General features: G+C 35.4%; 2 protein-coding genes and 1 pseudogene across 2 annotated transcripts; 1 reads left to right on the forward strand and 2 right to left on the reverse strand.

Annotated features, from left to right (window-relative positions):
* The first annotated feature begins 21,549 nt into the window (after positions 1–21,549).
* Positions 21,550–25,657, forward strand: LOC115969364 (putative receptor-like protein kinase At4g00960). Its single transcript, XM_031088993.1, has 7 exons — positions 21,550–22,354; positions 22,529–22,660; positions 23,822–23,970; positions 24,076–24,286; positions 24,409–24,646; positions 24,732–24,882; positions 25,310–25,657. The coding sequence occupies exons 1-7, from the start codon at positions 21,550–21,552 to the stop codon at positions 25,655–25,657; spliced, it is 2,034 nt and encodes a 677-aa protein (XP_030944853.1).
* A 31,107-nt stretch (positions 25,658–56,764) lies between these two features.
* Positions 56,765–57,635, reverse strand: LOC115966350. The gene is made up of 2 exons (XM_031085598.1): positions 57,469–57,635; positions 56,765–57,365 (listed from the first exon to the last, which is right to left on the reverse strand). Exons 1-2 carry the CDS (start codon positions 57,633–57,635, stop codon positions 56,765–56,767), a joined length of 768 nt encoding a protein of 255 aa, XP_030941458.1.
* Positions 57,636–70,065: 12,430 nt separating this feature from the next.
* LOC115966351 overlaps positions 70,066–72,089 on the reverse strand; it is a 3,778-nt pseudogene continuing 1,754 nt past the window's right edge.

Below are 72,089 nucleotides of genomic sequence, written 5' to 3' on the forward strand. Positions count from 1 at the left end.
AGAAAATACATCTTTTCTAAGCACAACTCATTTTGGCATAAAAGTAAACCACAATCAAGTGAACAAATCAGAAGTTCTCAAAGCTTTAAATCAAGGCAGTTAAAAACTAAAAACAGAGTTCAGAAAATATCAAATCATTTCATTAAGCAAGACATTGAAGCCAACCACACAAATACAGAAACCTAGTCACAGAATACAAAACCGACAGAACAATATGAAACACGTAGCATTAATTTCAGCGAAGCTTAAATACATACATAGTATGTACACATATACACACAAACAGAACATAGATATACATACAGATCAAACGGATTCAAAAGCAAAATCAACTCAACAGATCAAATGAGTACTGAAGACCAAACGGTTCATCGAAAAAAATCCAACAAAAAAAATGATCAAATCAGAATCAAGCCGATTAGTAACCGAACAAAATTTACAAAACCCTAGTTAAATTTCTAGTCCAACACATGAAGAAAAGATGTTGACAGTGTGCTTCAATTAATTGAAAGACATGACTTATAAAGTATAAACTGACCGACACATATTGAACACCTCCACCACCTTGATATTACACAAATATCTGTAGAATTGCATATACGTAAAGATCTCTACTTTTAATTTATATTAGAGGAAGTGATTCGTTCACTAACAGACTAATATGTAGTAGCACGCCAACATTATTTTATAACATGTGCTATTTCAGGTAAGCTTGTAAATGCATTGTTAAGCTATTTGATAAAAATCAAGGTCAAGTTGGCTTTGAGTTCATACCTCATACCACTTGAGTTCCCATTGCATTTGTAATGCGGCCCTTGGAATTAACAAGCAGGAGGACTTATTCTTTCCTAGCTTGGCTACAAGATGCAATGCACTGCTCCCTTTATCATCCAATTTTGAAGCATTGTATCTTTGAGTAACCTGCTTTCAAGCAATAGCGGATATACTTGGGGTTGTCTGCTCTCCACTGCCAAAAGTACCATATTTTTTCCTTCGCTCGTAACATCATGGATAGCCATCGAAAACTTTTTGAGTATTTCCTCAACTTTATGCGATTTTGATCGAAAATCTCAAAAAATAAGAAATAGAAGAAGAAGAAAACGAACCCTAATTTTCTGAAACAAAGTTCTAATTCAACCATCTGATGCAATCTGTATATTTTTTAATGAAAAAAAGTAGAAAATTTCAGATCCAATGTGAAATTGAATAGATTACCTAAAAATACACTGAAATCGACGAAGAATGAGCAAAGCAAGAGCGAATGAGTGAACGAGGATAGCTTGTAAGAGAGAGGTTTGAGGAATAAAGAGAGAAAGGGGAAACGGCAGCAAGACCCAAGACAAAGTGGAGAGAGAGAGGGGTCAAAGGTTAGGGTTTTGGGTTTTAAGAATGTGTATAGGTTAGAGAGAGTTAGTCGCATAAAAGACTGAAAAAAATCAAAATTTAAAAAATAGAATAAATAAATAAATAAATGTTGACGTGGAAAACTGTGGGAACTTCAGAAGCTTCATTTTTAATGAAAAAAAGCAGAAAATTTCAGATCCAATGTGAAATCATATAGATTACCTGAAAATACGTTGAAATTAGTGAAGAGCGAGCAAATCAAGAACGAATGAGTGAATGAGGATAGCTTGTAAGAGAGAGGTTTGAGGAATAAAGAGAGAAAGGGGAAACGACAACAAGACCCCAGACAAAGTGGAGAGAGAGAGGGGTCAAAGGTTAGGGTTTTGGGTTTTAAGAATGAGTATAGGTTAGAGATAGTCAGTCACATAAAAGACTGAAAAAAAATCGAAATTTAAAAAATAGAATAAATAAATGCTGACGTGGAAAACTGTGGGAGCTTTAAAAGCTTCGGTTTTATATATATATATATATAGATAATCCAATTATTGGGAGATTAAAAGATTTGAAATTTGAATATCTCTATTAAAAACACCAAAATGGGTCAATCCAATAAGCTGGGATATATATCACCTTTAGTTAAACATATAATATGATGCAGGACACAATTTACAATTTAATTATTGTAATTTATTATTTTTGGTATTTTTATGTAAAAAACGTTATTTTAGGTTTAGGTGATTTATTTCCTTATTTTTAGGTGCATTTAATGCTTTTTAGGTCAAATTTTATTCCTGATATGGTTAGGTATCAATTAGGAGTTATTTTAGAATATATTTTCTTGTCTGTCAAGTTTTATGGAGCCCTTAAATAGTCCTCTAAGTCTGTAAACTTTTTTCATAAATTATTGAATAAAAATCAGAAAAGGTGAGGCTTTGCTCTTCTTTTGGTTCTTCAAGAACTGTGAACTTATCAGGGATTCTTCTTTGTGGCGTTCAAACTTTATACCTTTGGTTCGTGATTCAATTATAATCATTGGGTCAAGGTGTTACTTATACCTTTGGCTCACGTAAACGTTGGGTCAGAGTTTTCTATCAAAATCTGAATTTTAGCTTTCTTGGGCAAGTATTCCAATATTTTTGTTGGGTCTCAAAGCGTGTCTATTGAGGTTTGCATCATAATATTTGCATGGATAACGTCGAATAAATGATTGTAAATTTTGAACAATTATTATTATTATTATTTTTTTATAAGAATTTTGAACAATTATTTATTATATGCAATAACGTTGCATGTGCTCCACTTTAGTTTAATCTCCTTGTCAACAGCAAGCACTTCTAGTTACTATAAAAGTACTTTCTGTTTTACTTGCCAACGGTTTTTTTTTTTAATAATTCAATTGTTGGGAGATGGAGAATTTGAAACTTAAATGTTTCTATTAGAAATACCAAAACGTATCAATCAGTTTGTTAGAAATACTAAATGAATGTAATGTATTTTTCAAGTAATAAAATATACATGAGTGCCTTTAAATAGGAGGCAGAATGTGTAGTACAAGTATGTATATAGTACAAGTATGTGTGTTAAACAAGTAAACAAGGTAGGCTTAAGGCCCACAACCTATTATACGTTAACAACCCCCCTCAAACTCAAGGTGGGTGTGAGACCAACTTGAGGTTGTCAACCAAAGCAAGAAGGCGTCCTTTAGAATGTGACTTGGTGAAGATATCTGCAAGTTAATCTTTAGAGGAGACTGAGAATAGCTTGAGAGCACCATGGACAAGATGATTACAAATAAAATGACAATCGATCTCGATGTTTTTTGTCCGTTCATGGAAAAAATCATTGTGAGCAATATGAATGGCACTCTGGTTGTCACAATAAAGAGGAGTAGCAGAGGATGTAGACACACCTAAATCCTTAAGAAACCATCGAAGCTAAAAGGAGCTCAGATGTGGTATCAGTAAGGGCATGATATTTTGCTTCAGTATTGGAATGGGCCACAATGGTTTGTTTCTTACTTCGCCAAGAAATTAGAGAAGAACTAAGGAGAAGGCAATAACCAGTGGTTAACCTTCAATTAATGGAATCTCCTACCTAATCAACATCAGAGAATGCATGAAGAACGAGAGAAGACTGAGCAAAGTAGAAAAGGCCATGAAAGAGAATGACCTCCAGGTATCGAAGAATGTGCAGGACAGTAGCATAATGAGTTGATCATGAAGTAGACAGATACTGGCTCACCTGGTGAGCAACATAGGAAATGTTTGGACAAGTGACAGAGAGATAAACTAGGTTGCCAACCAATTGTCTGTAAAGAGAGGGATTAGACAATGGTTTTGCCCCTAAGGGAGTCAGATGCATATTAAGTTTAACTAGAGTGTTAACAGTCTTGCTATCAGTGAGTCTAGCTCGAGACATAAGTTCAGAAGCATATATGGCTTGAGTAATATGAAGTCCATCTGTAGAATGAGTGATTTCAAGACCCAAAAAGTAGCTGAGATGTCCAAGATCTTTCATCTCAAACTACGGACTAAGAAAATCCTTGAATTCTTAAATGCCACTGAGGTCATCACCAGTTATGATCATATCATCCATATATAAGAGGAGCAAAATAATGCCTTTGTTGGTGCAACGAAGAAATAAGGCAGAATCATAATGACTTGCAATATAACCCAAGTGAGAGATAGTAGAGCTGAACTTGGCAAACCAAGCTCGTGGAGTTGTTTAAGGCCATAAAGTGCACGTCGAAAGTGACAAACCTTGCTCGGTTCAATAGAGAGACTAGGAAGAGATTTCATATAAACTTCTTCACTTAAATTCTCATTAAGAAAGAAATTTTTGACATCCATCTGAAAAAAGTCCCATTCACTGGTAGCGGCAATAGTTAAAAGGGCATGAACTGATGAGATTCAAGCAACCAGAGGAAAGGTCTCTTTATAATCAATCTCATACTCCTGTGTGAAACCTTTTGCAACAAGATGAGCTTTATAGCACTCAATGGACCTATTAGAGCAAGTCTTGATCTTGTAGATCTACTTACAACCAATCACAGATTTCATAGGGGGGAGAGTCGCCAAATCCCATGTTAGAAATATTGAATGAATGTATTGTACTTCTCAAGCAATAAAATGTACATGAGTGCCTTTATGTAGGAAACAGAGTGTGTAGTACAAGTATGTGTGCTATACAAGTAAACAATGTGAGCCTAAGGCCCAAAGCCTATTACTCATTAACATAGTTAAACTACAAGAGTCTTGGCAATTGCAAAGGGATTGATTAATGGTCTTTTTAATTTTTATGGTGGAGAGCTAACAAGATGAGCTAGATAAAAAAACGCCAGTATACACACACAAAGACAACTTTGCAATCTCAAACTCAAGCACACACACACACAGATTGCATTTTGAACATACCAACCTTGAACAACAAACTTTGTTACTGAAGCCACAATGTTCTCCCCACAAAGTTTAGCAACCCACAAAATTTGCTAAACTTTGAGATCAAAATCCAAATAAAAAAATCCAAAAAAATTTAGAACCCAAAAAACACGAACACAGATAATGAACATAATTGACAAAAACCAAGAAAATTAACACAAAACATGGGCTGCAACAATGTAACAAGATCGGCAGAACAAAAACCACCACTCCCAATACAACAAAACTCACATACAACAACCTACAAGCCAAACCCACTTTGAACCCACCATTCACCACTTCTTTGTGTCAAGACCATTCACAATATTAGGCGGTAAGGTAATGTTGTAGCCTATGCTTTAACTAGGAGAGCTAGAGTTTCTTTTCCTGTCTTAGCCTAGATGGAATCTGTTCTGCTAAACATTTTCAATTATTTTGTTGCTGATTCTTCTAGAACTTAAATAAAGAGTACTCGATGTTGATTCTATAAAAAAAAAAATAATAATAATAATAATAAAATTAAAAGAAGAAGAAGAAGAAGAAGAAGAAGAAGAAGAAGAAAGAAGATATGTAATTGGTTGTATCTCTGGAATTACTATTTCTATCTTCTCACAACATTTTTATTTCCACTTTTTATCATTTCCACCGAAGAAAGCCTTAAATCTTTTTTGTTATCTGCAAGTATGTGATTACCTTCAAATTTAATAACCACAGAAGTAATTAATTAATTGCCTTTCTAGTTTCTACAGTAGCTTTAGCATTTTCTCTGTGAATAAATGCTTCTGGTCAAGGGTTCTAAAGCTATGCCAATTTTTCACCAGTTCCTTATCTCACAATGAGATTCATGATCATTAGTCTTGACAGAAATTTTAAACCAAAAAAAAAAAATCAGAAATAACGACAGATCATTGGTATGACTATGTCTATATGTAGTACATAAATTTGATGGATATGTTTTGTTTATGAGTTTCTCACACTGAAATGTACAAATTTTGATTCACACTTTGAATGTTATGTTCCTTTTCAGGCGTTGCCTTGAACCTTTTGTTGTTCTCTAATTTCTGTTATTGCATTTCCTTCACTACACACACACACACAAAAATAAAAAATAAATGCACACTATCCTGAATATGGATATAAAATCTGGTGGTTAATTTGTATTTGTTCTTCTTGTCAGATTATCCTCCTTATTATCCATTGTGATAGGACTGCTAGCTAATATGCAGCCGAAATGATCAACTTCCATGACATATCTAAAAAAAAGAAAATATCGATGACGTGAAGAATAGGGACAAAATGGCCTTATGCCCCCCTTCCCAAACTAATTAGAAAAATGTCCATCTTTTGTTACTCGATTTTCTCTAAATGGAGAAAAAAAAAAAAAATTCTAGAGCCCTATAGTGACGTTTTTAAGGACCTATAGTAACGTTTTGTAACTCGATTTCATGGAGCTCGAGTTACAAAATGTCACTATAGTCCTTAAAAACGTCACTATAGGACTTAACTCGATTTTGAGAAAGTCGAGTTTCAAAGGAGGGGCATTTCTCTAATTAGTTTGTGAAGGGGGTCATAAGGCTATATAATTTGGGTGAAAATGGCATAAGGCAATTTTGTCCTGAAGAATAGTATAATAAGAGAATTAGTTGATGATATGCAAAGGGAATCAATATGGTATTTGAGGTTGTTTCGGTTTAATAAGGAAACAAAATATTTAGGTATCAATTAATAACGATGTACTGTTTCTAATTTATATTTATATATATATATATATATATATATATAACACATATTCATAAAATTTTATGTATACAATTATTTATTTATTTATGGGTCAAAAAACTCAAAATCTTAATTTGTTATTAAGGGTCACAACCTTATATGTTAATCTTAAAAAAAAAATCATATGAGGTTATGACCCATATGAATTAATCCTTAACTCAATATATTTGTCCATTAATTCCAGTGATATATCTGATATGGTAGTTTAGAATAATCCTTATGTTAATCTGATAAGGAAAGTTTGGTCAGGAGAAAAAAAAAAAAAGACAAATTAAATCTAATAATAAAAGAAAAATGTGAAAAGGAAAATCTCGTAGGTTAATCTTTAACCGGATCTATATGCATCACTGGTTTAAGAAGGTAAAAAAAATACTTTTTTTTTTTTTTTTTGAAAAATGAAGAGTTGGAAGTATTTCGAAGACATGAACAACACGTGGTGTGGGTAGGTGGTATTAATATTAATTAATGGGTCATGCTAACGAGTGCCCTTAGGGCACTCGTTAATAATCCATTTTAGAAAAGTTTTGACATCACTTTTATGGGAAATGAAAAAAGCTATCAAAACATTAATTTTTTTTTTCTCCATAAAAACTTTCTTTAACTGAATTGTTAATGAGTGTTTTAAGGGCTCTTGTTAGTATTTCCTTTAATTAATTATGTGTAGTTGGTGAGAATCAAATAGCCTTCGACTCTTCAACACGTGGTGTGGGTAAGTTCACGTTGACATGCACGAATATGGTAAATATCATATGAGGTTGTGATCCATATAAAACGTTACGGTTCAACCTAGCTCATTTCTGTACAAGCCTACCTATGGTTACGGTAAATATCGTATCAAATTGACTCATCCCCTAAGCTCACCTACCCACCCTCTCATTTGTCCAAGTTGATATCTTTTCACAGCTCGTAATGTTTATTATATTTCTAGGTTACCACTGACCAATGCTTGTTATATCTTTAATCGAGCACACCTAATTTCTCGCTTAACTAATGTATTAAATTGTCATTGATGAATAATAAGTTGAGAGTATCACCACCGGATCCATATAAATTTGATATTTATGGTGAGGAAATTTGAACGTGGACGTTTCTTTGTAGAAAATTATAGAATGTGTGAGTACCTTACAAGATTTTTGAAATTTTAACTGCTTTCATCGTAATATATATATATATATATATATATATTTTTTTTTTTTTGAGAAGATGCTTTCATCGTAAGTTGACAATTCAAATTGTTAAATTTAGAACATAACACTTGTTTTGGTGAGGAAATTTGAACGTGGACATATCTTTGTAGAAAATTATAGAACGCGTGAGTACGTCACAAGACTTTGAAATTTTAATTGCTTTCATAATTTTTTTTTGAGAAGATGCTTTCATCGTAAGTTGACAATTCAAATTGTTAAATTTAGAACATAACACTTGACAATTCAAATTAGATATATCGATTGATGATTTTTTAAATTAATTATTCACGTTTCATCAAGAATCGAGCCCTCCACATGTTTTAGTAGGAAAAGTGGGCACAATTCATTGAACTTCAACTACTGCATTACAATCCGTTTGGATTGAGCTTATTTTTGCTGAAACTGAAAACTGAAACTGAAAACACTGTAGCAAAATAATTTTTAAATATGTGAATAGTATCGTGGGACCCATTTTTAATGAAAAAGTTGTTAAAAAGTGGAATTTGTGGGTCCGTAAACAGTGCACAAATGCACTGTTCACAGTTGATTTAGTCAAAATGTGTGACTAAAGTAATAAAATAAAAAAAAAAAAAAAAATTTCAGAAAACGCAGCTTGGATTCAGCAGAAAACGCTGAATCCAAACGGCCTCAATGATTACACCCTCGCTAAGGTTTGATGGAAGTAATTAACTACGTGATGTTATGCAGGAACACATTACGATGAGTATATTCAATTGTGGTTCAGGATTTACTTGCTCCAAATATTCTAAAAAAATTAATTATACAATTTACAATTTACAATTTAAAAAGTTCAGAATTTTCTGCTAGTGAACAAAATGTAAATTTATCAAGTGCATGCGCACTATTTTTTTGAGATAAAAGATAGAGATATTAGAGCATTCTTATCAAGGTGAGTAAAATTTTTAGCATATACCACTTCAAAACTCAAAATTTTAGCTTTTAACAACTTATTTTACAATATACCCAACATCAAAGATTCTATATTTTTTACCATTTCATTTAAATAATATAAACTACTCATTAAAATAATAATAAAACAACTACACAAAACTATAGCAACTAGCCAAACCCCTCCTCCACCACCCCTACCACCACTCCACTTGCCATAACCACCGTTGTAGCAGCCACAACCCACCACAGCCACCACCACCATAAGTCACAGCACCACCATTGTAGCAACCAAAACCCATCACACACACAAACCCAGGATCGGTGACCTATGACCCACGCCCCACGCCCCACGCCGAACCAAAACCACTACCACAAACCATAGCAGAAAACCCACCACAAAACCTCCATTGCCACCACCACAAAACCCACCACCCACCCACCCACCCCGATCTCAACCCCAACCAAAACCCACCACCACCCACCCACCTTGTTCTCAACCCCAGACAAAACCCACCACCCCAAGCTCAACCCTAGCCAAAACCCACCACCCTGATCTCAACCCCATCAAAATCATAGCCGAGCACCACCGATACCCACCAAATCATGACCACAATCGCCGACCACAAACCATTGAAGCTTAACGGAGATCAAATGCTCATAAGAACGGAGGCAGCGTGATGAAAAGGGAAGGGAGATGATGCCTGGGTTGTGAGGGAGAACCAGAGAACGAGAGGGAGAGTTTGAGAGTTTGAGGGAGAGTATGAGAGTCTAAGGAGAGAGAGAATTAAAATCAATAAAATATTATACAATATTGCTACAGTGCGCTCTCAAAAATGAGAGTGCACTATAGCAAGATTGTAAATTTTATAGCATATAAGAGTTTTGATGGAGTTGGTTTTTGGGGGGTTCAGATGCTAAAAAATAGCATTTATAGCATTTAGGAGGCTTAATGAGAATGCTCTTAGTGAAATAAACTGTATACAAGTAAGTAAAGACCCTGGAAACATTCAGGGGAAAAACAAAACAAAGTAGCACCAGCAGACTAATTTGAAATGCCGTAACTAATTTGAAAATTCACGCTTCTATAAGCCCTGCCTAATTCATTTATTTTATGAAAATTAAGGTCAAATTCTTCAATTCTTTGTCATAAATTTTGAAAAAATCATATTATGTTTCAAGAGGCAAGTACTGACTCTATTTGAGCAATATATGCCTACTTTAATGACAACATTTTTAGTTTTGTTTTATTATTGTACCGTGTTTACTCACACCTAAAAGAGCTGGAAATGTTTTCCGTTTTTGAGTGTCCTCACCCCCTTCATTTCTTTGTGTCACCACCTTTCGCCACTTCTTTGTGTCAAGGCCGTTCACCCCAATACCACCAGATTATCATCCTTGCTACCATTACTGCCATCGTTATTACTACCACACCACCTTTTGCGATCCCATTGTTGTCAGCACTCATCAATACTGCTTCCAGCACCACCATTGCGGCATTATCATTACCAGCGCCACCACTACCACCACCACCTTAGCCGCTACTGCAAATACATGAAATATTAATGATTTTCTTGTTCGAGTCATATTGATGAAGAAAAATATTGTTTAAACCGGCTTCAATGATATGCAGAACCAGCTTGTGAAAGCCTAAGAAAAACTGAGTATTTCGAAAACTCTACCTCTGGTCTGAACCCTACGTCTCCGATAAATAAGGACACATCCATAGAGCATGGACAACACTCTCTGGTTGCTGTTTGCATGGATGGAGGTAGACTTGGGCATTGGGGGGCAATGGCCCCCCTAATTTTTTTATAAGAAAAAATATTAGTATATATATAGTTACTAATTTTAGAAATTTCGTTATATAAAATTACACTTTTTCCCCTTAATAATATTATTGATTCTTTTAAAAGCAATGCTATAATCGCAAACTTTTCTACAATATTTTTACAAACTGTTGATATAGTTAATTTTTATTGGTTTATATCTAGACCTACCACTTACATTACTTTTTTACTTACCAATAACCACTCACCACATTAACAATTTATAAAACTAATTGTAACTCTAGCATTTTCCTCTTCCTAAAGGCCATAAAAAAATTTATAGGTACAAGCCCCAAAAAAATTTGCCTAACAACAAAAAATACCAATAGTAAAGCTAAAAACAATTAAGTTCAATCAACCAATTTTACTCAAAACAAATAATTCAACCCTTTAAAAAATTTTAAATAAAATAATTTTTTCCTTACCCAGCAACAATGCACACATCAAAAACACAAAAAAATAATAAATAATATATAGAAAATCCCTTAGCAATCAATGAAGCAACAGAGCCAGAGGCCAGAATTGTTGCACATAACCAACAGCAAAACCGCCCCCCCTAACTCTAAGTCTTGACTCCGTCCCTAGCTGTTTGCAATGGTCAAAGGTTGCTTTAGTCAAGATTCTCCTCTTGACTAGATTATCTTTCACTGGGATAGCATTTTTGGTGGCTCTCCACAAGAAATTTTTCACTTTATTTAGGACAAATAGGCTCCAAATAAACTCCCAAATTTTCTAGAACAGCTCAAGATTACTAGCCTCAAAGTTAATCATAGTCCTTTCCTTTGACAAAAAATAGTACCCAGATTTAACTAAGTAAACCCCTGATTGGACATGAGGCCAGATCAATTTATCTTCGGCCATAGCATTACCAAGTGGAATGCACTTTATCATTTTGACTTCCTTTGTATTGAAAAGAGCTTGCAGCAATTTTAAATCCCAGCTTCGGGTGGATGGCTTGATGAGGGATCTAACCCGGATTTCTGGAAAATTAATCCCCAGTGGAATGGCAATTCTTGGATTGTCTAAAGAAGGCAGCCAAGCATCTCCCCATATGCTAATGTCGTCCCCATTACCTACACACCAACGTGCTCCTTTCTTCAAAACTTCTCTTCCTTGTAAGATGCTTTTCCAAGCATAAGACCCTTTGGATGTGTTAGGACATATGTGTTTCACATGTCAAGAACATATGTCATGATTTTATGTAATTGGATTATCCTTTGACAAAACACACTTTACTTGTATTTGGGTAGATTTAGGATGTGTTTAAATATTTCAAGAAATCATGTTTCAAGATCAAGTGTTGAAACCTTCAAGTCTGTCCAAGAAAACAAGTTGATAGTGCAAAATCATTAAAGCTCGACAGTTGGCTCGACAGCTGTATCTATCGAGCTTAAGAAAGCTGTTCAAAGTTTGGTGTGCTCGACACCTTCTATCTATCGAGGTTTAAGATTTTCAAAATTCAAATATGATTTTCTTGGGATCCGTGAATATGTCTTTGGGCCTTTTTTTCTCTTAACCCTAGACATATAAAAGGATTATTTTAAGGGCTGTCAAAGAGTTCACAAGTTTCACAAGCATTGAGCAAACTCTGTTTAAGCAAATTGTGACCGAAGACGAAGTTTTTGCCCTAGTTCATCTCTTTCTCTTGAAGAAGTTGCTGTGTATGTGTACCGTAGGGTTTTGTGACCAAGAATCTTCTTGATCTTCATCATGTGGATGAATTGAATAACTTTGCAACCAACAACCTTCTTAGTTGGTGATTGAAGTCGCGTACTAGGATCCGCGCAATTGGTTAGTCACGTACTTGGGAGTCGTGCATCGAAAGGGGAACTATCACTACAGAACAAGTCCAATTGGGTATTGGGGTAAGGGTTCAACTGTAGGTTAGTAAGGTATTTGGAATTCCTTTACTTGTAACCACTTGTTGTGATAATAGTGGAGTTTTGGGAGTGGTGACCTGAAAATCACCCAGTGGGGTTTTTTGCCATTAAGTTTTCTCCATTCGTAAACAAATCGCCGTGTTATTTATTTTCTGCTGCATAATTAGTTTATTGGTGATTTGTTTGTACTACCACGCGTTTGCATGATAAATTGATTAATTAATAACTTGGCTAATTAATTAATTAATTTCTATCACAAGAGGTCATTCAGTTTGTGGCCTATCAAGTGGTATCAGAGCAAGCACACTCTGATTAGGTTTTAATCTTTGCTGTGTTGATCCATTGACCTCTGTTTGTCATGAATAGAGGATAGTCATTAATCATACCTCTTTTATTTGATGGCACTAACTATGCATACTGGAAAATACGCATAAGAGTTTTCTTGTAGTCTTTAAATGAGAAAGTGTGGCAAGCTGTGGAGATAGGCTGAACTAAGCCTACAGAAGCGCCAGCCGACTAGGATGATGCCAAGATTAAGGCGGCAAACTTCAACAGCAGAGTATTGAATGCATTGTTCAGTGTAGTCACCAATGAGGAGTTCAAGAAGATATCCTCAACTAAAACTGCTAAGGAGGCTTGGACCATCCTCCAAACAACCTATGAGAGTACAAAGGCTATAAAAGATTCAAAACTTCAAAGGCTCACTACAAGCTTTGAAGAGATAAAAATGGAGGAGGATGAGCCTTTCGATGAGTTCTATGCCAAGTTAAAGGACATAGTGAACTCAACCTTCAATCTTGGGAAAACCATTCCTGAACCCAAGATTGTAAGGAAGGTGCTCAGATCTCTACCTGAGAGATTTCATGCCAAGATCACGGCAATAGAGGAATCAAAGGATATTGATAAGATTCCTTTGACTGAGCTGGTTGGAAACTTGCAGGCCTACGAGCTAGGGTTGACTAGAATTGGCAAGACAGGTAAAAGCAAGAGTATGGCACTGAAGGCCAAGAGCAGTGAAACAGATGAATCACTGAAGGCCAAGAGCAGTGAAACAGATGAATCTTCTAATGATGAAGATTCCAAGATGAAGTTCTACATCACCAGGCAGTTCAAGAAGTTATGAAGAATGCCAATGGAAAAGGTTTTGACAAGGACTGCAGGCAATCCAATTCTTCTCAGTTTAAAGGCCAAGACAAAGGGAAGAAGGATGCTAAGGAAGGTGGTCAGTACACTGTTCCTGTAGGACCTAAGTGCTTTGGGTGTCAAGGCTTTGGTCACATGAAGCATGAATGTCCTATATATCTCAAAAGCATTGGGAAAAGCAAGGCACTTGCTATTACCCTGAGTGACACCGAGCCTGAGGATGATTCCGACAATGAGGATGATGGAATCTTGAATGCCTTCACTGCCACTGTTGATCCTACTGATGAGATTGTTGAAGATGTGGTTGAAGAAGAGGAATTGGTGGAATCAAAATTTAAGAAGATGGATGATCAAGATGACATCCATACAGCCTATGAGAAGTTGTACAAACTTTCTGAGAAGCATGAGAAACTGTATAGGCTAACCACCAAGAAGCTTAGTGACGTGGAACTTGATCGTGAGGAGCTTTCCACAAAGTTTGATGAAGCAAATCAGACTATTGGAGCACTGAGGTTCGAGAACAATTTCTTGGCTAAGAAGACCAAGAAGCTTGAAGTGAAGCTGTTTCAAGTCAGAGCTCAATTGGAGAGGACTTCAAGTGCAAAGCTTGATGAGATGCTCAGCATTTAGAAATCTACTTCAGATCGAACAGGTTTAGGGTATGAACTTTCTTCCTCTAATACTGCTTCTTCTAGTACTACTGTTTTTGTTCCTCCTGCTAATAATGTTAAAACTGGGAACAATAAGATTAAAACTGAATTAGCTAGTGAGAACATAGACAAGGGTAAATCTATCTTAGGAGCACTCCCTAAGCTTGAGAAGAAAGATGTTAAAAACCCTAGGGCTAAGAAGGCTAACTCTCAAAAGCCTAAACAAAAGAAGCAGCACCGCTGTTATCATTGTGGAGCTGCCGGTCATATTCGACCAAATTGCTACAAGTGGCTTGCCATTCAACAAAGCAATGACATGATAGCATCTAGGAACCAGAATTAGCTTCAATCCTCTCTAGCTCCACTTAGAGATCTTTTTAAAGCCCTCATGTTCCTTTCGAACTTGAACGGTTTCCCCCCCCCCCATCACCAGTTCAAGGGTTTAATCAAAGGAAGGGTTCCTCCAGGGTATGGAAGGAAAATGGCTCCAAGTGATTCTGTCACTTTTCTCTCTCTCTTCTTGTTTTTGTGTGTGCATTACTTATGTGTTTTGCTTTCAAGTTTTAAGTCAGTCTAGTTTTTATACTTTGGGTGTTTAACATGTTTTTGTTTGGTTATTTTTTAGTTTTGCTTTGTTTTGTTTTTCATATAAAAATAAATTAAAAAAATTGAAAAATCAGAAAAATACAAAAACAGTGTGTGTTTTATGTACATTGGTACTTGTGTACCTTGAATGGCCATTAAAACAAAGTCTTTTAAACTTTGTATCATTTGTAACTTAGATGAGCATCTCTATGCACAACTAAGCAAGTAAGCTTTGTGGCTCGTGTTTGTGATGAGTACGATTAAGTTGTCTCTTAAACTCGACACTCATATCACTCTTTTTGACGGGAAGGACTAAAAAATCCTGAGACAAAGGCATAAATAACCATCTCACCACTGTTGCCTGCCAATCATAATATGACACCTGTATGCTTCGGCATAGCAGAAGTGCAGTGTCAATGACATTTGTGTGCTTAGGTATAGTAAAATTGGAATGTCAAATATCATTGGGTATTTCTTTTCTCTCTCTAATATGCACATGCATGATATGCTTAAAAGAAAAATATGCAAAAAAAATAAAATAAAAAATGCTTTAAATATGATTGCAAGCGTGTATTTTAGAAGATGTGGGAGTTATAGGATGTACCTCAAAAGTGATAGTCCCTATCAAGCAGTTATGATTGTGTGTGAGTTAAAGTGATTTTCTCATATCTCAAATCGTTATAACATGTATACACTTGTGCAATCTTACGATGTTTTCCACACATAACACGCAATATTTTTTGCTATTCTTGATACATGTGCAAGTACAATATGATTTGGCCATCACAAGGTTTTACATGTGTTAATGTACACTCATTAAACTGTCTGGACTTGTTTTTGAAATATAAAATTGGTTAGACATGTTTAGTGTGTGTGTGTGTGTGTTTTTGAAGATCCATGTGCTTAATTTTTAATTAAGAGATGATTTTGAGAGCTTAATATATTGTTTGGATCGTTGGTTGAGTTGCATGTTGGATTGCATTCATGTCTGTGTTTTTCTCATCTCGAAAAACTGCTTTTAAATGCTGGCTCGACACCTCCTCGATACCTCCTCGATACCTAGCTGTCTGTTGAGCTTCTTCAGCTTTTTCTAATCGCAATAACAGCTTCTCGATACCTGGTGGATCGATTGAGAATGGTTTTGTATCCTCGATAGCTTTTCGACACCTGGTGGATCGATCGAGCTTCTATTCTTGGTTCTGTTGAATTTGCTCCTCGACACCTCCTCGATACCTCAGCTGTCAATGATCATTTTCTCGACACCTACATCTGTCGAGATTTACTGCAGGCATTATTTAAGCTCCCTGTGCAATCCGGTTCTCATTTCAATCAATCTCTCTCTCGATACTTCTCTATTTTCTCTCCCAAAACACTCTCATCTCACTCCAAACTTTATTCTTTAAGGATTCTTTAAGCTTTTTCAAGAATTTCTTCCCTTGGTAAGCTTCAATCCTCTCACATTCAAGCATTTCATGTTTTGAAACCTAGGTTTTGGGGTTTTTGAAAAATTTTGGGGTTTTTCAAAATTGATGAGTTATTATTGAAATTTTGGGATGGGTTTTCACTTAAATGAGTTTAAAACCTCATACATTGCATCACATTAGTATTATAATGATATTGTCATGCATTTAGATGTGTGCTATATGTTTGTGTGCTGATAGGTTTGGACTGGGTTGAGCTTATGATGCAAATTCTTTTGCATATCACATGTTCATGCACTTGCCATGCATACGTACTCTTTTTCAATATACTTGTTATATTTGATTTTGCTTGGGACTTTTCTGATTGTCATTCTTTCTCTCCCTCTCTGTTAGTTTACGTTAGTCGTGTCTATGGCACCTAAGCGTAAATCCACTCTTGCACGGAACCCTTTTCGTTCCGGTGCTTCTTCATCATCTGATCCTACTCTATCTCATATCTGGTTCCGTGATGATGATGCCTTTAAGGCATTTTCGGACAACTTTTCAAGACGAGGCATTCATTCGGAACGCCAAGTCATTCTGTTGGACTTTGCCGACACCAACCTTCCTTCTGTCATTCACAGTAGGGGATGGGAGTCACTGTGTGACGTCCCAGTCACCTGTCCTCTCGTGCTTATCCAGGATTTTTACTCCAACATGCACCGGATTGATCGTTCAGTGCCTCTTTTCTTCACTCGCATTCGAGGTACGCACATTCCTATCACATCGCAACTTGTTGTGATGTGCTTTGGGTCCCTAGGATAGAGTTTCCTGACTATCCTAGTTGTGAGTGTCTGAGAACTATGTCCAGGGATGAGCTCATGTCTGCTTTCTGTGAGCGCCCTTTTGCTTGGGGTGAGCGTCTGTTTACACCATGTCAACCTTTTGCTAAAGGTCCTAGATTCATGAACATGGTGATGACCTTTGTTTTGCATCCACTCTCTCACTATAACTCCATTACAGAGCCTTGTGCTCGATTTTTGTTGTCGCTTTTTGAGCATCTTACTATAGATTTCTCTTCTCATTTCATTCAGTCTATTATAGATGTTCATCTAGATTCAGTGTCCCGTGATAAGCTCATATTTCTTTCTACTATCACGAGGATCTTATGCCATTTTTCAGTTCCTTTTCCTTCTTCTGACCATTTTACCGTCATATGTGCCATAGATTACGCTACCGTTAAACGTAGCGAGGCCTAGTTTCGGTCGTGGCAATCGGATTTAGCTGCTGCTCCCTCCCATTCAGCTCCATCTCGTTCTGCTCCATCCACATCTGTTCCTCCCTCTTTTTCGGGCGATGTGACTTTAGGAGACATCGTGGTGCAGCTGCAGCGTATGGATGCTCGCCTAGGTACACTCTCTACGGAGTTGTATCAGGTAAACATTCGCGTCAGTCGTATTGTACGGTGACAGGTGTCCATGGGTGGTTTTGCTCCTGAGGCTACTCATTCACCACTTTCTCCCGTGGCTTCTGATTCTGAGGATGAGGATGATGATGATGGTGATGACGATAATGCTTCAGATGATGCTGATGGAGATGCTAGCTTTACCAATGAGATGTTTACTTGACACTCTTACCCTTTGTCATTTGTGACAAAAAGGGGGAGTAATTTTGGTATGAGAGTAATCTATCTTAGAGGGAGAGTAAGTATAGGATCATTTTGTTAGGGGGAGTGTTGATACATTTTGAGGGATGTAGTGAGGATAGTATGTATCTCTTCTTTTCTTTCTGTTTAGATATATTACTCTTGTACATGAGGTCTTGTGACCATTTATTAACATACATTATATTTATCTCTTTCTTTATATTGATGTATGTTTTTCTTTCACCTACCATTTCATGTGTTGTTTCTTTTCTCCCTTTATACACATGTTTCTTATTCTTGTATGCAATCTATTATTTCTGTTTTACACAAAGATGCCTTGATGAGTTTTGTTTACAGTGTTTCAGAAATACAGGTTGTCAAAGTCTACTTGCCATAAACTCATTTCTTGCAAAGTTTTTCAAAAGTTTGTGTTAGGATAGATTTTATTATATTCAACAAGTAAATATGAGTTGAGTGATTTATGACTTCTCTCATATGTTCATTTGTTTGTTGTGATTTTGTCATGGATTGTCAAAGGGGGAGATTGTTAGGACATATGTGTTTCACATGTTAAGAACATATGTCATGATTTTATGTAATTGGCTTACCCTTTGACAAAATGCATTTTACTTGTATTTGGGTAGATTTAGGATGTGTTTAAATACTTCAAGAAACCATGTTTCAATATCAAGTGTTGAAGCCTTCAAATCTGTCCAAGAAAACAAGTTGATAGTGCAAAATCATTAAAGCTCGACAGCTGGCTCGACAACTGTATCTATCGAGTTTAAGAAAGCTGTTCAAAGTTCGGTGTGCTCAACACCTGCTTGACACCTTCTATCTGTCGAGGTTTAAGATTTTCAGAATTCAAATCTGATTTTCTTGGGATCTGTGAATATGTCTTTGGGCCTTCTTTTCTCCTAACCCTAGACATATAAAAAGATTATTTTAAGGGCTGTCAAAGAGTTCACAAGTTGCACAAGTATTGAGCAAACTCTATTCAAGCAAATTGTGACCGGAGACGAAGTTCTTGCCCTAGTTCATCTCTTTCTCTTGAAGAAGTTACTGTGTATATGCACCGTAGGGTTTTGTGACCAAGCATCTTCTTAATCTTCATCGTATGGATGAACTGAAGAATTTTGCAACCAACAACCTTCTTAGTTGGTGATTGAAGTCGCGTACTGGGATTCGCGCAATTGGTTAGTCACGTACTTGGGAGTCGTGTATCGAAAGGGGAACTGTCACTACAGAACAAGTCCAATTGGGTATTGGGGTAAGGGTTCAACTATAGGTTGGTAAGGTACTTGAGATTCTTTTACTTGTAACCGCTTGTTGTGATAATAATGGAGTTTCCGGAGTGGTGACTTGAAAATCACCCGGTGGGATTTTTTGCCGTTAGGTTTTCCCCATTCATAAACAAATCACCGTGTTATTTATTTTCCGCTGCATAATTAGTTTATTGGTGATTTTTTTTTGTGCTACCACACGTTTGCATGATAAATTGATTAATTAATAACTTGGCTAATTAATTAATTAATTTCTATCACAAGGGGTCATTCAGTTTGCGGCCTATCAGGATGTCATGAGAGCCTACAAGATAGAACAATCCGGAAAAAATTTAGACTTAAAAACTCAGGAGAAAATGGAGTTTATATTGTGCATTACCCTCCAAGCCTATTTAGCTAAGAGAGCATCATTTAACATAGCCAAGTCTTTGAAGCCCATACCACCTTCAACCTTTGGTTTTCACATGGTCTCCCACTTCACCTATTTGGGTAGTTTTAAGTGGAGTCAGGAATATCATGAAGTATGTTTGATAAACTTTACAAGTGGTATTATTGAAAACATGAAGACTCCACAGAGAAACAAGTTTGAAAATGCTGATATCTTTATCTCTCGTACCTCTTGAGAATTAATGATCTTTGATACCTCTCAATCTATAGAGCTTCACAGATTTAGAATTTCCAGATTAGATTTTTAGCTTATGATGATGTGGCTTTCTAGGGTTTCATTCTCTAACTTACTAGATGATATGAAAGGATTATTTTATAGCTGTCATCATATATACACAGAGACTTACACAGAGAATCTATACACTTATTGTGAAAATCTTGCATTCTTATGCGCCGTAGGGTTTTGTGACTAAGTTTCTTTCTCTTCTTCAAGTGTATTGAAGAACTTTGCATTCAACAACAAGATTTAAGTTGTTGGGAGTTAGCCACATACTGAGATTTGTGCAAAGAGAAAAGGTCCCTACAAAATCAAGTCTAATTGTGGAATAGCGTAAGGATTCAACTGTAAGTTTGTACTGTTGAATAGGCTAGGGTAGTGATGAGATTTCCTGTACTTGTAATCACTTGATTTTGATTAATGAATTCTTGGGAGTAGTGCTTGAAAATCATCTGGTGGGATTTTTGCCTTGTGAAGGTTTTCCATCTAATCAACAAATCACCATATCAAATTTACTTTCCACTACACTCTAAATTATTTGGTGATTTGTTCATGCCTACACAATATTGCATGTAGTCTGACCTAATTAATCAACTTGGGCTATTGATTTAATTAATTGTGATCAATTTATAATCCAAAAACCATGGAAGATGTCAGTATTGCTAGGTTAATTATGATTTGAACCCCCAATCTCACTTATTATGAAGAAAAAAAAAAAAAAAAAGAGAGAGAAAAAAATTCTATATTAATTGCTAGGGTTTGACTAATGCACTTTTTAGTTTTTACAACGGTGGACTGAAATTGGATGAGCTAGTGTGCTTTTTCGTTGGATTTTAAAGGGTAAAACTTAAACTTAGGTACGTTATTACAAGTGTAGTACATTTGGTTCTCCAATTGAATTCAAATACATGCATAACTACACTGATTTTAGTTGTACTTGGAAATGATATTATTGATTGTATTTTATTTTTCAATACAATCAGGTATTTAAATTTAATTAGGAAGCCTATAGTGTACTTCACGTTAGGAGCTGTACCAAAGGTTTACTTGTATTTTAAATATTTTACCCGTCAATAATCTTAACCAGTGTTTAATGGTATTCTAATGTTTAAACTCTAAAACAAAACCAAAAAAAAAGTATTAAAAAAAAAAATAAAGTAATAAGTAGATACTATAACATGTACAACATCGATTCGGTGGAACTAAAGTTTTGTTTAGGAATTTCTAGCATTACAATGCTGAACTCTCCTTTGTAGGATACTGGGTTTTTTATTTTGAAAATAGGATTATGCTCCATTTTATTTTGTATAGAGCATAGTTTTAAGCAATAACTATATAGTTGCACCCTTTCTCACAAATGTTTTCAAAACTGTCTATGAGAAATGATTAAAAATAGATAATAAAAAAACTGCTAGCGAAAGATCTATTTGAGAAATCAATAAAGATTTTGTCAATTTAATAACTGTAAAAAATGACGTGTGTGCATTTGACTAATTTTAAGTTCATGCTTCAGCTAATTCCTCCACCAGCTAATATTTTTTTTTTCATATGCCTTGCACCGGTTAACTTTCTGAAAAAGTTATTTTTAAATATGCTGATAATTCTTCGAGCATGCTTCGTAAAAAGAAGAGAAGAAGAAGACGCAAACAATAGAGACAACTAATAAGGTTGACTTGAAACTTGACTGTTTCAATTTAAGTTTAGATTTTTTGAGATCATGGACTTTGAAAAAAATCACAAGACACAAGCTAAAAGCCCACACTTCTCAATAAAAACCTATGAGGCTATAATAAGCTTCTAGGCTCAAATCCTGCCATTTCACTGAACACATGGCAATGGTTTCCTCAAGATTACTGTTCCTCCTCTCTCCCATTTTGATGCTCATTATTCATGCCAATGGGCAGCCACCCTTCCGAGCTTATTTTTGTGATAACAATAATGGTAACTACACCAGTAGCAGTATCTATGAGAAAAACCTCAATCAAGTCCTCCCCACCCTCTACTCCAACACCACAATTGATTATGGGTTCTACTATTCCACTTATGGCCAAAACTCTGACACAGTATATGCAATTGGACTCTGTAGAGGAGATGTCAATCCAGATGACTGTCGTGGTTGCCTTAAGAACTCTTCCGCTCTCCTCACACAGACCTGTCCCAATCAAAAGAATGCAATAGGAGTGTACGACGAATGTATATTACGTTACTCAAACAGCTCCATCTATGGAATCATGGAAATAAGTCCTATTATTTCACTGCGGAATGGGAATAAGGTGGCGGCCAATTCTGTGGGTCAGTTCAATGATGATCTCAATTCCTTGCTGAGTAACCTAACAAATGAAGCTGCAGCAGGTAGTTCTCTTCTTAAGTATGCAGCACGAGGTGGCACACGAGACTTTCTGCCATTGTATGCACTTGTGCAGTGCACGCCTGATTTGTCTCAGCAAAACTGCATTAATTGCTTACTTGACGCTATTAAAGTTGTTCCACAATGTTGTAATGGGACGCAAGGTGCGACAGTAATTGTGCCCAGCTGTAATTTGAGGTTTGAGCAATACTCCTTCTTTGACTCTACTACAGCTCCACCATCAACCAATACCACCACTTCTCCACCACCAACCAATGTCACTAATTCAAAAGGTATCCATGCCATTATGCCCATAACAAAACTTATTATATATGTGGTCAATAGAACTAGTTTAGGTTTAGTCCTTGATTAGGCTAATTTCTAACTTATTTACAATATTGTCTTATAGGTTTGTAAGGATCTTATCCCTCAGAATTTTCTAATGGAATTATACTTAACTTTTGCAGGCAATCAGAGCAGCACATCACGGACTGTCATAATAGTAGTTGTGGCATCTGTTGCCTTTGTTGTACTAATAGTCTCCATCTGCATCTGCGTCTATTTGAGAGTGAGCAGTCCAAAGGAGAAAGCAGCAGAAAGTAAGTGAAAATTTGGTTTTATAATCTTTTATTTAAAAGGTTAGCTAGGCTTTGTGTATATCGGCTAGGAAATAACAAATTAGAATATGCATACCTTATTGATCGATGCAACTTCCAGGAGTACTAGAAATAATGTTGGGATTGAAATTCTATTGATAGTCTCAGTACAAATTCCCACAATTTCAAAATATTTATAATAAATGTAACTACTTAAGTGTAAATTAAGAAAATAATCCGATTTAAAAGCATTAAAAATTGACAATATACCAATGTATTCAAAAAAAAAAAAAAAAAAGGATATGAAGAAAATTTAACAAAGATAAGTGTACTTACACAACAATAATAGAATAGAATATTACCACCATGTTGATTGGCCCATCGAACCAACTTTACTTTACATCCTCCAGTTCCCCTCCCTCACCCCTCAAATCCAAACCGCTCTGTGTGCGCTTCCAATAGCACTCCTTTGGTAGTGAGTTCACTGCTAATTAATTGTGGTCGTGAAGTTCAACCCATGTGGTAAAGTGAATATGTGCCTATGGCCCAGCTTGTGTAGTAAAGTAACGTGGGTCAAGAGCCCAATAGCTTAAGAAGAAAAATAATTCTGCCGTTACTTGTTCCTGATTATCTCTGTCAGAAACATCAAAGGGTGTCTATTGAGCTACAAAATCTTCTTGGCATTAATGCCAATAATTTTTTCTTATTTTCTAGCCCAATATAAAACAAAATGGCAAAAAATAAAGAGTTTTCAACAATCCCAAAAATATAAAATTGATGTAGAAGAATTTGTTGAGCTTAGTTGAGAGAGATGTATTGGTTGGAAGATGTTATTTATTTTTTTTTTCAAAGGAACTTTTTCAACTGGGTAAGAGTTGGGGGGGGGGGGGGGGGGAGAGAGAGAGAGAGATTTCCCCAGTGTTACATAATTAGGAATATAATTCCATATTAGAAAGTATTGGGCTGCCATCTTTTTTTCTAGTAACGTTTTTTTTTTTTCTAGTAACGTTGAATAACAATTTTCTGTCAACAACTGACTCCCTTTACAGCAACTGAAAAAAACAAAAAACAAAAAACTTATTTCAGGTATGGTACGCGTATCGGAATATGTATTGAAATAGTGGTACTCCTCCTTAGTTAATGAACTTGATTTATTAATGTAAGTATTGACTTGTTCCTCGTGTGAAGACATTGATGATGAAATTCCAAGCGTGGAATCCTTGCAATTCGACTTTAGCACTATTAGTGTTGCGACAGATGACTTTTCTGAAGCAAATAAGCTTGGACAAGGTGGATTCGGGGCTGTTTACAAGGTAACTGTATAGTATAATATCTTGGACAAAAACTATACCATTATCAGTCAAAGACATTCTAATTTCCTCATGATTACACAAATTTTTATTCTTATATATCATTAGGGTACGCTCTGTAATGGAGAAGATGTCGCAGTTAAAAGATTGTCAACAAATTCTGGACAAGGAGATCTAGAATTTAAGAATGAAGTTCTATTGGTTGCCAAACTTCAGCACCGTAATTTAGTTAGACTCTTAGGGTTTTGCATGGAAAGGAATGAAAGACTTTTGATATATGAGTTTGTGCCAAATACAAGCCTTGATCACTTCCTTTTTGGTATGTATGCACTTCTCTTTATCAAGTTGTGCTCATAAATTTCCTTTTGGGCTACATGTCTTGTTAGAAAATACCTCTATATATTTTAATTAATTATATTGTATGCTTGATTTGTTACATAGATCCTATCAAGCGTGTACATTTGAATTGGGAAAAGCGTTACAAAATCATAGGAGGTATTGCTCGAGGGCTTCTCTATCTTCATGAAGATTCACGGCTTCGAATTATTCACCGTGACCTTAAAGCAAGCAACATACTTTTAGACAAAGATATGAATGCCAAGATTTCAGATTTTGGCATGGCAAAATTGTTTTTACTGGATCAAACTCAATCGAATACAAGTAGAATTGTGGGAACCTAGTAAGTATCTTAAGAGCTGAGAACTAATGTTTACTTCGTTTCATGGAAATAACATTAAACTATTATTATTAATGTCACCATGCAGTGGATACATGGCTCCAGAATACGCAATGCATGGCCAGTTTTCAGTGAAGTCCGATGTCTTTAGTTTTGGTGTGTTAGTGTTGGAGATAGTAAGTGGACAGAGGAACAATTGCATTCGAAATGGAGAGAATGTTGAGGACCTTCTAAGCTATGTATGTATAAATTATTTTCTCTCTTTCTTGTGAGTGTATCACTAGTACATAAGCATAAAATTAGCAAAATAAAAATAGCCGTTAATTATATTACCCTAACTTAACAATGGTAACTATGGTGCAGCTCATGTTTCCCTTAAATTTCAAATTAAGCAATGTATTTACTAGAAAAACCAATTTTTTTTATAAAAGTATTTAATAGAAATTTGAATTTTTCATTAACATTGAAAAAAATCCTAACAAACATGGGATAAAATGCTTGTTATCTATAGTTAAATTGGAATATTATTTATTTTTGTAGTTTAGACAAACATTACAACTCTATCATAGTTAAAAGGAAGATAAGTAAAATTTTCTCATAAAAATAATTTCCTCTCTAATATTATGTCTACCCATAATAGGTAACCCATTTAATTATATCTTGCAGGCATGGAATAATTGGAGGGAGGGAACTGCTTCACATATTATTGATCCCACATTGAGACATAGCTCAACAATTGAAATAATGAGATGCATCCACATTGGCTTACTCTGTGTTCAAGAAAATGTATCTGATAGACCAACCATGGCTTTGATTGTGCTTATGCTTAACAGCTACTCTATCACTCTTCCAGTACCATCCCACCCTGCATTCTTTATGCACAGCAACATTGAATCAGACATGTCATCAAATTGGGGGCATAATTTAGAGGTGCCAAGGTCAGATCATTCCAAAGGCCATTATGTTCAGCACTCAGCAAATGAGGCTTCAATTACTGAGCCATATCCTCGTTAGTGCTTTATGGAAGTTACAATTAAGATGGCATATTTTGAAATTTAATATTAAGGCATATATATACATACATATATATATATATATATAGAACAATTTTTTAACTATCAATATGTTGATTGATTTGGTTGTCCCAAAGAAAATAAGTACAAACCCTATAGATGTCCATAAAAAGTTGCAGTCTTTTTCACAAGGCTCAAGAAAAGATTTGAGTCAGTGATTTATTAACATAGTATATGATTTTGGGAACTAGATGAGTTTTGGTGAAATGGGTTATGATGAAGATGGTTTGTGTTTTGTGATTAGTTATGAAATGACATCGTTTTGAAAGCACCAGCAATGCTCTTTGTTTTAAGTGAAACAACATCGTTATGGATGCTAATTTGGCCACAAAAAAAAAAAAAAAAAAAAAAAAAAAAAAAAACAGCATGCCAACATGGCACTTAACAGCTTAAATTAACGGAGGTGGAGTTTTGCTAATGGAACCAAATTCAGGTGTGAGAGATCGCGGGCCGGCCCGCCTTTTTTAGGATGTTGGGCCAAATTCACATGAATGGGTGGAGTCGTATTATTGCCTCTCAAAATGGAGGTTCGACTAGTTATATTTTCCCCTTTAGATTAAGGGTTTTACAATGGAGTCGCCACTTATTTAATTATTGGGATAAATAAGAAAACCAAAATTGAAAAATTCATCATTTTATTAATTTTCAATTGAGTTTACATTAAACATAGGAAAATTACATGGCTTTGGTCCTAGATACAATCTAAGATAAAGTACATAGCTTTGTTTCCTAGTTACAATCTAAAAATTGAAAATTACAAAGATAAACATTGGTTTATCAACCCTTGATCTAAGTTTAGAGGCTATGGTTTGTGTTTTGTGATTAGTTATAAAATGACACCGTTTTGAAAGCACCAGCAATGCTCTTTGTTTTAAGTGAAACAACATCGTTATGGATGCTAATTTGGCCAAAAAAAAAAAAAAAAAATTCAGCATGCCAACATGGCACTTAACAGCTTAAATTAACGGAGGTGGAGTTTTGCTAATGGAACCAAATTTCAGGTGTGAGAGATCGCAGCCCCGGCCCGCCTTTTTTAGGATGTTGGGCCAAATTCACATGAATGGGTGGAGTCGTATTATTGCCTCTCAAAATGGAGGTTCGACTAGTTATATTTTCCCCTTTAGATTAAGGGTTTTACAATGGAGTCGCCACTTATTTAATTATTGGGATAAATAAGAAAACCAAAATTGAAAAATTCATCATTTTATTAATTTTCAATTGAGTTTACATTAAACATAGGAAAATTACATGGCTTTGGTCCTAGATACAATCTAAGATAAAGTACATAGCTTTGTTTCCTAGTTACAATCTAAAAATTGAAAATTACAAAGATAAACATTGGTTTATCAACCTTTAATCTAAGTTTAGAGGCTATGTTGCAAGATGGTTTGTGTTTTGTGATTAGTTATGAAATGACACCGTTTTGAAAGCACTAGCAATGCTCTTTGTTTTAAGTGAAACAACATCGTTATGGATGCTAATTTGGCCAAAAAAAAAATCAGCATGCCAACATGGCACTTAACAGCTTAAATTAACGGAGGTGGAGTTTTGCTAATGGAACCAAACTTCAGGTGTGAGAGATCGCGGCCCCGGCCCGCCTTTTTTAGGATGTTGGGCCAAATTCACATGAATGGGTGGAGTTGTATTATTGCCTCTCAAAATGGAGGTTTGATTAGTTATATTTTCCCCTTTAGATTAAGGGTTTTATAATGGAGTCGCCACTTATTTAATTATTGGGATAAATAAGAGAACCAAAATTGAAAAATTCACCATTTTATTAATTTTCAATTGAGTTTACATTAAACATAGGAAAATTACATGACTTTGGTCCTAGATACAATCTAAGATAAAGTACATAACTTTGTTTCCTAGTTACAATCTAAAAATTGAAAATTACAAGGATAAACATTGGTTTATCGACCCTTGATCTAAGTTTAGAGGCTATGTTACAAGATGGGAAGGTGTTAGGCACCCACCTTACCTGATGAAACTGGTATTCTAGACAATGGTAGCCAACATTCATATCACATCATCCAATATGTTATCAATCAATTTGCATATTGAATTTAATGTGTGTGCATGTGATAAACTCTAATTCAATTTATTAAGCATAGCATTTGGATTGAAAAATAAATTCTAATGAATGTATGTGGATGGTAATAACTTAGATTTAAGGATTTGAAAGAATTATTAAACAAACATGTTTTTCATATTTTTGATGTGGATTTAAGATTAAATCTAGTGACATGCATGAACATGAGATGAACAACCAAGAACATATAAAGAACACATAAGAACAATTAAGAACATTCAAACATATTCAAGGAAATTATCATGCTTTAATCTTAAATTCTTAACATGACAACATAAACAAACAGTTAGGGAAGGGAATTATACCTTCATGCAAGATCCATATGGTGGAGGAAAGGAAGAGCTAGGAGAGGGAGAGTGAGTCTCACTCAATACCTTGAGTCTCAAGAAGACCAAAATATGATAAGACTACTCAACTTCACTAGAACTCAAGAGAAGAGAAGAGAGGGGGTTTTTTTGTGTCCTTTGGAATGAAGGAAATTGGGAGTTTATATAGTAATGGTGGAAGAAATATGAATAGAAGGTCATTTAATAAAGGTTGAAAAGGAATCATGAACCTGAACCTCATTTTAGCCTTGGGGGAAATCTGGTGCATTAAATGGAAAGATTGGTGGGATTAAGGAGCAAGCCAAAATTCGGTTTTCCCGTAGCTGCTGTAACAGACTGTAGAGCCAATTTCAAAAAATCATATCTAACTCAATTATGATCGGAATTGTCTTGTTCTTGTACTCAAATTGATGCCCCGGATGTCTAGTTTCTGGGAAAATTAACCTTATTCACAGATTCAAAATATTCTGAGAGATATCGATGAAATGGTGAGCAGAGGTCATTTGTTAGAAAATGATTTCAATACAATTAACATTAATAGGTTCCAAATTAGCTCCCAATTAATGTTAAATGGCTCCAATCACTCCCATTTCAGACTTAATTGGTTCCAAATTTATCCTAATTAAAAGATAATTTCAAAAATTACTCATTGAATAATTAATGTTTAACTATCTAGTTAATTAGGTGTGTGCAACCTTACCAACAAATGTAGTCCTAACCAATCAAATTATGACACATCATCGTTCTCAAATTAATTATACTTATAACCAATTGAAATCAATTATTCATAATCACATATAGTCGGACTCAATTTGTGATAGTACATCTTGGCCATTAGAATTTGATTTGATGATAACTTTTAATCTGATGATCCGATTAGGGCTTATAACCAGTCAATTTGATCGTTACAACATCAAGATCATTTTGGTGAAATGAGATTAAAGATCTAATGACCAGAATCAAGATGCATATTTCCAAAGTGAAATTACCTTTTATCCTCCATGTGAGGTTAAATGCGGGTTGCAAAATAGGGTGTCAATAGAATACCCCTTATTGGCAAAGCTTGAAAAGCGAATGTTAATGTATGAAAGAGACACCTAACTTTCTAATCAGTATTTAACCGTGGTGAATGTATGATGCATGTAGATAAAAATGCAGACGGTCATGTAGTGGATTAAAATGTGGACCGAATCTCAGGGGAGATTCCCTATGTACCTCTTGGTAGGGGGATCAGGTCCAAATGTAGTTCATGCATGCAAATTTTTTTTTTTTTTTTTTTTTGAATGAATTCAAGACATGCTTACCTAAGGTTAAGAATATATGGAGATTCTAGTCATATGTTTCTGAGAACCAAAGGTTCGGGATCCTAGCTCATGTTTTTAGAGGACCTAGGATTTTTGGATCTTGGCTCATGTTTTTCAGAGGACCAAGGGTTTTTTGGGCTTTGGCTCATGTTTTCAGAAGACCAAAGGTTCTGGATCCTGGCTCATGTTTTCAGAGGACCTAGGATTTTTGGATTTTGGCTCATGTTTTCCAGAGAACCAAGGGTTTTTTGGTCTTTGGCTCATGTTTTCAGAAAACCAAAGGTTCTGGATCCTAGCTCATGCTTTCAGAGGACCTAGGATTTTTGGATCTTGGCTCATATTTTTCAGAGGACCAAGGGTTTTTTGGGCTTTGGCTCATGTTCTCAGAGGACCAAAGGTTCTGGATCCTAGCTCATGTTTTCAGAGGACCTAGGATTTTTGGATCTTGGCTCATGTTTTCAGAGGACCAAGGGTTTCTACATCCCGGCTCATGTTTTTAGATGACCTAGGATTTTTGGGCTTTCGCTCATGTTTTTAGAGGACCAAAGGTTCTAGATCCTGGCTCATGTTTTCAGAGACTTAGGATTTTTGGGCTTTGGCTCATGTTTTCAAAAGACCAAAGGTTCTGGATCCTGGCTCATGTTTTCAGAGGACCTATGATTTCTGGATCTTGGCTCATGTTTTCAGAGGACCAAGAGTTTTTTGGGCTTTGGCTCATGTTTTCAAAGGACCAAAGGTTCTGGATCCTGACTCATATTTTCAAAGGAACTAGGATTTCTGGATCTTGGCTCATGTTTTCAGAGGACCAAGGGTTTTTTGGGCTTTGGCTCATGTTTTTAAAGGACCAAAGGTTCTGGATCCTGGCTCATGTTTTCAAAGGACCTAGGATTTTTGGATCTTGGCTCATGTTTTCCAGAGGACCAAGGGTTTTTTGGTCTTTGGCTCGTGTTTTCAGAAGACCAAAGGTTTTGGATCCTGGCTTATGTTTTCAGAGGACCTAGGATTTTTGGATCTTGGCTCATGTTTTTTAGAGGACCAAGGGTTTTTTGGGCTTTAGCTCATGTTTTCAGAGGACCTAGAATTTTTGAGGACCAAGGGTTTTTTGGGCTTTGGCTCATGTTTTCAGAGGACCAAAGGTTCTGGATCTTGGCTCATGTTTTTAGAGGACCTCAGATTTTTGGATCTTGGCTCATGTTTTCAGAGGACCAAGGGTTTTTTGGGCTTTGGCCCATGTTTTCAGAGGACCTAGGATTTTTGGATCTTGGCTCATGTTTTTTTGAGGACCAAGGGTTTTTTGGGCTTTGGCTCATGTTTTCAGAGGACCAAAGGTTCTAGATCTTGGCTCATGTTTTTAGAGGACCTCAGATTTTTGGATCTTGGCTCATGTTTTCATAGGACCAAGGGTTTTTTGGGCTTTGGCTCATGTTTTTAGAGGACCAAAGGTTTTGGATCTTGGCTCATGTTTTTAGAGGACCTCATATTTTTGGATCTTGGCTCATGTTTTCATAGGACCAATGGTTTTTTGGGCTTTGGCTCATGTTTTCAAAGGACCAAAGGTTTGAGATCTTGGCTCATGTTTTCAGAGGACCAAGGTTTCTACATCCTGGATCATGTTTTCAGATGACCTAGGATTTTTGGGCTTTCACTCATGTTTTTAGAGGACCAAAGGTTTTGGATCCTGGCTCATGTTTTCAGAGACCTAGGATTTTTGGGATTTGACTCATGTTTTCAGAGGACCAAAGGTTCTGGATCCTGGCTCATGTTCTCAGAGACCTAGGATTTTTGGGCTTTGGCTCATGTTTTCAAAAGACCAAAGGTTCTGGATCTTGGCTCATGTTTTCAGAGGACCTAGGATTTTTGGATCTTGGCTCATGTTTTCAGAGGACCAAGGGTTTTTTGGGCTTTGGCTCATGTTTTCAAAGGACCAAAGGTTCTGGATCCTGGCTCATGTTTTCAGAGGACCTAGGATTTTTGGATCTTGTCTCATGTTTTCAGAGGACCAAGGGTTTTTTGGGCTTTGGCCCATGTTTTCAGAGGACCTAGGATTTTTGGATCTTGGCTCATGATTTCAAAGGACCATGGGTTTTTTGGGCTTTGGCTCATGTTTTCAGAGGACCAAAGGTTCTGGATCTTGGCTCATGTTTTTAGAGGACCTCAGATTTTTGGATCTTGGCTCATGTTTTCATAGGACCAAGGGTTTTTTGGGCTTTGGCTCATGTTTTCAAAGGACCAAAGGTTCTGGATCTTGGCTCATGTTTTTAGAGGACCTCATATTTTTGGATCTTGGCTCATGTTTTCATAGGACCAATGGTTTTTTGGGCTTTGGCTCATGTTTTCAAAGGACCAAAAGTTTGAGATCTTGGCTCATGTTTTCAGAGGACCAAGGTTTCTAGATCCTGGCTCATGTTTTCAGATGACCTAGGATTTTTGGGCTTTCACTCATGTTTTTAGAGGACCAAAGGTTCTGGATCCTAGCTCATGTTTTCAGAGACCTAGGATTTTTGGGATTTGACTCATGTTTTCAGAGGACCAAAGGTTCTGGATCCTGGCTCATGTTCTCAGAGACCTAGGATTTTTGGGCTTTGGCTCATGTTTTTAAAAGACCAAAGGTTCTGGATCTTGGCTCATGTTTTCAGAGGACCTAGGATTTTTGGATCTTGGCTCATGTTTTCAGAGGACCAAGGGTTTTTTGGGCTTTGGCTCATGTTTTCAAAGGACCAAAGGTTCTGGATCCTGGCTCATGTTTTCAGAGGACCTAGGATTTTTGGATCTTGTCTCATGTTTTCAGAGGACCAAGGGTTTTTTGGGCTTTGGCCCATGTTTTCAGAGGACCTAGGATTTTTGGATCTTGGCTCATGTTTTCAGAGGACCAAAGGTTTTTTGTACTTTGGCTCATGTTTTCCGAGGACTAAAGGTTCTGGATCCTGGCTCGTGTTTTCAGAGGACCTAGGATTTCTGGATCTTGGCTCATGCCGATGTGTGTGGCCTTTTACACTAGTACCTGCAAAATAAACATTTTCAATTAGTAACGGAGTTATTCATTGAAAAGAAGTTGGCATACCTGGCAAATGCCCCTAGTTTGGGACATATTCCATGCTTCGATGAATGCCGAGGTGGACAGTTGACTTGATGTTGCACCACTGGAAAATATGGAAGAGGATCATAGCTTTCTATTCCTAAAGAAGAATTTAATGAAGATTTTTTTTTTTTTTTTTTAATTTGGAAAACTTGAATTTTTTGGAGGAATTGAAAATTTTGATTGATGAATTTTTTTTTTTTTTTTTTTTGAAAGAATTAGAAAGAATTGATTTTTTTTTTTTTTTTTTTTGAAAAATTTGGAAATTTTGAATTTTTTCAAGGAATTGAAAATTTTGATTGATGATTTTTTTTGAAAGCAACCTAAGAAGTACGAGCCCAATGCCCCTAGTCCCAAGGCCCTTTTTGAATTTTTTTTTTTGAATTTTTTTTTTCTGAAAGATTTAGAAAGAATTGATTATTTTTTTTTTTTTGAAATATGCAGATTTGTTCATTATCAAAAAGTGAAGAAGATGAAGATAAAGATAGATTAAAGGTGATGAAGATTTTTTCATGAGGTTTTTTTTTGGTTGAAAAACCTATCCTTTGAATGAGAATAACTTTGGCTGGAAGTTGATGCGGATTGCTAAGTCCTTGCTTAATTCCTGCAAAAAAATAATTTCAATTTAGCAATGGATTTATTCATTGAAATGAATTGGAAGTACTTAGCCAATGCCCCTAGTTTGAGGCATATTTCATGCTTAGATTGAAGCTAAGTTCATTTGATGTTGCGACCATTGGGGAACATGAAAGAAGATCACGGTCTGTCATCATTGGTTCCTGCAAAATGACTTTCTTTCTCTAGCTTGTTGGAAACCAGTTATCATGAAAACATTTTTGGCCATTGCCATTAGTGTAGACGTGCTTGCAAAAAATGGATTGATGCCCCAAATGAAAACATGCTTTCATGCGAGAAGGACATATTCGCATACAATATAAATAGGCCAATGCCCCAAATTTAAGCATGCTTAATGTAAACAAATGGGCTTAACCTAACATGCACCCAAACAATTTTGTCACATTGTTTTGACTTTGTTCTCCAAGGTTATTTGGGTGATTGGGACCAGGCCTCTACAAGGCTACCTACGTACCTCTCTCATAGAGGATCAGGTCAAAATGTAGTTCAAGAGAACTGGATATTGGAAAAGAATGATTTTGATTTTTTTTTCTTTTTTTTAAATTATGAACAAGAGGTAATCCTTTGAACAACCATTTTGGCAAATCAAAGTGTTTAAGAGTTAAACAAATCTCTTTAATTAGGAAGGATCAAGATCATTAAACTTATGTAATCAAATTTGCTTCTTCCTTTTGAACATCGTCAGATTAAGTCTCCAAAGGCAATCAAGATATGAAATGTGATAATATTTATGAATCACATTGTTGGATGCAAACAAGGAGAGTGCTCCAAGTTTGGAAGTTCTTTTGGGTCATTTTGAGGATTTGAGAAATTTTTTCTCAGACATGTCATCCTATGGGGTTTGACCATTTTAAGCATTTTTCCTTTTTAATTCAAGAGAAAATATTATTAGAGTTTAAGATGCGCCTACAATTAGCCAGACTTCAAGGAGGTCTTATTCATGGGTTGTAATGTAAGCCAGGTTTGGGTTATGAAATGAAAGATATCAAAGGCTCAAAATTCCCTATGATGTTTCCCCGAAGTATGCATTACTCAAAAATAAAGTATTGGAGGAGTTTGTGAGAGTGCCTTTTTTTGTGACACTCAGGCCCAAGGATTCCGGGCCTAATAAGAGGTTTGGTGAACCGGGCCTTGACTCACCGCAGCTAACAAGCTGTTTAAGAGTCAAGTGATGCACAGGGGATGCTTCCTACAATACAAGTAAAATGACAAGTAAGGATATTCGTATGAAGAGACATGCCAAAACAACAAGGTAAATTCGGAAAAGAAAACAGGATCAACAAAGAGGTACAAAATAATGTTAAAGGGATCCTTGAATTACTGAGACATATTTCATTAATATGTTCTTTGTTAAGTTACAGAAAGCTCACTAGGACGTGATACAAGTTCAATCAAGCTCAAAAATTACAATCTTGAATGGCAATTTTAGCCTTCAAAACTTGCAAAGTTTGATTCTCTTTGAATCCGAGTATGTGCAATAGTGGCTTTTACAAGATACCGGGAAGCAATATTCATTTTTCCCTTAGTGTTTTCTTTCTCTTTACCACAACTTTACTGATAGTTCTTTTCTCTGAAAAAAAATCTCTTTTTTTTTTTTTTTTTTTTCTCTCTTTTTCGCTGCCTTGTCTTCATAACCTACCCCTTTCTTTTATAATGAAGTTCTGGTCTTCCAAGGGAACCATTGATTCCCCTTTTTTGCCTTCTTGTGAACAGAGCCTGTTCCGTGCCTTTCACTCGGTAGGTTCTATTTCCCGTTTTTCTCATTCTTTCCTTCTTTCAACTTTGATTCCTTTGAAAGTCCCTGGTTGGTTACCTTCTTCGGGATGTGCTGAGGTATGCCCTTCTCGGTCTCACCATTTGTCAATTCCCTGTTTGCCCTTTTTTCCCATCTAGGCGGAATCCCATTCTGCCAAATTGAAAGTCGCCTGATGCCATTCTCTTTTTTGTATTTCTCTGTTCTGGTTCCCCGAGACGCTTCCTGCTTGTGTCATGAGAGGTCGCTGGGTCTTTTGGTGCTTGTGTTTCTTTGCTCTATTTCTTATTTTCTTTTCCCGTCCTTTTCTTTCGAACTGTCTTAATCTTCTTTGACTATGCGCCTGGAAGGATCTGCGCCCCTTGATGATTGCTGAGGATCCTGGCTACTTAGCCTCTTGCCGTGAGTTTCTTTTCCTTCTTGATGTTTCTTTGTTTGGGCTTCAAGCCTCCTGGGCCTTTTTATTCTTTCGTGGTCCCCTTGCACCTGCTTCTTTGGACTTACCTTGTTTTTTCCTTTTGGGCCTGGCTCACTCTTTTGGGCCTCCCTCACTGTGATCCCTTTTAGACCTCAATAGAGTTTTCCCATTTCTTCTTTGTCATCTTCTCACTAGTCTTCATTGGTCACTTGTATCAACAATCATTTTTATGCTCATTCCTCTTGAATCATACCTCTAGACTTTCATCTTGTAAAATTATTCTCTTTTTAGGTTGCAACTTCAAGTTTCCAACTTGGTAGGATCTTCCAATTTTTTTTCTTTTCTTCTTCTTCTTTTATTTGGCCCTAACTTTTGCCTAGACCACCTTTTTGGGGTTTCAGCCTAGCGGTTTTTTTTTTTTTTTTTTTTCTTCCATCTCTTGATTGAATGAACTTTTGGGGACATTTTTCCCTCCTTGTTTTTCTCAAATTAATGATTTTTGGTCATTTTGATGCACTCTCTAGACCTCTTTCTTGCCTCAATGCACTTGCACCTTTCTGTGCTTGATGAATTTTTTCCTTTTTTGATGAACTTTCTACTCATCTTGGCATGATGAATTTTAGGTTCTTCAAACTTGATGCACATTTTGTTTTCTCTCACATTGATGGAATTTGATTGTGTCCTTTGGAATGAAGGAGATGTGGAGTTTATATGGTAATGGTGGAAGAAATATGAATAGAAGGCTATTTAATGAAGGTTGAAAATGAATCATGAACCTAGACCTCATTTTAGCCTTGGGGGAAATCTGGTGCATTAAATGGAAAGATTGGTGGGAATGAGGAGCAAGCCAAAATTCAGTTTTCTCGTAGCTGCTGTAACAGCTTGTAGAGCCAACTTCGAAAAATCATATTTGACTCAATTATGATCGGAATTGTCTCGTTCTTGTGCACAAATTGAAGTCCCAGATGTCTAGTTTCTGAGAAAATTAACCTTATTCACATATTCAAAATATTCAAAGAGATATCGATGAAATGGTGAGCAGAGGTCATTTGTTAGAAAATGATTTCGGCACAATTGACATTAATAGGTTTCAAATTAGCTCCCAATTAACATTAAATGGATCCAATCACTCCCATTTCAGACTTAATTGGTTCCAAATTTACCCTAATGAAAAGATAATTTCACAAATTACTCATTGAATAATTAATGTTTAACTATCTAGTTAATTAGGTGTGTGCAACCCTACCATAAAATGTAGTCCTAACCAATCAAATTATGACACATCATCGTTCTCAAATTGATTATACTTATAATCAATTGAAATCAATTATTCATAATCACATATAGTTAGATTCAATTTGTGATAGTGCATCTTGGCCATTAGAATTTGATTTGATGATAACTTTTAATCTGATGATCCGATTAGGGCTTATGACCAGTCGATTTGATTGTTACAACATCAAGATCATTTTGGTGAAATGAGATTAAGGATCTAATGACCAGAATCAAGATGCATATTTCCAAGGTGAAATTATCTTTTATCCACCATGTGAGGTTAAATGTGGGTTGCAAAATAAGGTGTCAATATCAGGGTGTAAAATTCAATTTCTCAAACTTTAAAGTGTAAAATCCAAGCAACCCCAAACTTTAGAAGAGTACTTAGCAATTTCCCTTTTTAAAAAATATATATATATATATATATATTTTGTTAAAATGGAGGATGAAATATTTAAACCCTATATATCTCCTTTAAAAATATTAAGATGCCAACTAATTAAGTTACATCGATTTTAATTTAGCTATTATTAATTAGATAATTGGGTTGATTTCTATAGTAAAGCGCATATAGGTATTCAAAATCCCATATGGGGTGAGTCAGGTGACCACAAGAAAATATATTGTTAGATTCTAAATATTTAGTCATAAATGTTTAGGTTCTAAATTTGTTGTATGTTGGCAAACCGAGAACAAGAACATGTCTAGTATAAGATCTTAGTGTCTTTAAAGTGTTTTAGATATTGCTCAAGTTGATACAAGTCAAAATTCAAAAACATACAAGCTTCAGAAAGAAGAATTGAAAATTTGTCAAGCTCAACTGATCAAAGAGAAGCCTTGACCGATCAAACTGTGATCTGCAAAATTTTAATTGAAGCCCAATAGCCCGCGAAAACTTTTAGGGTTTGAGTCCAATACTACTAGCTATAAAAGGAAAACCATAATACACGTTTCTCAAGTCTTGAAAGTTACTCCTATAAGATGTGTGAAATTCTGTACCTTCCAACTCTACAAGCACCTATTAGAAATCAAATTCATATTGCTAATATTGGTGGAGTAAAGTTACTGCCAAGCCTTCAGATATCAAGCATATTAAAGATCAAGGCATGAACGATCCAGAACAAGGATGTTTGTGGAGTTCAAAGCCCAATTTGGTAACTGTGTTAGATTTACTATGAATTGGTATTCTTGATTGTAAATCTCAACTAGATATAGTAGATTGTTCTCTTGGGATAGTATATACTTTTCCGCTGTGTTTATTGCATGTGATGAATGTTTAACCTAGATCTAAATAATTAACCTAAGTAATAATTAACTTGGCTAATAAATTAAGTTAAACATATTGTGTTTTCTAAGGTTCTAAAACTTAACACATATAATTGTTATCATATTTGAAGTCTATATTAAAATTAAACACAAGTTGTTCTTGTAGCACACGCGCTTGGCATAGTTTCCAAAGTTCAAGCCAATAAAGCAGCATAAATAGTTCTTAATGAAATCAAACTAGTTTTCAATACCAATGTTTTACAAACCATGATCGAGATTATTCTTTAAGAGCAAGTGCCAGAGTGGAGTTGAGGCTAGATCAACCTAAGCAGCTCAGCTCCTGTCTCAGTTGAGCTCCTGTCTCAGTTGATTGGAAGACGTTGTCACTGTACTGCAGAACAACTTTTGGAACAACTTTTGACGCAGTAATGTGATGTACTTTTCAAAAGGTTCCTTCAATGAATTCTCTGATAAAAGTAAAGAAGATTCAGATAAACTAAACCAAAACCATGTAATTAAACACAAAGTCATTTTTTTTGCTCAAGTGAGAGCTCATTCACCACTACTGTAGCGGTGATTTTCATATGTCAAACAATAGCATGTATGATCAGAACTCAAAAATCAAAACTAAACTATCAGAGATAAATAATATGTATTATTTTGTGTCAGTAACTGTATAGGGATTGCCTTCACCTAGGCCCTAAACCTAATTAATGCCAGTACATATACACCAGTAAAGACTAGCACAACAGATTTGGGCCCGGACGTGCCTAAACCTTCTCCATAATCACAATCAACTATAAATATATATTTCATATAAAAAAAAAAATAGTCAATTCATATCAATACAATCAAATTAAGGATTACTTTTTCTATTAAAAAAAATTTACTCTAAATTTCTTATTCAACTAAAAAAGTATGATTATTATAAAATGGGACCCATTATTTTAATACTTGCTAGGAGAATAGTGAAATTGACGTCTTTTTGAATAGCGTTGTGGGCATAACAGTTTTACAATAATTTCAAAACAAAATTTAGGTAATAAGCTACTATTTGTTGTCATCTAGGCCTATTATTGATATTACTTTTAAATCTACTATTAACAATTCGCCACTTAGATTTTATTGTGAAATTATTGCAAAAATGTTGCCATTATATATTTTTTAATTTTTTTTTACTAAGTAAATACAATACTATTATATGAAACTTTTGGTAAAGCTATATATAAAAAATAAAATAAAATAAAATAAAAACCTGTATGTGCGGTGTCCTACGAAGTCTAACTAGTATTAGTGTCCTATAAATAATTTTTTGGGAAGCTCCCCCCCGCCCCCCAAAAAAAAATAAAGGAGTTAGGTACTAAACTAGGACTTGGACTTGGGGCATATTTATAAGCAAAGAAAGAAAAGACATTATGAAATTTTAAATAGGCATCTATGATTTTTTTTTTTTTAACCTCTTTAAAATAATCAATGATATTGTTAAGGGGGACCAAATGTAATTTTATTGAACCAAATTACTAAAATTAACATACTTAATGATTAGCTATGTCCTTGAATGGAGTGGAGTTGTAATTAGTAAAGTACATAGAAATGACAGTCAATATCAATATGTTTGGTACTCTATTTATTGAACACATTATTCTAAGCAAACGAAATAGCACTCATGTAATCTTAGTATACAATACGCAATCGCAGAAAATAGAAGAACGCACATATCATGTAAGAGGAAATGCAAACAAAGGAGCTTAAGGATCAGTTTGGTTAGAGAATTGGAAAAGTGGGAGGATAGAAGAGATATAATTTTCTCCCATTTGTATTTGGTTGGAAAGATGAAAAAGTAGAGAGATGAAAAACTTATTTGTTTGGCAGGACTCAATAAGGTAGATGGAAAAGTGGAGAGATGAAAAACTTATTTGTTTGGATGGAAAATGAAGTTAGTATAAATTTACAATTATGTCCTCATTAAAAAAAAAAGTAACACATTTTTTTATTAAAAAAATTGTGTATGAACCCTTCAATTATATATATATATATATATATATATATATATAAATTGCACAAACCAATGAAAGATGAGCACAATTAAAAATAAAATAAAATAAACCATTGAGAAGTACAAGAAAAGCGAGGAAAAAAAAAAGAATAAAGGAACCAGAAAAATTTTAAAAAAAATGGACGAAACTTTTGTGCAAGTGCACATGGACATTTTCGTTAGCTCAACAAATTGAGCTTTTCTCCCTAGTTTTCTCCTCATTTTGAAAAGAAAACACACGACTCCACCACTTTTTTTTTTTTTTTTCTTGTTCCCTTCCCAATCAAACACCCACTAAAAATACTCTCTCCACTCTTCCTTCCTCCAGTACTCAGCCTTCGTGTTGGATCGAGCTACCAAAATCAGCTTTTTGCTACATCATGAAATGAGAGTTACCAAATACGTACAAAGCAAAAGCCTTCCGTGGAATGTTGATTAGTAAAGGTTGTATGCCCAGTCAGCAGTAATGCATGCATGCATGCACGTAGAGTAAGGGATCTTAGGGATGACCGTGAGAAGAAGTAAAATCCAAGGAGCATTAGTGCACTTGATGTAACGGAGAATCCAATGAACCCAGTGGCCGCGTCACATACATGTGACTTGCCAATAAATATATATATTATACTTAACTTCCCTTGTGTATCCTTTTAAAAAAAAGTTATTGAACACCCGATATAAGAATCTCAAAAATTCGGGTTCTACAAAAATAGAGTAGAGACTACATCTACAAAAATTTCATAACAAATCTTAAATGGTAAGTTATTATTGATTTTAAACTGGACCCATCACTGACATTATATTTTATCTATCAATAACAACTTGTTACTTAAAATTTGTTTGGAAAATGTTCTGAACTAATATTTCTCAAAAAAATAATTTTGGCTCCCCAAACGTATATAAACCTTAACCCCTTAAATAATAATAAAAAAGCCTAAAAAAACAATAAAAGTTAGCCCAAATAATAGCAAAAATAGCCCAAACAACAATTAGACAACAACAAATGAACAAAATAGTCAACAAAAACCCCATTAAAACAAAAAAATAAAAACCCATAATCATTCTATTCGTAACTTGTTCAAATTATTCCATAAAAATAATCTCTTACTTCAATTTTTTTCCCCCTAAAAAAGCGATACCAAGAGAGATAATGTGATCATGAGTTCTCCTTGAGGGTGGCGACAACTCTGCTCTCCTCATTTTGGAAGCCTAGCTATTCTACTCTTCTTGGTGGCTCAACTCATAGTCACAATGGATATCATTCATTTCTCTCTCTCACACTCTCTCTCTATTTTTTCTCTTCTCTATCATCATTTCAAACTCTCTCACTTTATTAGTCTCATCTCAGCATTTTCAATTCTCACTTTATCTCTCATCGGTTCTTTTTTGCTTTTCATTTTGTTAGTAAAAGGAAATTGTAAAACTTCATATATATATATATATATATTTTTTTTTTTTTCCTTTTGTGGTATCGATATATTTAAGTTCTCTTTTTATCAAATTTTGTATAATTTTACTTTGTTTTAATGATTAACATAGAAACAATTCATAGAACCACTATCTAACGAACCATTTTATAAATAATAGCTATAGCAAACTGTCAAAAATTGACCGGCTAGATAATAACATATGTAACAACAAAAAAATGTCACTAAAAGATATACGAGACTCCCAACTAACCGCAAGCATAGTGTGCCACCTTAAGCAATTCTTTATCATCAGTTTTAAGTCGTGTAAGGTGTTAATGTTATAGCTGTCAGATGAGAGACATATTTAAGACCATAAAACTCAACTATGATCAAACACTACAAGAAAATATATTTTTAGTGACGAAAAAATTCGTCACTAAAAGTCCTGTTTTTCGTCACTAAGAATCTTTAGTGACGAAATTGGACTTTTAGTGACGAAATTCGTTTCGTCGCTGTAGCCCCGTCGATTTAGTGAAGAAATGTTTCGTCACTAAAACAATTTTAGTGACGAAATTGTTTTAGTGACTATAAAAAAAGAAAATTTTCCGCTGCATTTAGTGAAGAAATGTTTCGTCACTAAAACAATTTTTTGTTGCCATATTTGTGACGAAAAAATTCGTCACTAAAATTTATTTTCTATTTTTATTATTTTCATAGCGTTGATATTAACCTGTAACCTGTCAATATATTATTAAAACCTCACATTTGATTAACATATTTATTTCAACAACACATTTATAAAAAATCAATCCATACATTCCACAAGTTAAAATTAAAGTAAGTATCCAATTCAAAGTCCTTCCATACAATAAGTGTTTGCAACACATACAATAATTGTTTGCAACACATACAATAACTTAAGATGTTTTATAACAATACAAAAAATGTGGCATAATATAATTAGAACTAACGGAAGATGTCCTCATATGTCTTCAAATAATGCCTAAAGCCACCAATAATCTGCACAAATATAAATCTTCAGTTAAATATAAATCTTTAGTCAAATATAATTCTACATAGTGCCAACAGAAAATTCACTTCTATATCTTCAGCATCATAAACTAAAGATTGAATAACCTATCACGTGACAAATATTAGTTTCAAATGATACATAAAAAATGAAGTGTTTTAGTTTAAAGATAAAGTACTAACCAAGGCATTGATACCATCCATATGATCACCATTCGACATTTCATTATCATGAATGTTCTCGTTCAATACACGAGGTTCTCCATGATTATACCAATTAATATAAGATTGCATAATTCCACGATGAAGCAAATGGATACGCACAATTTGAGGAGATTGTCGATAGCAATTCACACAGTGAATACACGGACACGGAATATTACCACTCAAGTCCACAACCACTCTTGCATAATTAATAAATGCATTCACCCCTTCAATATATGGATGACTTAATCTGCCATCGGGTGTCTTACCTATTGTCATCTAACTTTTATCCATGTTTGACTACAATTATAAAATGAATCCTACTTTAGTAAAATAAGGACAACTCATGCATAATGTATTCTAACATCTAAGTCTATAAGCCACTAAGATAAAGTTCTATCACATTCATGAATGCACAAGTCTATATTAATACTTAAACAAATATACACTGCACACACAAATATACACTCCCAATATGAATTTAAACCACCTTATAACACCATGCAAGCCACCCGCTTGCTCCAATACAACAACCCACCACAAAACCAATCACAAACATCACAAGTATAAAGTGCTTACAAATATTGAAATCGAATAAAGTAATATTCATCATATCTAATTAACAAGTTTCATTCACATTTTCAAGAAACTAAAAACACTCCCAATATGAATTTAAACAACCTTATAACACCATGCAAGCCACCCGCTTGCTCCAATACAACAACCCACCACAAAACCAATCACAAACATCACAAGTATAGAATGCTTACAAGTATTGAAATCGAATAAAGTAATATTCATCATATCTAATTAACAAGTTCCATTCACATTTTCAAGAAACTAAAAACACTCCTAATATGAATTTAAACAACCTTATAACACCATGCAAGCCACCCACTTGCTCCAATACAACAACCCACCACAAAACCAATCACAAACATCACAAGTATAGAGTGCTTACAAGTATTAAAATCGAATAAAGTAATATTCATCATATCTAATTAACAAGTTCCATTCACATTTTCAAGAAACTAAAAACACTCCCAATATGAATTTAAACCACCTTATAACACCATGCAATCCACCCGCTTGCTCCAATACAACAACCCACCACAAAATCAATCACAAACATCACAAGTATAGAGTACTTACAAGTATTGAAATCAAATAAAGTAATATTAATCACATCTAATCAACAATACTCATTCACATTTGCAAGAATTGAAAAATACTCCCAATATGTATTTAAACCACCTTATAACACCATGCAAGCCACCCGCTTGCTCCAACACAACATACCACCACAAATCCAATTTCCAACATCACAAGTATAAAATTTTATAAGGTTTTCAACTAAAATTTACTTACTTTGCTCAAGCTAAGCTTACAACTTTCAGAAAAAATCCAAAGTTATTGCAAACAATGTGTATTTAGCCTGCAAAAGAAAAGTTAAACTTATAAGTACTTCAGCCTTTATAATGAATAGCTCTTATGAAAGGCTAAATATGTTACTGTGACAACATCCAATCCAAGCACAAAAAAAAGAAAAAAAAAGCCAATTCGACAATCTTACCAAAACCATCACAAGGAAATCTGGTTGTCATCTCTAGCATCAAACAATACAAATTCCTTCAACATCGGACACTTAAAAAAGAAATTAAAAAGAAAACAATTAAGACTAGCTGTAGTTAAGATTTAATTGTTATATGTAAGTTAAAGGACTAGAATTCTAGGGTTATTAAAGGCTATACTAAATAGCCTCTTTTGAGTCATTGTAGATGGCCTTTTCTTACTACTTATCAAAAAATAGATGGCCTTTACTTACCTACTTTATGAAATTGTACAACCTAACAGCTCTATATATATATATATATATATATATAAATATATGCCTTTTTAAGTTTTTTGTCATTAACTAAACAAGTTTAGTGAACAAATCCCTTAGTAGTATAAACCATACATGTTTCTTTCAAATAAAGAACACAACAGTATAAACAGAAACATAACATTTCAGCTCCTAAACTTGTTAATCCACATCCGCTAACATCAAAGATTTGATTTAACCCAACTAAGCATGGTAAAATTGTGTTCCTCACCTTGATACATCTCTTAGAGGCCAGAGATAGGATGATATAGGAAGATCACATATTGCACAACCAACTTAATGTCATAAAAATTAGTTCCTTCCAATTGATATTTAGGTTAAATGTAATACACAAACAACAAAGACCATGCAGCTTGAACTAGGGAAGTAAGACATATGACCTTGGAGGGGCAACATGCTTGCTAGACAAGTACTACTAAAGGAAAGGAATAACAACATCCCTAATGCAACAACCATTCACACACAAATCTCAAATACTAATTTATAATAGTCACAGAAGCTTGATGTAAACATGGAATAAAATATCGAATACTCAATCAAGTTTAATGAACTTTCTTGTTAGTACTAGAAACCTAAATAAATAAACCAAAATTTCCAGAATGAATTCATTAATTCCATTATTCTAATTCAGTTTGAACTCGATTGAACATTATTCTGAATTTGATAAGAGCTGTAAAATTCATACTCCTAAATCCAAAAGAACACAACTCCTACAATTGTTGGCACAAAATTTCTCAACAAAAGAAATTTTTTTATCTTTTGTGTTAAAAGAAATTTCTCAACAAACTATGTATTTAAGGGAATGAAAGAAAAATAAATAAAAAATAAAAAATAAAAAATAAGAAATACCTTACCGATCGTCGCGAATGGCAACGGCAACGGCGACGGCGACGATTCAATGGCAACGGCAACGGCAACGGAAACGGTGGGTGTTCGTCGGCATTTCTTTTGCAACGCTTCAACGGCAACGGCGACGGCAACGCTTCAATGGCAACGGCAACGGCAACGCTTCAACGGCAATGGCAACGGAAACGGTGGGTGTTCGTCGGTATTTCTTTTGCAATGTTTCAACGGCGACGGCGACGCTTCAACAACAACGACAACGGCAATGGCAACGCTTCAATGGCAACAACGACGGCAACGGCAACGGTTTGGGTTCATCGGCATTTTTTTTTGTTTGGGTTTCTCTCTTTTTTTTTGAGCGTGGGTTTCTCTCTTTTTTTTTGAGCATGAGTTTCTCAGTTTTTTGTTTTGCTGAGTGTGTTAGCTTTGTTTGGGAGTATTTATAGTGGTATTTTAGCGACGAAATTTTTTCGTCGCTAAAGACCACTTTTTGTGACGAAACATAAATTTGTCACTAGAAGTGGGCAATAAAAGACCACTTTATAGCGACAAAATGCTTTCGTCGCTGTTTCCTACTTCTAGTGACGAATTTCTTTTTCGTCACTAAAGAAACCATTTTTTTGTTAAGATTAAATTTCATCGCTGTAGCATATTTTTAGTGACAAATTTCTGTTTCGTCACAAAAGGACCCAGAATTTGTTAAACTTTTAGCGACGAATTTTATTTTCGTCACTAAAGAAACCATTTTTTGTTAACATTTTTAGCGACGAAATTTAACTTTCGTCGCTGTAGTATACTTTTAGTGACGAATTTAGATTTCCTCACTAAAAATATATAAGTGCAAAACGATTATTATTTTTAGTGACGAATATGTTTCGTCACTAATTCTTCCTTATAGCGACGAAAGGATTTTCGTCACTAATACTATCCACAGCAATACCTACAGTGACGAAATATTTCGTCACTATAGATTAATTACACTCCCGCCAAAATTTCCCTCTGCTAGCGCCCATTTTTTAGATCTCAATAGCGATGAAATTTATTTTTCCTCGCTAAATGTTATAATTTTTTTAACTATTAGTGACGAAATTCATATTTCGTCACTAAAGCTGTATTTTTAGTGACGAAAAATATTTCCTCACTAATTTTCGTCACTAAAAATACATTTTGTTGTAGTGAAATACTGTCGGAATAAGAACAAGCTAGTCTCACCACCGCGTACCCTTGGCATGATGGTCACACTCTATAAGTATCCAAGAGGGAGCTTCATACACATATATACTTAGATTAAGTTAGAGTAGAATTTCTATCTTGTAAAAAAGAAAAAAGAATAACTAGTCTTAGATTTCCTTAGCGGTTTTATAACATCCCAACACAATAACCTCAGTAGGTTAAGAGGCCTCATTTTGGCCATTTAGAAGGTGTCTCAAATGAAGAAGCAAACACAATATTAGTGTTAGGTTCTAAGACTTTAGGAACTAATGTATTAGAACTTCAATGTGTATTATGTTGGCAAACCATGATCAAAACATAAAGTCTAGTTTAGGCTTACTCAAAGTATGATTTGATGTAAACTTGGTATCGAGTAATTTCAGGAATTACTATTCAAAATCTGTAAGCATCGATTGATCGAAAATTAGACTCGATTGATCAAACCTCGTGAATCAGTAATTTTCTATAGAATAATTAAAGCAACCCAAGCCCAATAAACATGTAGGGTTAAGTGTTTTACTCCTACTATATAAAGGAAACCCTAAGCACGTTTTTATAAGGCTTTTCAGAGAGAGAATAATATGTCTCTTTTGTAGATCTAGGGTTTTGTATCCAAAAGCTCTCTCATGTCTTCTATCGGTATTATTCTTTTAAGAATCTCAGGATCTGGTGTTGTAGAAGTTGCTGCATATAAGATTAACGTCTAATGAGATCCAAAATATTTGAGTGGACTCTCAAAGTCACAAGCAGGTGAGCTTGTGTTGTTGCAAAGGCCTAATAGAGAAAGAGTTCATGGATTTGAAGTTTGCACGTAGCCGTGTCAGTAAGTTCTACATGTGATAGCAATAGGATGTTAGTGGTCTAAATATTATTGTAAACTTTGATTCTCTATAGTGGATTTGGTTTTTACCTTGAGAATAACTAAGTTAAATCCTCCCCAGGTTTTTTACTGGTTTGGTTTTCCTAGGTTATCATATCATTGTATTCTTTTTTTTTCCACTGCTTTGCATGATATGATTGTTTTGTTTTAACCTAGATCTGAATAACAAACCTAAGTATTCACTTGGTTAATTAATTCGGTTAAACAATTTAGTTTACAGGGGTCTAAAACCTAACAATTAGAAATCTTTATGAAAATTTTGAGCAAGGTTGATCAGGTAACACATGAAATACTTCAATTTTCACTAATATTTTCCCTTACTTTATTACTTGCCAATACAAGTGCTTAAGCCTTCAATGCTGCAAATGATTCAATAAGTTCTTCCTCTCAATGCAAGAGGAAAGTGTATCAACTCGTCATTTCAAGCATATACCATCAAGATTCCAAAAGTGGTAAATTATCAATGGAAAAAGTTAACGATGCCTTAAGGCATTAGTTTATTAAATATTTTTAGAAACTTTTTATAAGTTCACAAATTTTTACATTTTCTATAAAAGTAATATAAAAACTTTCTTTAAACAGTCTATTAATAAATGCCCCAATGGTACCCGCCATTAACAATATATAAAGTAACATGGAATACTTACCATCTTCATTTATTGTCTTAAAAAGGAGGTCCCTAGAAGGAAGCTCTTGCAATGCAGCAACTACGGCTTTTTTAGCAGTCCATCCATGGTATGGACCAAAAACTTGCTCAAAATCTACTGTACTTGGCTCAGCGAGGGAATTTTCCCTGTCATAGTGGAAGTCGTCATAGATTTATTTTCAAATAAAAATGATCTACCGAAGGTGATAAAAAGACAAAGAAGTAAAAAAGGTATTATGAAAGAATAGTACACATGCAGACAATATAATGCTTCTTTATGATAATTAATTATACATTAAGCAAGATTAATTCCTCACAAATCTTCTAAAAAAAAAATTCCTCTCTCACACACATGTGCACACACACACTAATTAATGAGTATATAAAAGTTATCTATTTTAGTGATAAACATATAAAAAATATATATATCAAAAAAAGAACTTATTATCTATTTTCAAAGTATGCACGTTGACCATTTTTATTAGAATAAAATCATCTATTATTATACATCTCTTAAGTGAAATTCTTAAAAAATTCAATATAGAGTGACAACCATGAATGATAAATAATAATATTAAATAAAAATATAAGAGTAGCTTGTTTGTATTACCACTGAGTCAATCATCCAATTCTTTTTTCTTTTTCTTTTTTCAAATAAGACTATAAGAGTAGAATTGATCATTGGGCTTTTTTCTTCTATTGTTGGAGTGGGGGAGAGGGGGAATTCAGCCTGTAAAGGGTGGCTTTTACTTGGCTACATTCATGAAATGGGCCTATATATTAACCCAAGTTTAACAGAAGTGAATCGAGCTCACTACTCACTCCAATACAAATAACGAAAACCAATGGTGCATTATGAAGGACTACTCAAATACACTCAGTCATAAAAAATAAAAATAAAAAAAGGACATTCATTGTAAAGAAAGGATATATATATTCTTGCATTGTCTTAAATATGACATAAAAAAATGGGAATAAAGAAAATGGTGGTGATTGGTGAATGAGAGGGAGGGGGAGAGAGAGAGAGAGTTGCCAATATTTAGAAGCTAGGCCTTAAGTCCGAAGCATAAATTTGGTTTATGAGGTAGATCAAGTTTGATTAATGCTTGATGTAAAGTTGTGATTTACAACTTGTTTTATGTTGACTTTATTCCATGACAAAAAGTGTTGTAATTGCTTTAATTTTTTTTCCTTGTATTTTGTGAGATTTTATTGTATTAGATTTAGTATTAAGTTGGTGAAAACTCAAGCTTAATTGAAGATCAGTGCAATTCTCGACTAGCTCGCGAGAAGTTTGTGAGAAGGGTTCCTGCGAAAAGGGCATGTGAGGAGCACATGACTGGAAGCTGAAGAGTCATGTCAGGCTGTCATTTTTTGCGAGTATCTCGTGAGTAAGGCCTTCCCACGAAGTAGTCACGAAACATTCTACCTAGAGGATTTTTAAGTGTAATTTTCTTACCCTTCACTCATACTATATATACCATCATTACCCACAAATATAAATGATGTTATTCAGGGAGAAAAACCTTAGATAGGTTTTCTACAACACACACCCATCTTTTTGAGAGAGAGCTACTCATCCTTAGTGAGAAATCATTGTAGCCTCTTCTTCTTCCCTCTCCCATTGTCATACCTTGAGATGAGATTTGTACCCAAACATAATCCACACTTATTTAGAGTGTAGAGAGTATTTTGGAGCTTGAGAAGCTTTGGGGAATTGCCAAAAGAAGTCGGTGAGGTTTTGGTGGATGCAATCGGGCGTATTGCGGGATCCGGAGAGCTAGACAAGACACGGTTCCGAGAAGCCTTGTTGGAGTAGGAGCTTAGAGGGCTTAGGTGTATCGGGTAGATTAGGCTTGGAGGGTCTCTTACTAACCCATGTATTTCAACTGATTGTCTAGTGGATCGATTACCGCTTGGAGGGCGACGGAGAGGTTTTTTGCCAACTTCTTTGGTTTTCTCTTCGATAACACATCAATGTGTTATCTTGTGTTTGCATTCTTCTTCCCTACTCTTTTACCTTTCATTTTATTGTTGTGGTTTTATGATTATGGGATTAGAGTAGTTTATTTGTTTATCCGCTCGTATTTACTTTATTCCGCACTTAGTATAAGTTAGAGTAAAATCAATCGAGTCGTAATATTTTCATTTGGGGGTCTAAACAGCTCTTGTGTTTAACACATTTTCGAGCTTTCAATTGGTATCAGAGCGAATACACTTGTATTGGTTTCATTACCTAAGTGTGATCCTTGACCCCGTGTGTGGTTTGCCATGGATTGTGTTTTGTATGCTTCTATGGATGTAATTGAGTGTAACATGTCATGTGTTTACGAAAATACCTCTATAAATGTTAATTCTCATAATTGTGATGACATGTTACATGAATCTATGGGTGTTGTTGTTGATATTCAAAATGTCAAACTCTTAAAAAAAAAAAAGGATAATAAGTTTCATGAGAATTTCAGTAAGTTCATTTGTGAAAATGATGATTTGATTACTAAGCTTAATGAATCCAATAAATTGGTTGAAAAGTATAAGAAACTTGCTAAACAGTTCTTGAAAAACTAAAGGAGTTTGAGTGTTTGAATATGGACTTGGATGCTAAACTTGTTTTGTCTAACAAACTCGTTGATGATCTTAAATCTGAAAAATGAATCTCTTAAAATGCATGCCAAGTGTTTGATTGCTAAACCTATTACTAAAAAAGATGAAAATATTTGTTGCAATCATGTTGTGGTACCCGATTTTGTGCCTATTGTGTGTTCTACCTCAAAAGACAAATCGGTGTACATTCCTCCACACAAAAGAAATTAAAAAGTAGAAAGAAAGGCTTTTAAGCCTAAGCCTCTGTTTAGGTCCCATCCTAGGGAATTGAGTGGATCTAAGTTTGTTCTTACTTGCCACCATTGTGATGTGATTAGTCATATAAGGCCTCAATGTCAAAAGTCGAAGAGAGAACAAACCCATGTTATTAGATCCATTCCCAAAAGGCCTAGTAGACCCAAACACATTGTTTGTCAACATTGTGGTGCTTTTGATCATTTAAGACCTTAATACTCTAAGTTTCATGCTTTTAAAAGAATCAAAAGAAAAGAGAAACTTGAGCTTCTTGGAAGTTGTGCTAAAAATGGTAAATCGGATTTGAGTGAAAATAGCATGTTGTTAAATAAAGTGTTTAATGCTCTTAACTCCTTGTCTATGTGCATCTTCGGTTCTCATCCTTCCAACCTTCGTCTCGCTTCTCATGAGACACTTATTCCAAACAATCGTTTCATTTGGATGAGGAAGGGTTCCTATGGTTTACCTTTTGCTCTTTTAGTCCTTAATCTAATTCTTTCAATCTCTGTAGGACCCTTAATGCATTAGATGTTTTACTGTCATGCATTTGTGCATCATGCATTTCTTTATATGTATTGTTTTTGTTGTTTTTTTGCATTTGATTTTACTTTTATGCTTTTGTTTTTGTGTGTGTAAAAAAAAAAAAAAAAAAAAAAAAAAAAAAAAAAAAAACACATAAAAAGTAAAAAATTCAAAAAGTTTGATCGTATATGTTTGAGCACATATCTTATGTGAGTTTAGCCGAGTACCTTCGTACTAATGGCGTAGCGCATTTACGAGCTTAGCTTGTTTTGTATGCACATATATCTTTATGGGAAAAATCTTGAAATCTATGTGTGACTGTTATAAATTGATCTTCAAGATTGTCATGAATAATTGGTCAATAGTTTTGTTAGTTTTGATACATGCATAGACTTGTGTCTATATATCTTCCCACATTTTTTTATGTTTTTGCTTAAAGAGCTCAATACATGTAAATCTCAAAATGAAAAGAGATAATGAATTGTAAAAGCCGTCGCACATACTAGTATTTGACTAGGAAAAAGAAAAAGCGACATGTTTTGAAATGTATGGTGCTCAAAAAACCAAAGGCTTATTCTTAATATTGAAATATCAAAAATTTTAAGCACCGATCTCAAAATGAGATGTATTGTCAAAAAATGATTAAAAGTTATGATTTGTAAAGAAGCCAAATGAAAAGCTTATAATATTTGTACTCCCTCCATCTCACTTTGTTTGTCCTCTATTCCATTTTGGGATGTTCCAAAATATTGTCCTATTTCTAAAAATAAAAGTCATTAATTTACTAATGTTCCTATTATACCCCTATTTACGAATGTTCCTATTAATAATTCAATTTTTTGATAAATTTATTTAAGGGTAGTTTTGAAAACTTATATATTTTTAAAAGGTAGACAAGACAATAAATGATGTTTCCTTAAAAAGTTTGAATTTTCAAATAGGACAAACAAAGTGGGACGGAGGGAGTAATAAATTTCTTATGGGAGGTCATATATGTTCATTTCTATAATTGAGATAGACCACTTGTCTTAGTATTAGTTGTGTATGACTTAATTGAATTGATCATTGAAGTTTCACTCTGAACTAAGGACTATTCTACATTTGATACACACACACAACACACAAGTCTAATGTTCAATGAATGCTTATTTCATTTGTGTGATTGTACATGTTCAAATGTGATGTGTGTGTGCTCAACCATATGTGGATCAAGCCAAAAAGATTTTTGTTCTTTTTGTTTGCTTTTGGAAGTGATTTGTATCACCCATGTTTTTCAAAGTTTTTCAAATTGTTTTTGAAATTGTTTTTGTGTGGAAAAACATGTTTTCTGAGTGTTTTCGTGACTTATTTCATGTGTAAGTTCAGTCACGAGTTAAAGGGTCCAATTCTCAAACTTTTCAGCTTTGGATAGAGAGTTTCGCGACTGTTTCGCAGCTATTTCGGGAGTAAAGCTTACCAACGAAATACCAGCAAAATTTTCAGGATGCTAACTAGCGAAATTACCAGCAAAAATTTCCAGATCAGCTTTTAAAGGGAATTTCTTGGAACATTTGTTTTAAACTTCTCTCATCTTCTCCCAAACCCTTATTTTAATGTTTCTATATCGAAACCCAACTAAATTCAAGTATTTTTCATTCCATTAACATCTCTAAGGTAATCTTTAACACTTTTCACTGATTTTGATCCTTAGATTATGTTTTTGGGGGTTTTATGTTCATAGTTGGGATTTTCTCAAATGAGAGTTGGAAAACTTATTTTTTATCAGTCTTTTTGCTTGGGCTTTGTTTTAAATGATGATTTACTTTGGATGTTGGCCCCTTGTGGCAAAAATAACACGTATTTAGGCAAGATTTTCATATGTTCATGCATTGTCTAACATAATTGTGTAGTGTGTGCACTCTATGTGTTTGATATAATGCCCAAATGACATTTTGTTATTGTTTTGGACTCCGATGAGTATCAAAATTTGTAGGGATCACCATAATTATTTATGTTTACCATGTTTTAATCATTGGTGGTGTGTTTTATACACTTTGCCCCATGAGTGCTTATTCATGCATTGGTCATGCATCTCACATGCACATTAGATGCACCATGCTACACACACTCTAACACTTGACATGTTTTGCATTCACTCATGCTAATTAAGTCTTTCTAGACCTTTTAGCACATATAACATGTTCTTGTGTCTATGTTATGCCTAGGTCTATATCATGTTCCATCATCCTTAGCATGTCATGTTTACTCTATGCTTTGTAGCATTTTTTAGATGTTTTTGTCTTTCGTTTGAGTTTCATTTTCTCATTCATCTTGCACCCCTCATACATCATCTTTTACCCTTGTTCATATCTTCTTTTCTTTCCCTCCTTCCTCTTAATTCATTTGTCTATTCGTGACAAAAAGGGGGAGAGTACACCGAAGAGTATATCAATGTGTTTCGTCATTTCTATATGACTCATGTGCACATTCTTAGGGTGAGAAATTCTACCTCATGTACATTCGTAGGGAGAGAAAGCCATAGGAGAGATACATATACCAAGGGGGAGAAGACATTCTTTTATGACATTATTTTATGAGAAAACCTTGTTGTATTTGCTTTACATTATGCTTGTTTTCTCGTTGTTTATGGTGCTTTAAGTTACATTTAGTATCTATGCTTTGTTGCTCTTATCGCATCATGCTTATACATTGGACATGCATCTATCCTTATGCTATTGTGCTTTATTGGTTGCATGTTCGGACGATCATTTGATTGCTATATGATTATTGTAGTCATTTTCATATGACTGTTTTGGTGTATGATCAAGTTGCTCACATGTTTCACATCATGTTTACTTGATCGCAATTTACTTGTTACATTATACTTGTCCTTTTATCACTTAATTTACCTTGAGGGTCTAATGCGTTTTGTGCAAGTGTTTTAGGTTACAAGTATATATGTTCCAAGTTCATCACAGCTTCTGGATTTAGGTGTAAGTGAATTTTGCCATTGTTCCCAAACTAACGTTTAAGTCTAGAGTCTATTATAGGGTGTTTTGTCACGGAATAGCCAAGGGGGGGGGATTGTAAAGTTGTGATTTACAACTATGTTTTATGTTGACTTTATTCCATGACAAAAAGTGTTGTAATTGCTTTAATTTTGTTCCTTGTATTTTGTGGGATTTTATTGTATTAGATTTAGTATTAAGTTGGTGAAGACTCAAACTTAATTGAAGATTAGTGCATTTTGCGACTAGCTCGCGAGAAGGGTTCCTGTGAAAAGGGCATGTGAGAAGCATATGACTGGAAGCTAAAGAGTCGTGCCAGACTGTTATTTTCGCGAGTGTCTCGCAGGTAAGGCCTTCTCGCGAGGTAGTTGCGAAACATTATACTTAAAGGATTTTAAGTGTGACTTTCTTACCCTTCACCCATACTATATATACTCTTATTACCCACAAATGTAAATAAGGCTATTCAGAGAGAAAAACCCTAGATAGGTTTTCTATAACACACACACCCATCTTTTTGAGAGGGAGCTACTCATCTTTAGTGAAAAATCATTGTAGTCTCTTCTTCTTTCCTTTCTCATTGTCATATCTTGAGAGGAGATTTGTACCCAAACACAACCCACACCTATTCAGAGTTTTGAGAGTGTTTTGGAGCTTGGGAAGCTTTGGGGAAGACAAGACATAGTTCCGAGAAGCCTTATTGGAGTAGGAGCTTGGAGAGCTTAGGTGCATCGGATAGATTAGGCTTAGAGGATCTCTTACTAACTCATGTATCCCAACTGATTGTCTAGTGGATCGATTACCGCTTAGAGGGCGGTGGAGAAGTTTTTCGCTGAGTTCTTCAGTTTCCTTTTCGATAACACATCGACGTATTATCTTGTGTTTGCATTCTTCTTCCCTACTTTTTTACCTTTCATTTTACTGTTGTGGTTTTATGATTATGGGTTAGAGTAGTTTATTTGTTTATCCGCTCGCATTTACTCTATTCCGCACTTAGTATAAGTTAGAATAAAATCAATCGAGCCGTAATATTTTAATTTGGGGGTCTAAACAACTCTTATGTCTAACACATTTTCAAGCTTTCACTTGACTTGGAATGAGGCTTTATTATATCAAGGATATGTATAATATCCATGTTTAGGCAATGATCGAAAGTTCTGGTTATGTCATTGGGTCATTGAAAGAATGGCAACCATGAACAATGGGCTTTTTGGGCATTAAAACATCTTAGTTTGCTACACTTTTGGATAAGGACAAAATTTATCTATAAAATAGGTTGTAACCTTAGACCACAACCTTACTCGATATCTTTTTATTGAAAGTAAATTTTGACAAATCTACTATTGAATTACATCTTATTCTTATATCCATTGTAAAAATAGTTATTAAAATTCGGTTTTAAATAATAATACAATTCTTTTACACCACCTTTTTTGCCACAACTTGTACATATGTTAAATCATGCCAATCTCTCTCATCCACTTGGGTTTACTTGATTAGTCCTATTTTAGAATTGTAATGATATAATGTTTTGGCAATTAAAGTCTAATTTTTATAATTAAAGTTTAATGTTGGTTTATTTGATTCCACGCAATTAAAGTCTTATCATTCCACTCCCAGCCAAATTATTGTAAGAAAAACTAAATAAAAAAGTCTAATGATATGACGACACTTATCTTCTTGCTTGGATAAAGATAGAAACTAGCTCTTAGTCAAATTAAATTTAAAACAAAGAATTAAGGTATGAAAGGGCAATAGTTTGACATACCCGCTAGAAAGATTTTGCTCCAGCATAACCCTGACCAAGTCAATTACACGCTTAACCGCACCAGATTTCTGCTATGGCTACTATTACTTTTCGCAAAGCTAGTTTCAATTTCAGCCTCCACCATAGCCTGTATTGAATCGTATTTCTTCAAAGCTTCCCTGAGATTATTAATCTTTAATTATATTACAGATAGCAGGTGAGAGTTAGTAGACTGCCGAGTATGAGAGGAGAGTAATGAAGAAAATAAATATTGAAAATACCCTCTAAAAAAGTGTATCGATCTAAGTTGCACGGACACGGACACGGACACAGACATAGACACGGATACGACACGGACACGGACACGGACACGGGGATACGGCAATTTTTGAAAAATAAGAACACGACATGGCGGGGACACAGCGGCGACACGGCGGTTAAATAATTAATTAAATTTTATATTTAGGCACATTTTTTAATATTTTTAGACATAAAATACATTTATGTCTAGAATTCAAATTATGTAAGAACTACAAATAAGTAAACTAACACCCAAAGTAGTACAATAATACACATAAAATGTTTAGAGTACAAACCATAAAAGGATAACAAGTTCAACATCAAACTAAAAACATAAAAGGATAACAAGTTTTAAACTTTCAAGATTATCACAGAACAACAACATCATTGTCATCAACATAGTCATTATTCTCAACAATACTTGTCTCCATCTCTGGCTCATCTAGTGTGAGATAAGCAATCTCAAGCAACCCAAGTCCTCCAAATGGTTCATCCCAATTATCTCCACCAATGTCCCACTTCTTAGATTCTCCAGTAGTGTACTTGGGCCTCCTCCTTGAAAGAAGTCGAAGATTAGAATGAACAAACACTAAATCTTCAGCACGTTTAGGAGTAATTCTATTCCTCCTCATACAATGGATGAAGCCATATGTACTCCAATTCCTCTCAGCACATGATAATGAGCAAGGCTGTTCAAGAAGCTTTAGAGCTAAAGTTTGAAGCAGTGGTAAAGTAGACCCATAAGTTGACCACCAAAGCATTGGATCGTAGTTCCACCTATCCTCCATGTTATCCTCATCATAAGTCTTTAATGCGTTAAACAAACCAAACTCCACATTAACTTTCTGCCTATCATCAGGATCAGGAAAGATCCTTTTGAGGCACTTGTTTCTCTCCACTGAAATTTCAGCATCCTTATGTGGCGCAACACGGCCTCTGACTTCCTCAATCCATTTACTAGTATAATACCTAGTTAAAAGCAAATAACTAAGTACAACTAATAAGTTTAGTTTATTTGTTTGGAAATGCCTAAAGAATATAAATGAAAAGATTAAAGAGATAGAAAAATTACTTCGGATTCAAGGAGTGGGCTAGGCAATGAAGTGGTGTGCAATTTTTAGTCCACCATTCAATGAGTATATTGTGTACCACATCATAGAATTGAGACTCCTCATAGTCTTCCTTGCCTTCATGCTGGTATATTTCTTTCTTCACATTTTCTATCATAGAATCCCACATTTCATACACCTTATGGAGAATAGGTGCATCTGTGTCAGCCACTCAAAGCATCTCATAAATAGGTTCTGTGAATCTCAGAATATATGCAACCTTGTCCCACCACAAATCATTCAAAACATAATCCCTCACAGTTTGAGCTTTTCCTACATCATCTTCTCTATATGACATCCATTCCTCACTAACGATCATATTTCGAAGATTTTGTTTTACTTGAAACAATCTTTTAAGCATGATGATTATTGAAGCAAATCGTGTTTCAGCAACAGCAAGTAACTTCAAAGGGGAATATGAATTAAAAATTGCTAATCTCATAGAATTATTTGTGATGAAAATACGAATGAAAGTTGCCTCATCTGAAACTTGTGCAATCCAGTTACATTCATTATATGCAACCTCATTCTGCAAAGAGTACTTAGGTGCACATATATTCTTCAAAGCCAAATTAAGAGTATGCACAACACAAGGTGACCAAAATATATAAGGATATTCAGCTTCAACAATAGATCCTGTAGCCTTCATAACAGACGCATTATCGGTAATAATTTGGACAACATGTTGATGCCCAACCTCACCAATGACCTTTAGAAACAAGTCAGCAATGAAGTGCTTGTCTTTGTACTCTTTGGTACCATCAATGGATTTGATAAAAATTGGCCCCTTCTATGATGTAGCCATAAAATTGATAAGTGGCCTTTTTTATACATATGTCCACCCATCACTTACAATGCTTAGACCCTTTTCTTTCCAAGTGTCTTTAATTGCCCTCAACAACTTCTCAATATGTGCCCTCTCTTTTTGCAACAAAGTTGTACTTTATTTATTGTAACCCAGAGGAACATAGCCCACTAAATTATTATTAGCTGCAAACTTGATCATCTCAATCCAATACGGGTTCTTAGCAAAGTGAAAGGGTAAACCAGCAGAATAAAATGTCCTAGCAATAAGAGAATCTAATTGCTCTCGACATTGATTGTTAAAAGCCCTCTCCAAAGGAGAATTCCCAACCCCCCTTTTTTTTGTGGAAAAAATGGATGACTTGTAGTTGTACTACTCTTCCTACTGTCAAAATTAGGACTAGTAGGAGAATCAGTTGGTAAAGACACTAGCTTAGGCTTCTTCAATCTACGCGAAGATTCCTCAAACGCATCTTCTAATTTCTGCATTTCATTCTGATACTCATCTCCAACCTTGGCACATGCTTGTATTCCAAACTTAGGCAGTTTTAACAAGTGTGCCTTCACCCTTGAATAAGACCCCTTGAAAGTTTTTTCAAAATAGTTACATTTGAAAGAAACATTCCCACCACCAATACTTGCTTTTTCTAACCTAGTAACATATTTCCATAAAGGAGCAGCAGCTGTCTCAGCTGATGATTTCTCACTTTCATTTTCAGTATTCATTTTAGTAAAATCACCTACAATATTTAACTTCAATAAATAAATAAAACTATAGTAGGATACACAAAAAAAAAATTATAAATTATAAGTTATAACTAATATAAAAAAAATAAAAAAATAAAATACGACAGAGGGCACCCACAAGCCAGTGAGGCCACAGTAGCAGTTAAAAAAATAAAAATAAAAGTAAAAAAACAAAACAAACAAACAAAACGCGTTATAAATAAGTGCTTAACAGTACACCCACCCACACCAAAATTAACATCTGAAAGAAAGAAAGGAAAAAAAAAAAACCAGAGAGAACAGAGAAGAGAATCGAACTGTTGTCCGCGTCGAGAGAGATAGAGATCGGAAGAGACAGAGGGCACTGCGTTGACATTGGAGCTCGCCGATCGGCCCGATCTAACTCCGGTGAGGGACAGAGGGCAGCGGCAGCGACAGAGGGAGGGTGGGTTTCAGCGATAGAGAAGAACTTGAGAGTTTGAGATATGTGGTTTCAACTTTCAATTTTCAAACTCTAAACATGTTTTATTGTTTTAGGGTTATCACAGAATCAACGGTAATGGTAAGTCCACCTGTCAAAATCTGTGCTTTTTTCTTTTCTTTTTTCCTTTTTTTTTTATTGCTGGCGTGTCGGACGCATTGGAACCGCGTCGGTACCATGTCGGAGAAGCGAAAAAAAAAAAAAAAAGGGACACTACCGGACATCAGAATCTGGCGCGTCATCCCCGTTCCAGTGTCTGACACGTGTCGGACATGGACATGACGCCAAAAATGGAGGTATCGATCACCAAAATGAGAGAGAGAGAGAGAGAGAGAGAGAGAGAGAGAGAGAGAAGAGCACCATATTATAGACCAAGAAACATTGTTGAAGAAGATAGGATGCGGCAAATGTCTAGACCTAATATGATGCAGCAATGTGTACATCAATTACCACATGTCCATATCGTATCGGATCCAGACCATTAGTCTCACAAGCCTTAGCAAAAGAAGATTCTATAAGTCATAATTAAATTATATGGTTTCACACCTTGTTTAGGATCTCCAAGTCCACAAACTTAAAAGCGATGCCGAAGAAGAAGATGGCTCGAGTACAGACATGGCAAAACTAAACCACGTCACTGACCTTGATGTGTGGATTATTCGAGTTATGATACCGGCAAGCTCATGAATTGCGTCTGCCAAGACCCTCAAGGGTTTGCCTTGTGCTGCTGCCATTGTTAGAGAGATAACTAGGTCACCGTTTACAGAAAAAGGTTAGCTTCTTAAGCGTGTAGGGATAGCAGTAATAATAATACAACTCGCCTTTCCCGTGTTGTACTGGTAGTGAAGCTAAAAGAGATTCCAAAAACAAAAAAAAAATAAAAAAAAAAATAAAAAAAAAGGGTATTAGTAAGGAAAGTGAAAGGAAGCTAGCAAAACACCGACCACTTCTAGGTTTATAAACACACTGTTTTATAATGGAGAAGAAGAATAATGATAGTTACACACCTAATTTAGTACCAATTTCACAATTTATTAACTTGTTAGACTATAAATGGTGGACACTTTTTGCTAGCTTAAATACATGAATCACCACTCGCATCCCAATCACACAAATAAACAAATTATAATATTTTTTTTTTTTTTTCTGAATAAGTACTTTATTGCTAAACCCGAACAAGGGGAGAAACAAAAGAACGGGGCCAAATTCCATCTCTATCCGAAGCCTGCAAAATCGAAGAAGGCAGATAAGAGATGGAAACCGGCCCTGTCCAATTTACAAGGGCTGCCCAATGGGCCAAAAGATGGGCAGACACATTGCCCTCTCTACAGACAAAAGAAAAATTTACATTGTTAAAAATCTTTACAAAATACAAAATATCATCACATAAAGCTTTAATGCTCCAATGGGGGTCAACATCATCATTACGAATTGGCTCAATAACATTCCAAGCATCGCCTTCTAGAATGATATTATCATAACCTTCATTAGCAGCAAGCATCATGGCACTCCAAGCTGCTCTAGCTTCCCCCACCAATGGACTACTGGAAAGAAAGTGGTCAGACCAAGCTTTCAAGGTATTACCCATAGAATCTCTACTAACCATTGCTATTGTGGTTTTTTCTTCCGTACATGCAGCATCAAAGTTCAGCTTAATCCAATTGGGAGGAGGCGGTGACCAAGATACATCTTTTTTTTTCCTTATTGACTGCACCTTCCAAGCTTGCTTGTGTTCTTGAAAAACGCATAGGATTTGTCTAGCAAGCTCTGTTGGATTACTATTAATCCCTTCCACTCTTGCTTTATTCCTTGCCCACCATAATTGATCACAAAATATTGCTGCATATAGCTGAAACTCCCAGGCCAACTCATCATCTAGACCAAGTTTAGAGCTGGGATAAATAATATCTTTGATCCAGTCCACAATAGAAACATTTGCTAACTTATGGGTGACGAGAGGCCACGGAGCCATAAGCCAAATCTGGGCAGCCCACTCACAATGCAGAAAAAGATGCTCCAATGATTCAGGGGCATTACTGCATAAAGGGCAGTCCAAAGAAGGAAGAGCAAACCGATTATTAAGGACAGAGCAAGTGGGGAGAATATTCCAGCTCATTTTCCATAAGAGATTCTTGAGTCTAGCATTAATTTTGAGTTTCCACAACTCTTTCCAATCTTTACTTGACATATGGGGATGCCTTGAATAACTAGAGCATCTAATGGCCTTATAAGCTAACTTCACTGAGAATTCACCTGAATGAGTAAGACACCAATAAATTTGATCTTGCTGGATATGGATAGGGAGATGAATGTTTAGAATATTTGTCACCGATGAGGGTTCAAATAAGATAGACAACTTACCTCTGTCCCATTGTCTAGTGTCTTTGTCAAGTAAGTCAGCAACCAGATGAACATCCATAGAGACTCCACATCTAACCTTTGGAATAAAGTCAGATTCATTGGGAACCCACGGGTCTTCCAGTATCCAAGTGTTAAGACCATTGCTGATTTAGTGACACATCCCTTTTTTGATAACCTCCCTGCACTGGAAGATGCTGTGAGAAGCCCATGAAGCTCCTCTAGGAGTGTGCATTTTCATAAAGTTTCTATTCTAAACATATTTTTTCTTGAAAATATTCACCCACATTTTATTCGCTCCCTTTGCAACATCCCATGTCATTTTTGCCACTAAAGCTTTATTCATATCTGTCGTTTTCTTGATACCAAGACCACCAACATCTTTAGGAGTGCAAATTGAGTTCCAGCTTTTAAGACAACATTCATGCTTCTTTTCCTCCTTTGATCCCCACCAGAATTTTCGGTTTAGAGCATCAAGCTTGGAACAGGTTTGAGGGGGAAGAATGAGAGAAGAAGCTTGGTATGAAGGGATGGCTGAGGCCACTGATGTAATAAGAGTGGCTCTGCCAGCTTGTGAAAGAGATTTCATCTTCCAGCCTTGCAGACGCTGGTTAACTTTCTCAATTATCTCCTCAGCTGCTGTTTTTATATCCCTACCAGATGCTATTGGAATACCCAAGTACTTCTCCTTCTTGTTTGAGGCATTTATACCAATGAAATTTGCTAGCCGAGATTTTTGGGAACGGGAAGTGTTCTTGCTGAATATAATGACTGACTTGAAATAATTTATCTTCTGCCTAGACCAGTTTGAGAAAGTGTCCAAGCAAGCTTTAATTCTCCCCAAGTTTTCCTCATTTGCTTGAGCAAAAATAAAGAGATCATCTACGAATTGAAGATGAGTAATGGGAATTAAATCTCGGGTTAGCTTGTAGCCTTTTATGCCACTGCATGTGGCTTCTCTTTCAATCAACCGAGCTAAAACCTCCGCAGCCAAAACAAAAAGGAATGGGGAAAGAGGGTCTCCTTGTCTTACCCCTCTTTGAGGTTTGAAGAAACCAAATGGGCTACCATTGATAAGAATGGAGAAAGATGTAGTTGACACACATTGCATCACCCATTGAATCCAGATGGACGGGAATCCGAAGCATTGGAGAACTTTTTCAAGGAAATTCCATTCCAGGCGGTCATAAGCCTTTTCCATATCAATTTTAAGAGCCAACCATCCTGTTTTCCCTTTCTTCCTTTTCATTGAGTGGAGAATTTCTTGGGCTATAAATGTGTTCTCTTGGATATTGTGGCCTGGTATAAATGCTGTTTGCCAAGGGGAAATTAACTTGTTTAAAATCTGCTTAAGTCTATTTGCAAGGAGCTTGGAGATAATTTTGTACAAGACATTGCATAAGCTTATCGGTCTAAATTGATTGACAAAAGCTGCATTATTCCCCTTAGGAATGAGAGCAATAAACGAGTGGTTGATCTCTTTTAGCATATACCTCCTATTGAAAAAACTAGTGACTGCTTCAATGACTTCTCCACCTATGACATTCCAATAGAACTTGAAGAAAAGGGCTGACATCCCATCAGGGCCAGGAGACTTATTAGATCCCATGCTAAATACCACTTTTTTTATTTCATCTGCAGTGGGAATCTTTGTTAACATCTCTATATCATCTTGGGATAAACTTGGAGAAATAAGGACATCTAAATTATATGGAATAGAAGGATTGGATGATGTAAACAGACCTGTAAAAAAATCCACAAAGCATTTTCCAATATCTTCTCTGCCTGAAATCCAATTCCCTTGCTGATTTTTCAGAAAGTCAATTGCATTCCTCCTCCTCCTAACTATTGTTGAGAGATGGAAGAATTTTGTATTTAAATCTGTTGCTGGTAGCCATTTGGTACGAGATTTTTGTTTCCATAATGATTCCTCTCTTATCAGCCACTCATGAAGCTCTAAATTTGTATTAGCTTCTTTCTCCAAGTTCTCTGATGTGGGCTCTTCCCTCTGGATTTGATCAAGCTGATCCCATTTCTCCTTGATCTTGGTTTGGATATTTCCAAACCAATTTCTATTCCATCTACGCAAGTCTTCCTTTGTCTCCTTGATCTTCTTGCAAACTTTGAACATAGGGGTCCCATTGAACCCTTTCTTCCAAGCATTCTCAACAACAAACAAGCTGGTTTCATCTCTAGTCCAAGCTTCAACGAACTTGAAAGGCTTTTTGCCTTGCCCCTGTTCTCCATCAGTATTCAGGACAATTGGGGAATGGTCTGATGATGAGGCCGGAACATGTTTAACAGTGGCTCTAGGGAATATGAATCTCCATCTCTCATTTGCAAACCCACGGTCTAGTCTTTCCTCGATATTTGCTAAGCCCTCCCTCTTATTGGACCAAGTATAAGGATTTCCCGAGAATTGAAGGTCAATAAGACCATTTTTATCAATAACAACATTTGGACCTCCATTAGACGGAGTTGCAACTGGCTTGCCTCCCTTTTTATCAGCTTGAGAAAAAACATGATTAAAGTCCCCAAGACATAGCCATCCCCCATTAAAAGCATCTCCTACCTTATCAACATCCTCCCAAAATGTTCCTCTATTATTCCTATTAGGAGGGCCATACAACAATGATATCATCCATGGCTCATTTATTGGATCAGAGAAAACCAAGGCATTAATCATGTTATTACATTTTGAAGTGATCTCCATATCAACTCCAATTTTCCACCCAACTATAAGACCACCTTTCCTCCCTTTGGGATTTACAAAATCCAAGTTATAAAACCCCAGAGACATTAAGAACTTTCTTACTCTATCTATGAGAATTTTAGTTTCAGATAAAAATACTACATCTGGGCCAACATCCCTTATTAAAGCTCGTAGAGCTCTCTTTGCCGCAGCTCGAGCCAAGCCACGGCAATTCCAAGCTAGGAAAATCATGGCTGAGTTGGGGGCATGGTAAGGCCCGCCTCCTCAGCCATTTTGGATGTAAGGGAAGGATCATTACAAGGAAAGTGATAAATTCCAGAGCTTACCTCTTGTGGAGAGCTGCAATCTTGCAGATAGGAATGTTCCCTAGCCAAAGCTTTCATCTTTTTTTTACGAATGGGGCTGCATTTACTGGTATTTCTCTGTTGGGCTTTAGTAGTCTGACTTGTAGGTTGATGAGCTATTTCAAGTAAACCAGAGCCCACTTTTGTGAGTTTAATAGCCCTATTGCTGGTTAACCAATCTTCTGCTTCTAATTTCCTTTTCACTCCCACCTTGTAACTTTCATTCTTTTGGCTGACCTTACTTCCTTGTAGATGTTCATGTTCGATAGATAAATTAGGTTCACTTTCATTATAAAAAATGGTCCATGATAGCATGTTTCTTTGGGCTTTAGAAAGCCCAATTAAAAGAGTAGGGTCCGTAATTTCTGAGGCATTTGTGGGCCCATTCGGTTGTTCAAAAGGAGTTGATATCTGTGGGATGGTTCTGGAGGTTTCAGGATCTAAGGTTTGAATTTTTGGGATTACACTACAGTCAGAATCTTGGGATGGGTTATTGGTTTGGTTGATATTTGAGACATGAGAATTGATGACATCAGAAATTTCAGTTTCCATGGGGAGATTAGTTGGTTTGCTTAAGGAGGAAAGTTGGAGAGGTTTACCTGGACAAATTTGCTTTGAGGTGACATTGGGTCGCGGACTCATCAAATTTGGTCAGAAAATTCCTTGAGGACTTCTATCCAAGAAGAACTCGCTCCAGAGAGGATCTTCAATTTTAAGTTCAATTTTTACTCTTATGAATTTACTCATACATACTCCCCCATTTCCAGTGAAATCAACTTCCAAAACCTTACCCACCATAGCTCCAATCTCTTCAACATTCTCTTTGGACATGTATTCAATTGGAAGATTATGTACCTGGATCCATATTGGCAAGCTTGAAAATTCCAGATCTTCAACAGCCATATTTTGATTCCACGGCTTTAGAATGAGAGGATAACCCTCAATGTTCCAAGGCCCCAGCTCCATAATTCTTTTGCGATCTCCTTCACAAGCAAATTTGAAGAGAAACACGTTCTCTCTTAAATCCACTATTTGCACTCCTTTAGATGTTCTCCATACTTTCAGGATGATGGCCTTAACAACATTCTTATTAATATTCCTATCCGCTAGAAGCTTACCCACAAGCCCTGTGTTGAATAGCTCTTCTACAACCCTCTCATTAGCTTTTAATTTCAGAGATATACCTGAACATTTGAGTTTACTGGTCTCCGCACTTAATGCTTCCACTAAATCATTTTGTTGGGACATTCCACACCGTGAAGATGGTTCAGGGGAATCCCCCAAACCTACGTATGGACAAGGCCAAGGAAAGATTGGAAACCCCAACCCCCGAGATGAACAAAGCAAGGCAAAGAAATAAGGGAGAGATCTGTTAATCACCAAATAGATTAAAGGAGAAATGTTTAGGAACAATTAAAAAGGGGTAAGAGATAAGACTAAGAAATAGAAATGAAGAGCAGTGAATCTGAGCAACTTTTTGCAAGAGGACCTCAAGCAAAGCTCAGGTAGCGAAACCTAGGTGCTAGACCAGGGAGAGAGAAGTTGCCTAAAGCAACGAGTCTTAACAAATTATAATATTAGGTATGAGTTACGTGTGACATTTGATGTGTCCATAAGCGGACAAGAAGAAAGGTATGACAAAAAATACTCCTAGATTTTCCAGGTCTCTTACGTAACTCCTACATAACTAATTAAATGAGTATTAACGAGTGAACTTGTTGGATACTCATTTTTCCACCTATTTTAAAATTTAAATCTAAAGTAGAAAGGAAAAAAAATATTCGGAAAAAAAAAAAAAAAAAAAACCTAACCCAGCAGGAGGAGCCCCTCTATCTAGCTTCCTTTTTCTTACTTATTTTCGTTGCTTTTCTTCTCATTTTCCAAACTACCAAACAAAGTTGAGTATAACAGTCCTGTTTATTATCATATAGAAAAAGAACAACCACTGCATCCAAAAGAACCAAAACTCTTTCACTACTGAAGGAGAGAAAAAAATAAAACAAATCATAGAAATCAGAAAATCCCCAATTCTATGCAAGCAAGAGAGAGACAACGAGAGGGGATTCAAGAAGAGTGGAAAATCGATGAGGCAAGAAGCTCCAGCGAATTTTAAGGATGAGAGAAAAGGTCCAATCGTTGACACCAGGAGTAATATCCTCTCCAATTTTACTGAAACAACTGACATGTAGCTCAATTTGTCTCTTTCTTTTTTCGTTTGAATAGATCAACTGATTGCACTGCATCAACTTGCAAACAGTGGATTCTCTCACACATACACACCAAGAAGAAGAATATGAAAAAAAATAATAAAAAAATTGCATACAGTCCAATGAACTTTTTTTATTGCATAGAACTATAGCATCAACTTGTGTAAACAGTGGTTTTATTTTAATTAATTTATCTTCTCAAACTGGGCTATACGACTTTTACTGAACAACCTCCAGCCTTCTATCGAGTACCCCAGAGTATTGGATTGGACACGATATATATATATATATATATATTGATTTGTAAACAAGCTATGAGGCAATGAAAATGGTTCTCTGAAATTGTAAAGGCCAATATACAACTGTTGAATATTACGCCTTACTGCAGCAGAGATCCACGCACTTACATGAGATGCATCACGTAGCACATGACAAGAGAGAGTGAATTTTTTTATATCAGAAGAGTCGCGAAGAAGAAGCACTCTTTCCACAAAATTCATGAAATGCTTTCTCTTAGCCAGCTCCAACCCTTTAAAATCAAGATTGGGAATGGAGGTCCAGAGGTATTCCCACCTCTTGCAAAGTACGCTAGTTCTAATAGCATCTTTTGTTGGAAGTAAGGACAGGATGTATTGAAGAATCTCCTCCGGTAAATTATGTAAGCATTTGATGTTCCTGTCAACAACATCTCATTCTTCATTTAGCTTGGGCTTTTTGGGTTGTTGAGTAAGACCACTTCCATCCATAGTTTGAACAATTCCTTTAATATAATAAATACAATATTAAGAACATAGTGAGATACAAATAGTCAGCCAAAAATATAAGTTTTTTATAAGTTACTTCACAAACATATGGCCAACCTTAACTAATCTATTGAGAATCCATAGCCGACTCCAAAATTTTGGGACTAAGGCTTTGTTTATTGTTGTTGTAGCTATGAACATGAACTATTCTAGAAAGTATAATGTTCACATTTCTAACATTATTACCCCCATTAAATTTTCCATTTACCTTTAGCATCGGAGGCTCTAGCATTATACCAAATTAACAATCACCTAAATATATAAATGATCCTAAAGTCATACTTCTCGAAAAAGGTTCCAGCAGGATACCAATTATCATGACATAAGATTTTCTTACCATCACTCACCCCAAATTTTATGAATATTCTAACATCATCTCAAAGACTTAGAATAGCTCTCCAGCACCATGTGCAATCCTGTGGAAGCTGGACAATCCAAAAGCATTTGCCTTTTAGTAGACACTTATGCACCCAAACTACCCAAAGGCTCCCAATATGTTTCATAACGAAACATAGCAGCTATATTCCAATCAGCATTCTTTGCTTGAAATATGTCCTTGCCGTAGAAAGTAGTTGAAGCTTTGTTCTGATGTTTTAATAACCTTTCTAGGAAAAATGAAATAGATAGACCAAAACATTAGGATATTATATAAAAGGATAATTTTCTAGAGGACCAAGAAATGAACTTAGCCAGTAGCCATGAGCTTGTCTAACAAAGTTTGGCAATCCTTCAAAGTCCTGTTTACCAAGAATTATAGGCAGTCCTAAATATCTAATAGGCAGTGGTCACTCGTTTAATCGCTAAGTCTCAAGAATTTTAAGTTTCAAATCCTGAGGAACAATAAAGCAGAAAACCTCACTCTTGCTGGGTTAACAGCAAGACAAACAGTGGCTATGAACTCTTCTAGACCTTCCTTTACCATGTGGATTGAAAGGAGATTAACAGCAATCAAAATTAACAAGTTATCTGCAAAGCTTAAGTGAGTAATCTTCAACTCTTTATACAGAGCATGAAACTTGAACAAGTTAGGTCCTTGGACTTTATTCTTTATAAATCTATTGAAAGCTTACATTGTTAACACGAATAGATAAGGGAAGAGCGGATCCCCTTGCCTAAGGCCTTTACCACCGTTAAAGTACCCCACCATACTACCATTTAAAGTGATAGGATACTTGAGATTGGTTATGCATTCCCTAACCCAAATAACAAATCTCAAAGGGATTCCAGCATCAATAAAGAGCATCAAAATGAAGTTCCAGTTTACTAAATCATAAGCTTTCCAAAATTCTGCCTTTATGACACATCTGGCAGGACTAAAGCTCGTACAGCCTTTGACAAATTCATGAGTTAGCTAAGACATTCTCAGAAATATTCAAACACTTTATCAATGCTGTTTGATTTGAATTAACCATAATTTCAATGCAAGCTTTCAATCTGTTGGCAAGAATTTTATTGATACATTTGTAGATTAAATTCCATCAAGTTTATCAAATACTTGATGTACATCAAGCATTTGAACAAGTTAACGCAATATCTTGGCTATAGATTTGCCATACAACGTTAACAGACAATAAATTAAGAAGCTGTTCAGAATATAAATGACATTGTCTTCAAGTCCATGCGTTTGAAAGCCGCTTGCAGCACACTTCTACAGGGGATACTTTCCAGCATCATGTCTATTCCAAGGCATTTGAAATATCTTCTGGTTCTTTCAGTCTTCAACAATTAAGAAGCAATAGGAAAAAAGAATTTAATAAATTGTGGGAGATAAATGTATCATGAAATTCAGTGCAATAACTAATTGAAAAAAATATTGAAAAGATTTGCCAATTGATACGAGGCATGTCAGACTATAATTAATTGCATGAATAAAAACGCACAATAACAATTGTATTCTCTTGGATGATTCTACCAAAATCTCAACTACATATGAGCAACCAAAATGTGGATAAAAAAAAGGCTGAAAGTTTATATAATTTGTAGGCCCAGATTGACATACTCACTCATAGTGCTCCTAACTGTGGTGAAAGAAATACTACCTAATGATTCATATGTAAGGAAAACCATGATGGGAACGTACCTCTTCTTTACGAGGTTATAGTGACGTTCATCGTTAAAGTAGACTTAATTGGAGCTGTGAAAGTCAGGTGCTCCGAAATTTGGACAGTCTCGAACATGCAAATGTTCCATAAAAGGGCACTCCAACGAAGAATTTGCATCATAGAAATTAACAAGATGTGGTAAATTTTGCAGTGCTAATGTCTTCAGTTGAGGGAATGCAATTTTAACGAAAGTAATTCCACCATCTTTCTGAATAATTTCATCCAAGTTGGAGCAATCTTCAACCCAGAGCTCTTCCAATTTCAGAAGACCTTTGACATTTCTGAAATCTGCAAGCTGAGCAGGGCCTTTCCATATGCTTGTTAGTTGAGATAGATTATCCAATCTGAGTTCTTTAAATCTTTCCAAGTAACGACGTCCCTCCTGTAGTCCTTCAAATTCAAACACCTCCTTAATTGAATTCCCAGTTATCTTTAGTATTTCCAGATTATTCAACCTCTTTTTTATGTTTGAATACAGAAGTGAATTTTCTCCAGATAACTACACTGTTGCACCTCCAAGAATTCAAGTTTTTCAAAGGAACCTGGTAGTAATTGGCCAACACATATCTGGTTCATAGATTCCTTGTACTAAGAGAATTAAGCACTGTACACTGTGGCATTGTTCAACAAAGTGACACTTCAAACCAAACAACCTTCCCTTCTCATATGATACAAGGATATCCATGAGATAAGGGCACCATGAATAGATAAACATCTCTGCTTTCTCGGTCACAGCCTCAAAGAACCAATCTGGTAAGATGCTCATTGTAATGTCGATGAACACGGTCGTTGTATGTGCCCTTTTCAATTTCGACAGGGTGCACATTCATTAGGCTGCTGAATAATGATCTGCTTATAAATATGTCAAACTTCTCCCTCTTTGGAATAAAGTTTACATTCCGAGGCAAGCAATTAACATCTTCTATGTCAGTCTTCAAAATTGTTAGTTGAGGCAAGTTTATCAACTCGTCAAGGCTTGCATTCCTTTCTTTGTTGATTCCCTCCACCACATTGGCAAAAGCTTCCTTGCAAGTATAACTCCTCCAACCCATGTAATCTTGATATTATTTTTGGTGAGATAGTTTGGATATGGTTCCAAGTCATATCCAACATCCTTAACTCAGCCAATTCTGCTAATTCTTCTTGGAAGGTATTAATAAGAGATTTTTTGAGGCTAGGGATTTCCAGCCTCTTGAGTCCTCCAAATATGGAAATATTTTTTGATTTGCAACGATCCATATATAGGGCGCAAAGGTTTTCTAGTAGTCTAATTGATGGTGGAAGTGACAATACCTGCCCACTTATATCCAGCACCTTAAGGGTATTTATTCTATTGAAGAACCCACTAGGGATTTCCATCAAATTTCTATTTTCCTGCAACAAGAAGTTTGGAGTTTCAGGCATACCGGCTCATTAGGAAGTCTTTTGATATCATTGAACATAACAGAGACTGCAGTGCAGCTTTCAAAATGATTGTGTCACCGTGAACACTCTACTAAAGCAGAACCGGCTAGCGCCGTAAAAAGCTCCTCATTTTCTGATGATGATATCAATTTGGCTGTATCACATTTTTACAAATCCATCCTCATTACTCTTTAACAACAATCCTGAGTCTATGAGATTTTTGGTGTTGGTATCAGCATCTCTCCTCTTCTTTCATTCAATGTGTCAACATTATGAAACAAGCACAGCCCCACCCCATACCTTGACAAAACTTATTGTGATCATCTGGGAAGACACAACACATCAAGAAGCATGCCTTGGCTTCCCGATCTTTCAAAAAATCATAGCTCAACTTATGCAGTCGGAACATTTTCATAATAATCAGGGTTTGGAGATACTGACTTTTTAAGTCGCATAGCCGCCTTTTCCCATTCTTCCTCATCTTTGTCACCCAGCGCCCTCGCCACTGCTACAAGTTCTTGGGGAAGGCACTTACATTCCCCAGCAACCTCGCGAGCCACAGCTTCAAATTCAGGAGAGTCAAAAACTGTGCCTGCTGTCTTTATGAATAGATCCCAAGAATCGTCTGGGGATGAGATATTG

This window comes from Quercus lobata, chromosome 11 (assembly GCF_001633185.2).
Source record: "Quercus lobata isolate SW786 chromosome 11, ValleyOak3.0 Primary Assembly, whole genome shotgun sequence".
Taxonomy (NCBI): Eukaryota; Viridiplantae; Streptophyta; class Magnoliopsida; order Fagales; family Fagaceae; genus Quercus; species Quercus lobata.

What these genes read in the sequence shown, in the direction of transcription:
- LOC115969364 (XM_031088993.1), top strand. Translation starts at nt 21,550, where the DNA reads ATGGTTTCCTCAAGATTACTGTTCCTCCTCTCTCCCATTTTGATGCTC. An exon ending in GATTCGGGGCTGTTTACAAG is followed by an intron (nt 23,971 to 24,075) that starts GTAACTGTATAG and finishes ATATATCATTAG; the next exon opens with GGTACGCTCTGTAATGGAGA. An exon ending in AGTAGAATTGTGGGAACCTA is followed by an intron (nt 24,647 to 24,731) that starts GTAAGTATCTTA and finishes GTCACCATGCAG; the next exon opens with TGGATACATGGCTCCAGAAT.
- LOC115966350 (XM_031085598.1), bottom strand. Translation starts at nt 57,635, where the DNA reads ATGTGGGATTCTATGATAGAAAATGTGAAGAAAGAAATATACCAGCAT. An exon ending in GCCCACTCCTTGAATCCGAA is followed by an intron (nt 57,366 to 57,468) that starts GTAATTTTTCTA and finishes GCTTTTAACTAG; the next exon opens with GTATTATACTAGTAAATGGA.